The 72,089-nt window shown below is 33.8% G+C and overlaps 1 protein-coding gene across 1 annotated transcript; it reads left to right on the top strand.

Moving 5' to 3' along the window:
* Positions 1-26,923: 26,923 nt before the first annotated feature.
* Positions 26,924-39,341, top strand: LOC141697677 (uncharacterized). Its single transcript, XM_074502169.1, has 13 exons — positions 26,924-27,290; positions 27,877-27,993; positions 31,357-31,421; positions 32,389-32,494; positions 32,919-32,990; positions 33,434-33,493; positions 33,574-33,703; positions 33,781-33,971; positions 34,235-34,419; positions 34,681-34,808; positions 35,959-36,239; positions 36,693-36,936; positions 38,428-39,341. Exons 1-13 carry the CDS (start codon positions 27,021-27,023, stop codon positions 39,213-39,215), a joined length of 2,637 nt encoding a protein of 878 aa, XP_074358270.1. The 5' UTR covers positions 26,924-27,020; the 3' UTR covers positions 39,216-39,341.
* The last annotated feature ends 32,748 nt before the right edge of the window (positions 39,342-72,089 follow it).

Raw genomic sequence — 72,089 nt, 5'->3', positions numbered from 1 at the left:
CTTGAACAAAGGTGCATCAACTTTCCTCATCATCACCGGGACATCTTAATTTACAATTTATTTCCCTTTGTCAATTTCATTTTTCTTGTTATTGTCCAAGGCATCATAGTCCAAACCAATAGCTATATTAGCATATGGTTTGTTTTTCAGATATTCATTTTCTTGCTTAAATGTTTCAAGCTCAACAAGTTGTAGTTCCAAATCTTGCTTTTCAATCTCAAGCTTCTTATTAATCTTTGACAGTCTACTAACTTCCTCAGTAGCTGCCACCATGCTTGTGTGGATGTGAAACATTTATATACTCATCTTTCAATAATTTCTTTATATTGGCTTGTATATAAATCAAAGGTAGTTAGAGTTGGTACCTCTACTTTTGATGAAGATAATTCTCCTTGATCTAGAGTCATGAGTACTTAATTTCCAAATTCTTCATTATCATCATCTTCATCAGTGTCATCCCAACTCTTGCCTTCATCTATGTAAGCCTTTCCCTATTATTTTCTTAAGAGAGCTTCATACTTTACTTCCAACTCCAAGTAAGCTTTATCCTTCTTCACCTTCTTTGGCTTCCTACACTCAGTTGTAAAATGGCACAATTCATCACAGTTGTAGCCCCTTAATTTTTATATGTCAACAGATTCAATTTTGTAGCCACCTTTTCCACCTGAGTTGTACTGAGTTTTTCCTTTCCAGATGTTTCTATTTGAGGTTTGTCCCTTGCTCTAGAAATACTTTAGCTTTTTCACCCTTATGATAGAATTTTTTTTAGCAAGGTAAGCCATAGATTGATCCATCTCATCTAGCTCATCAAGGGTATAATACTCATCCTCTTCTAGCTCCAATATGACATGTTTCTGAGGCTCCTTGTTCTTTTGCTCAACTGCATGAGTGACTGGAGTTTGAGCTTCTTGTTCATCTAGAAGTATTGAACTGTCATTGGCCATCAGGGCACTAGATCCATCAACAATAAGTCCTAGGTTTGCCTTTAATGATTTTCTCTGTAACATTTCAAGCTCATATGTTTTCAGGATCCCATATAGGACCTCCAATGTCATCCTGCTCAAGTCTCTTCCTTCTCTAATAGTAGATATCTTCTATTCAAGATGGTCAGTAAAGGCTAGCAAAAACATTAGGTTAACCACCTCAGCTTCATAATATTTATCATGAAGTTGCAAGTCATTAATCAATTTGTTGAACCTTTCAAAAACTTTAGTAATTCATTCTTTAGGTCTAGCCGTGAATCCCTCATACTGAGACACCAGTATTCTCCTTTGATTTGATCTAACTTCCTCTGTTCTTTCACACAGAACTTCAATTTTCTTCCAAATCTGCTTGGTTGTGTCACAGTTGACAATGTTGTTGTAAATTACATTGTCAATTGACTTAATCAGTATTAAATGCAATCCATTGTCCAGTGAGACCTTTTCCTTTTCAGGCTTTGTGTATATTGCAAGATCTTTAGGTGTAAAGTGAGCTGGAATGACCATATCTCCATCAGTAGACTCAGGAACCCTTTCCATATGAACAAAAGGTCCATTCTTGAGAATTTGAATGTACATGGGTTTGGCCATTCTTATAAACAACATCATCTTCTTTTTCCACAATGTATAGTTAGCTTTGTCAGAGGCTGGTATTTTGATACTTATCTTTCGAGCAATCATTCTTCCAAGATCTTTATCTGTTTACTTTTAGATTTTGCTCTGATACCACTTATTAGATATTGAGTGCTAAGAATATAACACAGAGGGGGGTGAATGTGTTTCTTGAATAATTTTTGTCTTTTAAAACTGGTTTGGATTTTGGTGAACAAAGCAGTTAGTAATTTGCAAAGTGTTGAGAATTGGCTAAGTCAGGAATCAGGATCTGTCTAACAATCAGGATATGATCAACTGTTGTGATATGATTATCCATTAAAAGTTTTATTATCATCCTTTGACAATCTTCAGTCCTCCGTTGATACACTCAAATGATTATCAGTTGAAGCTACGGCATATATCCATTGACCACGCTATCCATTGAGAATGAATTGGAGGATAAGTCAGGACTGCGAGATAAATCAGAAGGTGCTAATTCATAGGATCTTAGTTGATTTAGATATGTATAGAAAGTGTTAGAATTATACAGTAACATATCTTGTAATTGATAGAGGATTGATTGTAGTTGTGTAGTATATAAACACGGAATAGGTTAACACTTAATGTGTGAAGCAGAACTCGAGTATTCATATAACCTAGTAGCTCTTAATAACATTATTCTTGAGAGAGTTTTGTAACAGTTTATTAAAGATCAATATAAACTGTTAATTGATTCATCTATTCTTACTTTACTTTCATAATAATCAATTTGTTTAGTAATTGTATGAAACCCCCTTAAACAATTACTTTACTGGGCAACACAGTGATATTGAAGTAAGCATAAATAACACAAACACACAATATCAAAAACTCGCTTAATTATATTAATTAAGTTTGTCTTGCTATAAATTCAGTGTTCTTCCAAATTAAGAACTCAGCTTCTATCTTGAGAGAATACAAGAAACTCTATATCTGTTTTGTTATATGTGAACTAAGGACCCGTGCATGGTTTATAGACTAGCAGCACAGGTTTAGAAAACTTGCACTGAAATGTACTAAACCAATTTCTAAAGCAACCTTTTTCTATTTACATTTCTGGCTTAGCAAATATGTGCAGAATCTTGCAGGTATGTGACCACCCTTTGTCCAGTTAATCTTGGCCTTTGATCTTGTATTCTTCAAGCTACTTTGTAGACTTTTCAATTCAGTGAATGAATTGCTTTTTGACTGATAATCTTGAATCATTAACTTGTCTGCATTCTGAATTTAAGAAGTATGTCGAGATCTCAAATTTATTGTATAAATAAAAGACATCTCGATAAGTATAATGACTTGTCGAGATCTCTTAGTTCTCTATATGTATATTTGACTTATCGAGGTCTCTAGTTCCTTGCGTGCGAAATGACTTGTCAATATGTCTGAGATCTCTACATGTAGAAATGACTTATCGATATCTCTGAGATCTCTATATACACAATTTGACTTATCGATATCTCTGAGATCTCTATATGAGAAATTGGCTTGTCGATATTTTCAATTCTTTACATCTTCATTTTACTTGTCGATATCTCTGAGTTCTCTACATGCAGAAATGACTTGTCGATATCTCCAGTTCTCTACATCTTCATTTGACTTGTCGATACCTCTGAGACTTCTCTGTAAACCATTTTGGACTTCTCTACAAGTCATTTGGACTTTTCGAATGACTTCTCGATATAACTTGATCCGTGACTTGTCGATATCTTGACTTAAAACATTTGTCATGGAACAGCTTTATTCAACTCCAAGCTTCTACATCATTTCTCTGAGGCATGATCATGGTTTGATCTTCTTCTAGAGTTTATTCCTTAGTTTGAATCCGTTCACAGAAAAATCCCCCAGTCCAATCTTCTAACCATTTTTAGAGACTCAAGAAATACAATACAGTTTTAGATTATCATACAACTTAATCTTAGGGTTATCAATATGACTTAGTCTTGTTATTATGCAGGCATGTCTTGTACAACAATGGCCCTATTTACCCAAAATTGTAAGTAAAAAGTCCAAAATGCCTCATCATAGAAAGATGACCCAAAATAACTCACAGATTTTCAATGACCCGAAATAACTCCCGGATCAGATCCGTTACATCGTCTACAGTGTTAGTATATTGTGTTACATCATTTGTCACGTTAACCTATCACGTTACTTCTTTTACCGCATTAGCCTATCACGTTACACAATCTGCCTTTACTAGTGGATACCCTGCAAAAATCTTTTGAGAGAATATTTTCCAAAGCATGATATATAATATGAAAGAGTGTAATCATATTACATGTCATGCCAAAGCATATAGTACAATTGTAAGTCAATGCAGCCAGAGTAGATTATCAAACTAAATCAGTGGATGTTTGATGCTGATAATTGATAGAAGAAAGCAGAGAAGCAACAATAACTCCATGGTGTTAATCTATTGTGCACAGATTTATGTGTTGGTGAGAGCCTATATGTACTATGTATGCAACTCTATAAATAAACTTATATTTTTGATGAAATATGGAGCACGATCTTACGTGATGGTGGGTAGATATGGCTATTAATCTGAATAGAGATATTAAGGGCCATACCATCTCAAATGAGAGTATGTTGGACATTTTCTCTTTCATTTATACCTTTTTTAAGTTTTCTTTTCATGATCTCGATTTCTACCCTTGTTATGTCTTATTCTTATCACTTTCGTTTTATCTTATATTTTTCTTTTTCTCTATGTTACATACAACTTTATATACGTACATGTATCCCTACAAATGATTTAGTCCATCAATTTATATCTCTAGAGGATAGGAAACAAGAAACAATGCACATAAGTTGCTAGTCATCTGATGCTTAAGTTCAGTAGTGTAGTATCCAGGATGTATCGTTTAATTATTTTCGACAATAAATGAATATTATATGAGTTTTTGGTGCATTACGTGTTAATTGATATCTGTGTTGGTTGTTTGTATGTGATAAAATTCGTGAAATTTTAATTTTTATATTCCTAGAATGCGGTATAGATAATTTTGATATTTTTCTAATAATTTATATATCATTATATGATTTTATAACTAATTATAGATTTAATTAATTATTTTTCAATTTAATTATTAACGATTTTGATTATTCGGGAACCGTCCAACTTCAACGGTTTATATGTTTTTATCTAAACGTTACGGAAAAGCTCATTTCTAGCCTAATTTGATTATTCCGAGTATTTTTCGTGTTTTGAATTTTTTGATCCGGAGTACGGATTTACCTGTACGATTCCCACTACAAATTTTATGATATTATTTAATCGTTCCGGTAAACCGGTAAACCAGATATTTTCGATATACGATATATTTTGTTTTCTCGCAGTACGAGTCAACAAAAGCTTGAAACCCCAAAATTTTAATTAAAAGCCCAGTTTTGATGTTTATCCTAAAACCGGTACTGAATTGGATCAGTTTTATTAATAGTTAGCTATTAAGTATTCTATTTTATATCTGATATGATCCAACGGGGTACCAATATTCCGTAAATATAAGTAGTTGTTATAGTACTTAATTTTGTACAGATAAACACAAATATACAGTAAAATTCTATAATTATCGAGAGTATATATATATATTCATCGCGTTCTTCATAATTAAACCAAGAATCGAAGACGTTATCGAACTCCGATTTTGGCGTAGGAGTAACCAAAACGAAGCTCTTGACGAGTAGATTCAAGTTCCACCATCCAAACCACTGCAGAAATTTCTGGTAAATTTCTATTTTTTTAATAAATTCGAATTTAATTGGATTAAAAGAGGTTTTTAAAATCCAGAAATGTTTGATATGATTTTGATGATTGCATGTTGTAGATCTTTGAATTCTGGTCATTTTGGTATGTCATATGATTGATTTTGAGTTCCATATCATGTTCAAATTGGTGTTTGATTCTCGGATTAGGAAATTAGGGTTCTTGATGTTCTTGAATATTTTCAACTGAAATTTGGGGTTTTCTTCCATAGGGTTATTGATGAAATTGGTGGATACCATCGTATTTATAATGATTCCAGGAGTCGAATCATGCCCTTGAATCCATGGGAGTGTTCCTGGATCGAGCTGACCGGAGAGGAGAAGAACTCGTCGGCCGATGAATTTTATTCAAGCTTTTCCGGCCAATCCAGGATGTTTTGTTGATTTGGGTTGCATAAATAGATTTCTTATGAACTTTAGTTTAATTCTGGATAATTTGGTGGCCTGAGGTGGACGGAAACTCCACATCCGGCGAACCCCGATTGTTTTCCGAAGAGGGCTGCAAAAATTACAGTTAAGTCCCTAAAATTTTGAAAATATACAGTTAGGTCCCCGTAGTTTCTGGAATTTGCAAATTTAGTATTTCAGTTTTAAAATCTTTTAAAAAAAATTATTTATTTATTTTAATTTCAAAAATACTTTCTAATTATTTATAAATACAAAAATAAATCTTAATTATTTAATTAATTAGTTTTAATTAATAATTATTATTTACTTGGTCAATTAATTAAAATATTAAATGATTAGTTACTTTTATTAATTATTAATTAATTAATAATTGATTATTTAATTGGTTTTAATTAGTCTTTTTCATTTAAAAATTTTGGAAAATAATTTCGAGCCTTAAAATATTTTTCTAAATTTTTTTAATACTCCATAATTATTTATAAATGATTTTAAAGCTAGTTTCAAATATTTAAACTTTGTTATTTATTTATAAAATGATTCTTTCACCCGTTTTAATTCCGAAAAATTTTCAAAAAAAATCATATTAAATGCCAGGAAAATCATTTTAACCTTGAACCTTCTTTGAAAAATTATTTTTATCGAATACCTTATATATTATATGCTATGTGCTATCTAATTGATGTGTTCTATGCCTATGTGACCATTGTTTTACTGTTTTAATCATATCTTTTAATCTATAAGTCGGATTTAGGTGAAACGAAGGGTAAATGGAAGCTTGTGTCGTTTGTGTGACGATTAGAATGTTACAAGATTGAGTATTGATAAATAATTTATGTTTAGCAGAGGAAGCGAGGTGTAGGAAAGGAAAGCAAGTGGCTAGTAAGTAGGACAGTTAGACTAGTGTAAGCGGAGTTAAAAATCATTTGAGATAAGGCAAGTATTCTCGAACCTTCTTGTGATATATTGCGAGTACTTTAAATATGCTTGAGATATCATATGGTAGCATGTCTTAGTTAAACTGCTTGAGCCCTAAACCCTGACCAGATTATTTGATCTTTGAACTATAAACCATATCTATTGAGAACCATTGATTGTTGAATTCCCGGATACTAAACCTCATAAATACGATAATACTCCACAAATACATTCACACCATACACCAAGCACTGAAACAGAGTTTCCTAGCATACGATAACAAATACATTCAATAATTCTTATAACCTTGAGAACCAAACCTTGTATAACCGTTAAACCATTGTTCATCTATTATTTGATTCTTCAACAGACTTGAAGCCCTTTTTCATACATACTTCGATATACCTCTATGATACTCATGAATTGCATTATGATTTTAGACAGATGTCTTATTAATGTTGATTATGATCCTGTTTTATTGAATTACATTGTTTATCATATTGAATTGTTATAGAATTGGATAGTTTTCTAAATATGGACCAGATTCGTGGTCGTATTAGGCCAACGTGTGCCTTGAATCCAGTATAGAGAGCATAACTGTGTGCCTTGATCGGAGTTAGTACGTGACTGATCAACAGCCTAACCTTGGTTTTTAAAATTAAATATAAATATCAAATTCTAATAATTGCTTAACAAGAAACTTGATTCCTCTAGTTTATTTCATTTGATCATTGCTTAACCTTAGTTATTGTTTATATGACTTGCTGAGCTAAGTAGTTGATTCTTGCGATCCTTTTTGTGTTCTTTTCCAGTTAATAAGGAAACTGTTGTTAGCGAGGATCCCCAGACCAGTGTTCGAGCTAGGATTCTAGGTTAAGTGTTGGAAAGAGCTAGTAGGAGTACTATTTTATAGTTATGAGTTTTTCAAGTTTGTAGGAATGTTTTGTTATAAGTTGTAAGTTTAACTAGTTGGGATTTGGTGCAATATAATGTAAGTTAATGTTGTGGCTTGTTTTATACTTTAACATGTTGTGATCCATGGATGTTTAGGGTCATTGCATATATTATTTCATATACAAGTTTATATTGTGTGTGTTGTGAACCCCTAATCTATGATCCAGATCTAGAGGGTGTCATAGGTTTGGTATCAGAGCTACAAGTTATAAGTCAATGAATCAAGTCTAGACTGTCGGGTTTGGGTAGAGGGTAAGGATTAGAGATGAGCGATAGAAAGATGGGACATCGAAAGGTTGAGTGCAACTTTATAGTAGGTTTTAGGTATGATTCTTGTTGTAATTTGAGATTCTTATCTTGCTATATTGATTTTCAGATAACAGTTATGGCAGATCCCATTAACCCTATACCATCTGATCATTCTGAGCCTTCTGTTCGTGGACCACCATCAACACCCTGTTCTTCCACCAGTACCAGCTTTGTTACCCCTGGGCTGCACCTCTTCGAGCTATACCACCACCCCCTGATGTGCGACCACCTATTCGAGGACCCCCACCTGCGGATTCTGGTTCTACCGGACATTCAGCGGTGAGCGCATCTTTTCGGTTTACCCCACGCCCTGTTCTATATCATGACTTTGAGGCCTATCTTATGGAGCGACAGACCCTGTTGGGACATATTTGAGAGTTATAATATGTCGTGAGTACCAGAGATGTTGAGAGAGGTGAGAGGGAGCTTAGAGGCAGGATTCATGTGTTCCAGAGGGTTGTTGCTGCCAGTCTACATGGAGATACTTGTGAGTATGACACCCTTGATGCTTTTGTGGAGCGGGCCACATGGGTTTTGGAGGAGCTTGGGGAGATTGGAGGTCAGAGTTTCGTTGGAGCTAGATGATAGTGTTATGGCAGATGTTATATGTATAGTAGTGATGTAGTGTGATATTAGCAGACTTTTGTTTTGTATATATAAACTAGACTTGCTGACTAGTGGGTATGCTTGTTGTACTTTCGCTTTTGTTGAAGCGTTTCACACTTGTTACCAACTTTGACACATATATATTAGTACCTTTTCTTTTCCAGCATTGTCATTTAAATTACAACACCTGTTATATTTTACTTTATTTACTACACCGGTTTTAAACTCTTGTGATAACATATACATTTCCCTTGATTGTTTAAATTTTGTAAAAACCATGCAGTTTACTTAGTTGAATAATTGAAAATGTTTTTTTTAAAAAAGGAATACTTATATTTTTACTAAAACTTTTTGCAAAAAGAGATTCAATTTAAAGACTAAATAAGTTGTTTGATTCTTTATAGAAGATCCCTCCCAGAAGAAACACCCGTGCTACCACCCAGAATGAAGAAACCAACAACAACAATAACAACAACAATAACAACACCCACCTGATTGTAAATCCAGGTCCCATAGACCCAATTGTGGCCCAGATTCAAATCTTGGCCCAACAAACAATTAACCTAACTCAACAACAACAAAGAATGTCAATCTCCATGTAACTTTTAAGACTTTTCAGGCGGTGAATCCACCGGAGTTCAAGGGTTCTTCAGGTCCAATTAAAGCAAGAGTTTGGTTGAAGGAGATTTAAAATTCATTTGCTCTAGTCAAGGTAAGAGAGGATCAGAAGACAGAGTTTGCAAGTTATTACATGAAGAATGAAACCAACCATTAGTGGAGTCTGTTAAAATATTGGAAGGTACAGATGTTATTACTTGGGATAGATTCAAGGAGTTGTTCTTAGAGAAGTATTTTCCTCAGTTTGTTCAGGATCAAATGGAATTGAAATTTCTAGAATTAAAGTAGGGAAATATGTCAATACCAGATTATGAATGTAAGTTTGAGGAATTGTCTAGGTTTGTGACATCTTATGTAGACACTGGAAGGAAGAAAGCTAAGATATTTCAGCAAGGTCTTAAGCAATAGATTAGAGAAAAAGTAGATATATTTGAGTTGGACACGTATGCGGCAGTGATACAGAAATCTCTGATTGCAGAAACAGAGGGTGAAATGTCACGAAAGGAGAAGGAAAGTAAGAAAAGAAAGCTCGGGGGAAATGAAGGACAGTCACAAGTAGGGAAGTTTCCAAACTTTAGTACTTAAAAGAAAGGAAAGTTTCATTCAGGGAAGAATTTTAATTTCAAGAAGCAAAATGTAGGCAACGAAGGATAAGGAAACCGTCCAGTCATTGGAAACTAACTAAGTCAACAAAGGCCATCTTTACTAGAGTTCCAGGTATGTGGGAAGAAACACGGAGGAGTTTGTAATAAACTGAATATGGTATGTTATCGATGCAACTAGAAGGGGCACTATTCAAGGGAGTGCTATAATCAACCATCCAGAGAGCAAGCAAATAAAGATCAACCTACTAGGAATCAAGCAGGCAAGGTTCCAGCAATTGGGTTTACATATTTTAAGTGTGGGAAACCAGGCATATAGCGAAGAATTGTAAAACACCAGCCCAAGTCGGTAATGCACTGAGAATCATGGGATCTACTCTGATAGTGAATGAGCCTCCAAGAGCTAGAGTTTATGATATGTCTGTGAAGGATGCTATTCAGGACACTAATGTAGTGGCAGGTATGCTTACTGTGAATTCATTATGTTCTAAAGTATTAGTAGATTCGGGAGCAACTCGATAATTTATTTCTTAAGATTTTATTGATAAGTTGAATTGTTGAATTAGATCATGACGGTAGATTTGAAAATCAGGAACGTGTTTCTGTTAACCAAGTTTGTACCGATTATGAGATAGAGATTTCTAGCAATAAGTTTTGTGTTGATTTGATACCGTTTAAGTTAGAAGAATTTGATATTATTTTATGAGTGGACTATATATCTAAGCATGACGCTCAAATAGACTGTCATAATAAGAAGGTGATTTTGAAGATGTCAGATGAGAAAATGGTGACATTTAGAGGTCAAAGGCAAGCAAAGAATTTTTAACGATGATTCAAGATAAAAGATTATTGCGACAAGGTTGCAAGACAAGTTACCAGGACTTCCTCCAAATAGAGAAAGTGAGTTTGCAATTGACTTAGCACCTGAAACGGAACCCAGATCCAAGATACTGTACAGAATGGCGCCAGTTGAAATGAAGGAATTAGCGAAGCAATTGCAAGAATTATTGGAAAAAAGAGTGATTAGACCTAGTGTGTCCCCATGGGGTGCACCAGTGTTATTTGTTAAAAAAAAGATGGAAGCATGAGATTATGTATCGACTATCGAGAGCTCAATAAGCTTACTATTAAGATTACGTATCCATTATCTCGAATCGATGATGCATTTGATCAGTTAAAGGGAGCAAGATACTTTTCTAAGATTGATTTGAGATTCAGGTATCACCAATTGAAGATTAAACCTGAGGATGTACCGAAGACGGCTTTCAGAACTAGGTACGGTCATTATAAATTTCTAGTAATGGTTTTTGGATTGACCAATGCACCCACAACATTTATGGATTTAATGAACAGAATTTTTAAGAAGTATTTGGATATGTTTGTAATTGTGTTTATAGATGATATTTTGATTTACTCAAAGTCAACAGAAGACCATGCAAATATTTAAGGATAGCTTTGGGAATTTTGTGAAGAGAGAAGTTGTACGCCATGTTTTCAAAATGTAAGTTTTGGTTATAGGAAGTTCAATTTTTAGGACACATAGTCAGTAATAAAGGAATCAAAGTGGACCCAGCAAAGATTGAAGCTATTATGAATTAGGAGAGACCAAAATATCAACAAAAGTGAGAAGTTTCTTAGAATTGGCAGGATACTATCGAAGGTTTGTTCAAGATTTCTCGAAGATTGCAACACCTCTGACGAAGATTACCAGGAAGAACGAGAAGTTTATATGGAATGAGAAGTGTGAAGAAAGCTTTCAGGAGTTAAAGAAGAGATTGATCACTGTACTTGTTTTATCACTTCCAGATGATCAAGGAGAGTTTGTTATTTATATTGACGCTTCTCATAAAGGATTAGGTTGTGTATTGATGCGGCATGATAAGGTTATTGCCTATGCGTCTAAACAACTAAAACCACATGAGAAGAAGTATCCTACTCATGATTTGGAGTTGGAAGCAATAGTATTTGCTTTGAAAATTTAGACATTATCTATACGAAGAAAAGTGTGAGATTTATATGGACCATAAGAGTTTGAAATATATAATCACGCAGAAGGAACTTAACATGAGATAACAAAGATGGATGGAGTTGATTAAGGACTACGACTGCACGATTAACCATAGTGCCAGACGCGTTGAGCGGGAAGGAGAGATTAAATTTGTCGACTGTACCAGAAGAGTTATATAAGGAATTTCAGAAGTTGGAGTTGGAAGTCAGAATTTGTAAGCCAACAGAAGCAAAGATGTATACTATGACCTTTCAGCCAGAGGTCTTAGAGAAAATAAAGAGATGTCAAGAGGAAATAATGGATCAGGATATCAACAGTTTGGTAGGAGAAGAATTATGCACCCAAAAAGATGATCAAGGTATTCTCAGATTTTCTTCCCAAATTTGGATTCCACTAGTGATAGAGTTAAAGAATGAAATTCTACAGGTAGCTCACAATTTTAAGTATTCAATCCATCCGGGGAGTACCAAGATGTACAGAGATTTAAAGGAGAACTATTGGTTGCCATATATGAAGAGATAGATTGCATAATGGGTTAGTAGATGTTATACATGTCAAAGAGTTAAAGCGAAGCATCAAAGACCAAGTGGATTATTGCAATCGTTAGATATTCCAGAATGGAAATGGGAGCATATTGCTATGGATTTTATAGTCAGATTACCAAGGATAAAAGCAAACCACAACGCTATTTGGGTTATAGTGGACAGACTAACCAAGCCAGCTCATTTTCTTCATATTAATGAAATATTCTCATTGGACAAGTTAGTTCGCCTGTACTTGAAGGAAATAGTAGTTCGTCATGGAGTCCCCGTGTCTATTGTATCTAACCCAAATCCATGATTTAATTCGAGGTTCGGGAGAAGTTTTCAGGAATGTTTGGGAACCAAGTTAAACATGAGTACATCTTATCATCCACAGACAGACGACCAAAGTGAAAGAATAATCCATACCATTTAAGATATGTTACGTGTTTGTGCCGTCGACTTTAAAGGAAACTGGGATGAATATTTACCTTTAGTAGAATTTTCTTACGATAACAGTTACCACACCAGTATCGGAATGCCTCCCTACGAAGCTCTACACGTAAGATACATGGACCAGAGTTAGTATAACAAACGAAGGAAGTTGTCGAGGTTATTCAGAAAAGGTTAATTGCCACATAAAATCGTAAAAGGAAATACGCAGATCAAGCCAGAAAGGACAAGGAGTTTGCATATGGAGAACTAGTGTTGCTGAAAGTGTCACCATGGAAGAGATTTTCCAGATTTGGAAAGAAGGGAAAGTTGAGTCTTAGATACGTTGTACCTTTTGAAATTTTGAAGCGTATCGGTAAAGTAGCATACGAATTGATGTAACCCCCCCCATATGGAGCATATTCATAATGTCTTTCATGTATCAAGAATCGAAGGCGTTATCGAACTCCAATTTTGGCGTACGAGTAACCAAAATGAAGCTCTTGACGAGTAGATTCAAGTTCCACCATTCAAATCACTGCATAAATTTTTGGTAAATTTTTATTTTTTATTAAATTTGAATTTAGTTGGATTAAAATAGGTTTTTGAAATCCAAAAGTGTTTGATATGATTAGATAATTGCATGTTGCAGATCTTTGAATTCTAGTCATTTTGGTATGTCATATGATTAATTTTGAGTTCCATAACATGTCCAAATTGGTATTTGATTCTTGGATTAAGAAATTAGGGTACTTGATGTTCTTTAATGTTTTCAATTGAAATTTTGGGGTTTCTTCCCCAGGGGTTATTGATGAAATTGGTTGATACCATCGTGTTCAGAATGATTTCAGGAGTCGAATTATGCCCTTGAATCTATGGGAGGATTTCTGGATCGAGCTGACCGGGAAAAAGAAGAACTCGTCGGCCGATGAGTTTTCTTCAAGCTTATCCGACCAATCCGGGGATGTTATGTTAATTTTGGTTGCATAAATAGATTCCTTATGAATTGTAGTTTAATTCTGGACATTTTGGTGGCCTGAGGTGGACGGGAACTCCACCTCCGGCGAACCCCAACTCTTTTCTGACGAGGGCTGCAAAAATTACAGTTTAGTCCATGAAGTTTTGAAAAGGATGCAGTTAGGTCCCTGTAGTTTCTGAAATTTATAATTTTAGTATTTCAGTTTTAAATCTTTTAAAATTAATTAATTATTTATTTAAATTTCAAAAATATTTTTTAATTATTTATAAATTCAAAAATAAATCTAAATTACTTAATTAATTAATTTTAATTATCAATTAATTATTTATTTGGTTAAATATTTTAAATATTAAATGATTAATTAATTTAATTATTTAATAATTAATTTTAATTATTTATTTATTAGGATTTAATTATTCCTTTTGCTTTAAAAATTTCGGAAAATAGTTTTGAGCCTTAAAATATTTTTCTAAATTAGGTTTCATGCTCAATAATTATTTATAAATGATTTTAAAGCCATTTTCGGGTATTCGAACTTCGTTATTTATTTATAAAATGATTCTTTTACCCGTTTTAATTCCGAAAATGTTCAATAATTCATATTAAATGGTAGAAAAATCATTTAAACCCTGAACCTTCTTTGAAAAATTATTTTTATCGAATACCTTATATGTTGTGTGTTATGTGCTATATGATTGATGTGTTATATGCCTATGTGACCATTGTTTGACTGTTTTACTCATATCTTTCAATTCGTAAGCCGGATTTGGGTGAAACGAAGGGTCATTAGAAGCTTGTGTTATTTGTGTGACGATTCATAAGTTACGAGATTGAGCATTGATAGATAACTATTATGTTTAGCAGAGGAAGCGAGGTGTAGGAAAGGATAGCAAGTGGCCAGCGAGTAGGACAATTAGACGAGTGCAAGCGGAGTTGGAAATCATTTGAGCTAAGGCAAGTATTTTCGAACCTTCTTGTGATATATTGCAAGTACTTTGAATATGCTTGAGATGTCATATGCTAGCATATGTTAGTTAAACTTATTGAGCCCTAAACCCTGACCAGATCATTTGATCTTTGAATTTTAAACCATATCTAATGGAACCATTGATTGTTGAATTCTCGGATACATAACCTCATAAATACGATACTGCTCCACAAATATATTCACACCATACATCAAACACTAAAACAGAGTTGCCTATCATATGTTAACACATACATTCAAAAATTCATTATAACTTTGAGAACCAAACCTTGTATAACCATTAAAACATTGTTCATCTAGCTATTATCTGATTCTTCTACAGACTTGAAGCCATTCTTCATACATACTTTGATATACCTCTCTGATACTCATAAGTTGCATTTTGCTTTTAGACAGATGTATTATCAATGTTGATGATGATCATGTTTTATTAAATTACATTGTTTATCCTATTGAATTATTTAAAGTTGGATGGTTTTCTAAATATGGACCAGATTTGTGGTCAGACCAGATTGTTGGTCGTATTAGGCCAATGTGTGCCTTGGATCCAATATAGAGAGCATAGCTGTGTGCCTTGCTCGGGGTTAGTACGTGACTGATCAGCAGCCTAACCTTTATTTTTAAAATTAAATATAAATATCTGATCCTAATAATTGCGTAACAAGAAACTTGATTCCTCTAGTTTATTTCATTTGATTATTGCTTAACCTCAGTCATTGTTTATATGACTTGCTGAACTAGTTAGCTCATTCTTGCGATCGTTTTTTGTTCTTTTTCAGTTAAGAAGGAAACTGTTGGTAGCGAGGATCTCCAAACTAGTGTTCGAGCTAGGATTCCAGGTTGAGTGTTGGAAAGAGCTAGCATGTTACGACCGACATTTTGTGTAATATTAATTGTGAACTCTGTATAATATTAGAGTCGATTATAAATATACTTATTGATTGTACATTTGTGTGAATGGAATTTTGCTGCATTATGAATTGCTTTATTTAAAATATGAATATTTTTTCAAAGCGAAAGTTTTATTAGTTGCTCTTATTTCTGAATTATAAAGAATATTCTTTACCATGGAAAAATTATCTTTTAAAAAAAAATTCATTCATAAATCATAAAATTGATTTCATAAAATTTCAAAAAAATCCAAGTTATTTTATGGTACAATTCTTATAATTTTTGAATGTTTATTTTATTTTATAAAAGTAAATCTTTGAAAATTAGTTGTTTAGTAATTAGCAATTTACATGAATACCTTTGCATGCAAATACCCACCAATTCAACTTGAAGGGCTAAAAAGACAATTCCAACCCCACTAACTCTCATTTTACTAGCCAAATTACCTATTTGTCCTTGCATGCAAATTTACCCAACTTTTGCTAGAAGGTTAATTTTGTCAATTACTAATTCCACTCACATTTAGTCAAATTAAAAGCATAAAAACAAGCACAAGTATCATGATCACTTCATTTTCACTCCACCACTTCACCCTCCCCTTTTCTCCTCCCTCCCCCTCTCGGCTCCTCTCTCTCGGCCTTCCCATAGCCGAAGCCCCACCCCCCTCTTTTTCTTCATTTTTCATTCAAGAATCTATCTTCCATTCAAGTAAATGTTACTTCCTATATCTTGATCATTCATAATCCAAAAAGTTTAGAGTGAAAAACCTATGTTTTGACCTTGCATGGTGGTGTTTTGTTAAACTCAAAGTGAACACCTTTGATTCTTGTGAATCTAAGGTTTTTACCATGAGTTATATTATCACGGGGATGAGAATGGCTAGACATGAGTGTGTTACACTTATGCAAATGTTGTTTTCATCCTAATCCATTTGGCCATGACTTGTTAGGAGCTGAATGGAATGGTGTTTTGTTGCCTTGTTCAATTTTTGTGTGTTTTTGTGATAATAGCATGAATTTTGTAGTAAAAACTTGATAAAACCCTTTGCATGCTAAGTGATCATTTAGTTATAGTCCATGATAGGATTGCATGTAGATTTTATGATAAAATTTATTATGGAAATCATATGATTTTGGCTTGTAAAATTCGAAGGCATGGAATCAACTCATGATTTTTGAAAGTTCTTGATCATTTGGATTGATAATTGTTAATAGGCTTTAATTTCAGTTGAGTTAAGATATTGATTTTGGATTTGTGTTCCTTGATATGTGATTTTAATTCGAATATATATAAAGGATATAAGTGGTTGTTTTCGAAAATTTGATGACTTGTAATTAGTGTAGTGTGTTAACTTTTGTTTTTGCTATGTTGCACCTTAGGTAAGGATGATCTCCACTAAGCCAATATTGAGTGTAGGAGAGTTAGTTCAGTAGATTCCCTTGGTTGAGGTTTGGTTTGGGTTTTTGGTTAATGTTTGGTTGAGTTTGTCAAGTGAGAATCATGGTGAAAGGAGAGCATTAGATTCTGCAGAAAAATCAGTTTGGTACCATGAGGTTTAGAGTGAGATTTGACCTTGTCATTGTAGTACACTTTGAGGCCCAAGTCACCACAAGCTAGAACTAGGAGTATACATTAGGTTTTAGGCGTTTGTTAGAGGTTTGTAAGTCGTTTGGTTAGGTGCACGAGTGGAAACACAAAATCTATCCAGCAGAGGACAACTTTGTTACAACTTAGAAATGGGAAGTTTTGACCATGTCATAGGTAGGCCCTCATTAGGCCCTGTTGGGCGTTAGTTAGAGGGAGTGTCAGAGGAGTTTTTCCAGCCATAGTTCATAGGATTTGAATTAGAATCATGTGTCATAAGATAGTTCAAATCAGAACCCTTTTCTGCCCAGAAAACAGGGGAAATGTGGACTTTAAGCTTAGGCCTAGGGAGGCCCAAGCTAGGACTTTGAGCCACACCAAGTTTGGGAGTTGACTTATGATCAGAAGAGTCTAGTGTAGAAGTTTTAGAGGTAAACTTGAAGTGTAAGAGTGTCATAAGCACCCGAGAAACCATAGATGTCATCCTGAAATTTACTATAATGAGCACATTCACTTATCACATAGTTTTAGAATACTTATGAGTGAAGATTTGGTTGACCACCATAGTTGAAAGATAGCTTAAAGCCAGTAGAGTGAAAGGCCCAAGTCAGGGTCAATAGGAATTGGATGGTTTAGTAAAGGCACTTCGAGTTATGAGGCCAAAATTTGGAGTTTTGTCTAGTTTAGCGACCAAGAGACTTAGGTAAGTGGAGTGAGATCATCCAAGCTTAGTGATGCAATATAGTATGTGTTATAGTATTTTGTACTTAAATATGGTATGTGAGTGTAAGTGGTTATGTGTATTAATATACTTATAAGGTGTTTGTAAATATGTGTGTATATAGGCCTAAGTGCCATTGTGTTTAATTTCGGTTTGTATATAGGTTGAGTTGGTGAGAACATATTATAATGAGGTTATTATTATTTGTGTAGGATCTCGAGACGAGGGTAAACATGCCATTAAAGTCGAGTAAAGCTTCCAGTTGCTCCTACCTGCCAGTCAAGTCAAGCCTTTCTCAAGGCAAGTGATTCAACCTATCTTTTTGTTTACACTGCAAGTGTGCGATAACTAGTTCTTATATATGATGCGAGTATTCTAATTCACCTTGATATACATGAACCAGGTGGTTTCAAATCTATCTTTGTATTATATGAAAATGACATGAACCCTTTAGTATTTATTGCAAGTAGTTAAACTTTACTTGAAGATTGTTATACAAGTAAATCGAAAGTCATACCATGCTAGTGTACCAAAGTAATTATTATGATGTTGAACCATGTGCAAGTTATACCCAGTAACCTTGTCTTGATACCTAAAAGTCAGTTGTTCCTTAACAATTGTTCATAATTGTTTGATAACCCTATCCTTATCCTAAAGCATGATATTCTGTTGTACCTTGAGCTGATGCTCACTTTCTCTATATTTTAATACCTAAATCTTATCTGGAACCGTTAATGATCACCTTCTTTATATTTTAATACCTATGCCTTATCTGGAACCATTACCTTGGACCTAGTTTGACCTTGTTCCTTCATACTATCCGATAACCTTGCTAAATCTCCTTGTCAAAATCCTTGTATATATATATAAACCTTGCAATTCCCTTGATAAAGTATAGTCTAGTTGATCATGGCCTTGAAATTTAGTGGACCTATTCCCTATGCTTCAAAGTTGATCTAGAAACCTTGATAAAGACGCTCACTGTTTAAGAAATTAACCGTCACTTGGCATCAGTTTTTAATAAAATAAAAAAATTAGAATTTGATTTTCAGTCCCAAAGGGGGACAAATAATTTTCTTTAGATAATGGATCTGGACTGAGACGCAAGTCCTTTCCACTCTTAATTTGTAGGCTTAAAAGTTGCCTAGGGATCCCATTAATGTTCTAGAACGCAGTGAGGTTCGGGATTAATTCGCGGCTGATCACCGGCTGTAATCCGTAGCGTCATAAAATGGTTTTTGATAAAGAAATGGTTTTGAATGGTTTTGTTACAAATAAATGATGCCATCACCCAAAAGTTTATTCCTTGATATTATTAGCTCTTCCTTCACATTGTTAATTCTTTTATGTTGATCTATGTATTGTTTTATATAGCACTTGTTGAGCATTTGGCTCACTACTTGTTTTCACCCTGATATTACAGCTAGCAGATATGGTTAGATTCAAGCAGACAGCGCGTAAGACTTGTGATGCCAATGCGTATGTTCGAGCTCAGGTAGATTAAGTGATCAGTTTGTGTGAGGACTCGATATTAAAAATCAGGTTGTAATAGTTAATAGTGTTGGGCTGTTCCAAACCCTAAACTGTAAGATCTTGGATTCAGATGTATTTACTTTTTTTTGTTAGCTATTGTAATAATTTGTATAATATATATTGTTAAGTCGGGGCGTGACATAGCAGGAGTACTATGCTATAGCTATGAGTTTTGCAAGTTTGTAAGAATATTTTGTTAGAAGTTGTAAGTTTAACTTGTTGGGATTTGGTATGATGTAATGTAAGTTAATGTTGTGGCTTGTTTTATACTTTAACCTGTTGTGATCCGTGGATGTTTAGGGTCATTGCATATATTATTTCATACACAAGTTTATATTGTGTGTGTGTGTGTTGTGAAACCCAAATCTATGACCCGAATTTGGAGTGCGTCACAAGTAGAATGATAAGTTGTCTCTCATCATGAAATAGAAATTTTAACAAGTTGAGCGAAAAAAGGAGGATGCATTGGTGAACTTGTATAATGTTGATCGCTAAAGTTACAATTTTTTATTTTGATAAGCTATCGTGTGCAACAACCATTTGATAAAATTTCATAAAGATGGGTTATTTTTTTTACTTCAATTGCATATGAAAATTACATTTTAATTCATTAGTTGCCTATAAAGTAGGTTCTTAATCGATATTGGTTGCGGTTATGATGAGTTGTAGTAATGCAACCTGGATGAGCAAAAATTGCAAGTAGAGTAATCTGAATCCACCTAAATGCAAACTATCGTATAAAATTGAAATAAAGTTGTAATTCCTGTTAAAATAAAGTTGCTTAAAATATCTCAATCTTCCAAATACGCATATTAACTGTTTGATGGATGTTATATGAAATGAGGTTGCATTTTATGAAATAGCATTGTATTTATGGTTACTAGGGTTGCAAATATGAAGAATCAATTTTTAAATTTTTTTGACCTAAGTTGCATATGAGGTTCCAATGTTACAGACCGAAAAATAATTTTGAAAATTTTGAATTAAAGTTGCATTTTAAGTTGTAAGAGTTGCATATCGTATTTTTGAAAATAAAAGTTAAAAACCTATATTTTTGTAAATTATATTTAAATCAGTCATATTTTTTTAATTTATTTTAAAAAACTCTATTTTAAAAATAATCATAAAAAATAATCGCCAGTTCATTTTCTAATAATAAAATTTTAAATAATCATATCGTATTCTGGATTAGTAGATGCAAAATATATACATAATATATAATAATGTTATATGCTCTTAGTTCATAATAGCATTTTAAATAAATTTGTTGTAACTCTCTATTAATTATCTATGCATAAACGAGTAAGAACTATCAACATATGATTTAGTTTGTTGAAAGTTCAATTGATCCTCAAAATTTAGTATTCACTTTTATGCAGTATCATATGTTCTTTGATCAGAATAACTGTAAAGGTGAGACGTTAGGCAACATATCTCATATCTAAAAGTACAATATTTATCAAGTACTGTTGAAAAAGGAATATATGAGAAATTCAGGAAAAAAAACATTTACCAATGAAATGGATAAGAAATTGGAATAATAATACTCATGTGACATCTTGCTCTCTTATTTGAGAATTTGGAAGGATGGTACATTTCAACAGAGTGAATGAAAATATGTTTCGAGTTTCTTGAGAGGATAGATATAACACAACAACAATAAACACCCTCTAAATATAATATAAAAGTTTTAGAACTGTGACAACCTTACAAGATATCCAATGAATGCGTGTATGTTGACAATAGTAGTTGATGCACAAATACTAAATGTATGTGTGATACTCGCATTCGGCGTATCACGTATGTGTGTTTGATTGGGTATTTTGGACAGTTTTTCGTAAGCTGACCATTTTGAAAATTGTTTAGTAAATATTGATTATAGTTTTCTTTCACCCTCATTTTATATGTAAGAAATTGATGTATCTGTTATAACTCAATTAGTTAAATTCGCTAAAATTTAAACGAAATATTCAAGTTTTTATTTGTTAAAAAAGTTAGCAATCGTGTAGACATATTTAGGGAGGAAGATGATAGTGAAAGTACTATTCACATAGTTTTATTTTTACACTATTTGCTCACTTCATTAACATAATATGGATATGTGTACTTAATTTAACTTGACATTTTATAAACGATACAACTCAATATTTATATAACACTAATATGTACATTGGTCTAACATATTCATGATTCAAATTATTCGGATTATTTTGTACATAATCATACGTTAACTTTTACAATAACGGTGACAATTATTGTATAGATAAATTGAGCTAAATACCATTTATTCATACTACTTAATTACCTTTATAAGTTTTTTTAACCTGTAAATCTCATGTTTTATTTTTCGATGACACAGTTATAATATATTACATTTTTTTGATAAACTCAATATGTTGCACTTTATTTTATCATTCCCATAAATTTCTTCTTTATATATTTTTTTTATCTTTTATTTTACATGTTCAATAGATCTTTTTTTCCTCGTCTGTCCATAAATATGGTTGTTATGTACATATTATCACTTTTTCCGTTTATAACATATTCCATTCATGAACTTCTCATTTTTTTCTTTCTATCATCTATTTATTAAGAAGCGTAATATAAATATATACATACATACATTTTATTATCAACTTTATTTATTTATGAAGTATATATATATATATATATATATATATATATATATATACTAGCTTAAAACCCGTGCGATGCACGGTTATTTTAAATAATTGTCATTTTATTATTTGTATTTTGATATTTCATTAATTATATTTGTTAAAAAAGTAAGTATATCTGAATAAGTATTACCAGATATATCTTTCATTATATTCTAATAACTATTTATAATAATTAGATTTTAAAATAAATAAGTTTATACATTGACACGGTAATTAGATACTGAAAAATATATATCCGGCCCAATTAAATAGGTCATACATTTCAATTATGATATTTTAATTTATATTTACTTAAATTGTTGATAAGATTCAAATATTTTACTAATTTATATAATTACTATTAAATCTAATTATATATTTGATTTAAAAAATTTAATGATTATAATTTACACGATTGAAGTGATTCTTTATTAGTGATTTAGCGTGATATAAGCATCTTAGTGCTAATGTTGATATGATATATATTCTAAAACGTACAATGACAGTCAATACATATGCAATCTATCAATGAGACGGTTATGGAAGTATAAGTCCATGTATATTTGTAGTTTATAAGAACATGTGCCATACATAGATTATTTTTAATATATTTTTTACATTTATTTATATTTGAAATTTTAAAATATGAAACTTGTCATTTAAGATATTTAATAATATTATTTGATAATAATTAAACATACACATACACGTATATGTAGTGATATCCTTGAAATAAGACGTATCTTATAAAAACTAATATTATTGACTGTGATATATAGTTTTATTGATATTTATAGCTCTGTATATAGATGATGAAAATGTTTTAATTAAAAGATAAATTTTAATATTGATAATACTACGAATTACCCTTAATTTGATTTTTGTTTTCTTTTTACCTGGATCAATTGTACACATTATTTTGTTATAGTCTAAGACACATTATACCCACTAAATTCAACTTATTATTTTCAGCTTTAATTTAATTTGTTTAAACTCAAATATATGATATAATTATTTTAGCCCGTGTAAAAATATATTATTTTATTTTAATTGGTCTAAATATTTTTTTATTTTAATTTTTTTCTGGGAATAATAGTATTAAACTTTTCTAGCCTTGTTGAATAGTATATAATGTTTTATTTTATTATAACATTGTTCCACAAAGTGATGATTTTTAATAGTACATATGCAACAAAATAGTATGGAAATTATAGATATAGAAGAAACATATAGTTACATAGGCCCACTAGTTCAACCAAATCTAAGTATATATATTTAGTTTGTTTGAAATTTTATTTTAGTGCAGGTTTAATATTATTTTGTTCTAGTCAGAGGAGTATATTATCTTAGTCTAGTTTGAATATTAATTTGTTTTAACCCCATGTGACAAATCAAATTAATTATGTTTAGTTTTTTTTATTTGTTATTTTAGCCTGGATGAACAGTATAATTTTTTAAGACTAAATGAATAGTGTGTATTATTTTCTTTTATTCCAGGCCATTGTACTTACCAACGAATTATCTTTTAATTTGAATAATATTTTAGTCGGTTCAATAGTATTTTTTTTGGGCTCGGGTGAATATTATGTATTATTTTGTTTTGTCCTGAATTCATTATACATATTTATTTATAATTATATTTATGTTATTATTTAGTTTCTAATTAAATTAAATGATAAGATTTTTATTTCATCTTAAAATAGTTAAACTTGAAATATATGTCTATATTTTTTGTTATTTGTAACTAAATAATTATTTTAACAAATGTCGCATATCTTTTGATGGATTTAAAAGAGAATATAATTGCTTATGTTAGCTAAAAAAACTTTAGTTTGCTATAGGAGTTTGTTAGGAGGAAGGGTTCAAGGGTGCTAGGCCGCGTATAAGCCTTAATGATATGTATTGTTTTGTCGGAAGGTTTCTTAAGGATCATGGGTCCCGCGTTGATTTTTTGAATTAATATTAAATAGTTAAATAAGAATAATTAATTAGTTTAATAAAAATAATAGAGTAAGGATAATTAAGTAATTTCAGCTAATACCGACCGATTATGAAACTTTTAATATTTCGTCTTTACATAATAGTATAGATAGTATAGAAGATAGATATAGATATATAATCAGCATATATTAAAAAGAATTGTCCATAATATTTTTAGAGCAAGATTTGTTTTATTTTGAGAAAATAAAAAGACAACATGTTTTACTTAAAAAATGTATAGATTAAAAAGAATTGTCTAAAATATTTGTAGAGAAATAGTTGTTTTAATTGGTGAAAATAAAAAAGGAAACATGTTTTACTTATAAACGTAATTGGTTAGATATTAAATAAAGGCAAATTAAGTAAAATATTAATTTTTTAAAGAAAGGGCAATTATGTAACTAAATAAAGGACCGTAAAGTTTCGTATTTAATATTATTATATATATAGATAAATAATTTGACTTCAAAAATCAAATAAATTTTTTATTTTGTTTGTAATTGAATTGTAAGATAATGCTTATTTTAAGTATATTTGTCTTTACATTAATAGTAAAAATTATGTAAAAAATATTTTTTGCTGTGTACCCGTACAATATATATCCGTGACAACGGTTACTCGTTAGAGGCGCATGGTTTTGAGGGTTTTTGATGATATGAGATTGTTGTTGTTGTCGAGGAATAAGGATGATGATTCTAAGTTGTTCTTGTAAACGAGATATGAATTTATGGATTGTTAAAGTCAAATAGCTTAACAATATTTTTTAAGTAAAACAATAATTGAATAAAATAAATAATTAAGTAGGTGAAAAATGTAATTTATTAGTTATTAGTTGTTATAATATTATTATTCTATTTTATTAAATAAACTTGTCCGTGGTATTTAAAGAAGTTGTTTTAATTAAGAGAAATAAAAAAGGTAACGTGTTATAGTTGAAAACTATTTTTATTTCTTTTTCTATTACAATTCGATTACTAAGGCTAATAAAACTTTTAATTAAAATAAGTGTAATTCAGTAAATTCAGCGTATACTAAAAAATAGGTATCGTGCCAAAACTCTCAATGTTTCGTCTTTTTTATAATAGTAATAGATATAGGGGCTACTCTAGTAGAAATTAATATTAGAATAGAAACTAAAAACCAAATAATTTTTTTTAAAAAATTACTTTTAAATATAACACATATGGTTTCTATTAGAGTAACCCCCTAAGGTCTTTCTTCAGGGAACGTAGAGAACTCTTGATTCTATTATAGAATTTGCTCAAATTTGTTGCTAATGTAGAATAATAATTATATTTAAATATAATAAAATGTTTAATAATTCAAATTTAAAAAAAAAATTATTTTAAATTTAATTCTAGTGTAGAATAATTTTGAATAAATGTGATTTTACTATGATTATATTACAGAACCCTTTTAAATTATTTCATCAAATTTTAATTATTTTTTAAATAAAAAAAATTGTGTAACTTCATTTTTTAATCTGCTAATTAAATTTTGTAACTATATATGATGAAAAATGAAATAAATTATGTACTTAAATTTTTAAAAAAATGGTTTTCTACAGACTTGTATTTAAGAGAGTCCTCGCTATCCTATATATATATATAGGGAACTACTCTAATAAAAACCAATATTAGAATAAAAACTGACAACTAAATAATTTTTTTAAAAAATTACTTCGAAATATAATACATATGGTATACAAATCGATTGTTGAGAGATAAATTAAAATACAGTGAAATCAGATTTTTTTTAAAAAAATTCGTTTGATGAAAAATATAAAATTAAAAATGAAGGGGAAAAACTGAAATTGTATGTCAGATAAGTTGGGTGTGGTGTTTTAGGGGACCATTAAATTAGATTGATACAATGACTTAGATTAGTTTATAATTTCTGTTTTAATTTTATTTTTATTCTGTTACATTTGAAAAATACATATAAAATAATATTATATGAAATACAAAGTATTAAAATGAGATTGAAGTTAAATAAATTCATACTATTAGCTAATTTCTCTTAAGAATCAATAAAATTAATCGAATCTCATGTTAAATATTCGTAACTTATGTAATAAATATTATAAATAACTTCACACATCACATAAAAATATCTGAAAGATAATTACTCCCTCTGTCCCTCCCATTTGTTTATACTTTCCTTTTTTGGATGTCCCATCCAATTGTTTACATTTCAAAACTTTCCAAAAATAGTAAAGTTTTTATAATTTTTAAATTAACTACATCCACTATTTTTCTCCACTATAACCACTTTATACATATAATATTAATCGATCCCACTACTTTACTCATTTTTTCAACTTTTCTCCACTACTTTATCATTTTTCTTAAACTCCGCGCCCCACCCAAATGTAAACATTTGGGAGGGACGGAGGGAGTATAAGTTACGCAAAAGATTGTTGTCTCCTTCGTTACTCGTTATTCTTTAGTGAGAGAATTTTAGTGAATAGATAAGTTATAACGATGAACTTTTTGTAGTCCAATTTTCACATGTAGTTATATATAAATAATATAAGTCTGTTTTTTAACAACAAAATCAATGAATTATTAAAAATATATAAATATTTCTTTTCATTTTACCTTGAATAATAAGAAAATATATGGATTTAAATTTAAATGGTGCAAATAAGACCACTTTTCTGAATGATTTATTTTTCTATACTTTTAATAAAAATCCAATAAAAATTATTATATATTTTTAAAATTCAAAAATAATAATTTATTCATTGAGTTCACATATATATTAAATTATATAAAAATGAAAAAAAAACAAATAAAAAAAATATGAGAAAAATAGAATAATTCATCTTGTCCGTTACAAAGCAAAACCGAGACACAGGGGTTTAATAAAACATAAACCCTAGCTCCACCTCTCTATCACTGAATCAAACCCTAATAAGCTGTGTATCTATTTCAATGGCGGCCTTGAATCAAATTCAAGGCGGAATGTACGGAATCTCATTAAAGCCTCGTCTTCTCCGTTACTTAATTAAACACAAATTGCCTGACGAAAAACACCCCTTTCGAGACACTTCGGAGCTTGTACACCTCTCAGATACTGTTAGAACTCACCGCCTCTTATCGGAAACTTCTTCGCAACCAATTGATCAGAATGTCATGGAGGAGTGGAAGTCTGCTGTTGATTCTTGGATTAATTTGTTGGTTCAGCTTGTTTCTGTTGATTTGGTAATTTCTCGTGTTTCGTTACGTAAATGTGAATAGAGGTTTAGAGTTTCGGGGATTTTTGTTAGTGCGCCTCGGAATTTTTTGTTTAGTGATTTGTTGTGTGATCATTTTTGTTTTGATGGAATTAGTGTTTGTTTCAGAAATGCTAATTGAGTTCTGAAAGTTTCGGAAGTTTTTGTTAAGTGCACGTTAAAATGAGTACTATTTTCTTTCGGTTTTTGTGATTTAAGGTTAGTACTCGTTTTTGAAATGTGATGTACTGATAAATGCATTTATCTTCTGTATGGCAAGAGATACATTTTTATTATTAGTGCTAGTGTCTCAGATTTGTATGTTTTTTTGTTTATATAGCAAACAAACTGTACGGTTGCAAAATTCTTGATGTAATAGCAGTGTACACTGACTTGATCTTATTTACTTGGTATTTTTTTAGATACAAGTTTGTTGTATTTTCGTTGTCGAATGTTAAAGTGTCCAAGTTAGTGTATTAAATGAAAGTTTGCAGATTTTGACAGTGGACTTCCGGGCATTGTATTGTGATTCTAATTTTAATATTTGTGTTGAGATAATTGGTTGGATTATGTAGCCAGATAAATGCTGGGTTGGAATCTGCTTGTTGGGGCTGACTTGTGAAGAATGTAGTTCTGAGAGATTCTTGGCGTCATACTCTGTTTGGTTTAACAAGCTCTTGTCACATATTCAGGTACACCTCTCACTTTCTTTATGTTTAAATTTTCACGAATTTTACTATGTTTAGCTTGTAGTTTGTTGCTTTTCCATCTGCTGTTTGGGAAAAACCATGTACTGAAATTCAATTTCAGCTATTTTATTATAATAATAGAGAATCTAGCGGAAAACTGGTTGACAGTAATAATAGTTAGCAAAGTTGCTAGATCGAGAATGTACACACTAGTCACATTACAGTATATAATACCCAATCAATCATTTTTCCATGTTAGGACCTTCAGAATTTTTTCCAGCATTGTCATGAAGTTTTTGTACAAGTATTAAATCATTCTACAATCTACAAAGTATTTATTATATTAGAAGTTATAAGCAAGTAGTTGTAAAGTTGCCATCAATCAAATTATTTCTCCTCTCATTAGTTTGGTGTGGGTGGGGTCTTATCTTTCGAATAGAATTATTTAACAAGTGGATCATCTAAGCAACACCTTAGTGGTTTACACTTTACATACACGGTATTTAACGGCAGTACTGAAGTCAAAGAATATGAATGATTGCAGCCTTGTAGTTTATAATTTTAATACTTTATAGCAATGTAAGATCATCTTTAGGAGGCTCTTAGTCCCCTCTTTAATTTTATTATAATTAATATGGCTCCTTGATATTTATCATGGTTATCGGCCAAGCCGAGCCTTGATTCCTGAGTAACTTCGGAGCATAGGTACTACATAATAACATTTAAAACTAAATATGAAACATGTCCAAGCATATAAAAACATAAGTGATAGACGAAAGTCGAACAAAGTTTTCCATTTAAATATTATGTTCATCTATATCGTCATTGGTTGGATTGAGCGGCCATGGACCATAATATGTTTATAACGATGCCAAGTTGGCATAGGGGTTATCACGGCGCCAAGTCGGGCTTCGAAAAGTCTCAACGCCTACGTACCTTCGTGTCGACTAGCGTCGACTAGTTGTCTTCGTGATAAAATTGATATTTATACATTGAAATATATATTGTCTCGGCAATGCTCCTTTTTCTTACTCCTTGTTGATTAAAAGTACTAAAACAAGTAAAGGGAAGATAAAAAAGAGAAAGAGGAACAATATTAATCTTAATTGAATTTAAAGTGTAGAGAGGCCCCCTGGTAAAAGGGAGAGAAGAGAGGCTTTTACTGATTTGTTGAGGTACTAAGAGTCTGTTGAGCAACAATTTATATTTGTGAGGCTAAATAGAGAGTGTTCCAAGACACAAATCAATTTATAAAACAGATCTTCTAAAACTTGCTAATGTTAAAATCGATAATTACAAGGGAATTAAAGCAGCACTACTAATACTTCAATCTTTCAGGTTGGACTAGTTGGACTAGTGAACTTTGAGGCAAGCCTTCATTATCAGTTTACTATTTTTTTTTTAATTTTTTTTTATCGTAGGTAACCCGCAGCCGCTACCCTACGGGTGCGCACTGGGTAAACCCTACGGGCTCACGCAATAGCCTGCAAACCACGTGTCATGTAACGAGGAATGCAAGCTTGTTCATTATTTTATCAAAAAGAATTTGATCTGTATTTTATATATTAGCGTGACCTTAGCAGAATATTTAATTGAAATGAACATCTTGTCATTACTACCTGTTACTAGTAGTATATTGGTTTCTACAAAATCGTCCAAATTAGCAGAATTATATGTTAGCAAGCACCTATTATAAAATTTGAAATAACTAATATAGACCAATGCAAGTTTGTACGACTAGGATATTACGATGCTTTCCTTTCCTACTTTTTTTTACCAAGATTCTCTTATAAGCAAGGCCTAGTTTGGATAATACTAATCCCTTGGTAATAAAAAGTCGAGGGTTCAAGCCTCAGTGGAGGTGTGTGGGCGTTGTTAAATTCTTGTAATTGACCTCTACTAAAATAGTAGCCAACTACCGGCATAAGTTTGAAAATTACTCAGCAACCATTACAACTAAACATTGTTTGAAAAGGAAAGCACTACTCCTTCGCTCATTTTCCTTGCAAGTGATGCGAAGCTAAGAATTAGAGTATTAATTTGTATTTATTTTATATTATTAATCAAGAATAAATTTAAAATATATTTGGTTAAAGATAATATTATATGTATTAGGTAAAAATTATCAGGTGGCAGTTATCAAGTAGAGTTTGTTTGCTATTTTCTAGGATCTTACTTGTTCACCAAGTTTTAGGATTTTTATATAATCTCATGTAATCTTCATTATGGATTAGAATTGATTGAATATTGAAATTGAGAATTGTTTCTCTTTTGTTATGGGTTAAGATCCTAACAAACCTCTCTCTTGCGGTTGAGAAATCCTAGGGGTAGTGATTCTTCTTCGGTTGGATCACCTTAGGCGTGGGTTTTCTGCAGTTAATTTCTGCGGTTAATCCACAAATATCTATCCTTTTACCTGTTTTTAATACTTTTCCTGCATCAGCAAGTTATATAAAGGCTCGTAAAGCACAAATTCAGACAATTTTGATCTTTAGTATTTTCACTATGACTGCATCATTGCGATATGTCCTCTCAAACATTTATATTTTGTTACCTCCTTTCTAGATCCTTTTTTGGCCGAATTCACGATTTTACTTACAAATGTGCTAGTAATAATGTGCAGTTCAGTAATTCAATGAAAGTTTAATATAATTTTGTGTGTGTGTGTGTGTGTCTGTGTACATGTGTGCGCGTTGTGTGAAAAAGCCTATATTTGATATATGTCTTTGTGAGTTACAGTTGAAGGTTATGTATGCTGTTGTTGCTAAGTTTCTCAATGATTATCTATTACACCTGCAAACGTATATGATAACGGATTACCTACTAAATTGTATTGAAGACTAACAAACAATTACTCCCTCCGTCCTACCCACTTCTTCACGTATGGGTTGGACATGTAGGACAAGAAAAGTGAAAAATGTATGCAATTTATTGGGACCTAGTAATATAAACAAAGAGAAATTTGGCATGTTGAAAAATGCAAAGGATTGAGCGGGACATGCAAAAAGGGATATGTAAAGAAATGGGCGGGATGGTGAGAGTGTATCTTTACTGTAACATAATCCATGTTATAGCAAGATTAGACTGTATCTAGTATAAGACTGCAAAAGTGCCTGACTGACTAATTGTTTTCCTAGATCATATTTGTTTAATGACAGTGGGGTAAAGTAATTTGGAAAATTTTAACTATGTAAGAGTATTTTATTTACTTCTGGGATCATTAAAATCCACCATTTTTTGTTATCTGTCTGATGGAATTTAAACTTTTACGCTTCAACTTTTTTCAAAAATTTGTTATTGTGTTTATTTAAATGGGTAAGATTATGGTTAAATGCTGACAAACTTTTGTTGTGGAATAATTTGCAGTCTCAAGGGGAATCCCCTTTTCTGATGGTTGCTTCTTGTGCTTCATTGTCAGACCTTTTAACAAGGTTAACTTCCCTTTCTAGTTTTATCTTTTTGCGAAGAATGGCGTTAATTTAGAATCGCCAGACCTATTTTTTCGTCTTTTGTTCAGGTCTGCAAAGAATGGAATTAATTTAGAATCGTCAGACCTATCTTTTTGTCTTTTGTTCGGTAATATTCTACATTTATATGATATGTGCTGTGTGTTGTGCAACAATATCAACAAGAATAGAGGAACATGTTTTTGCTCATGTAATTTGCTAGTGTGCATCTGTGGTACCTTTGAGTTAGTAATGCTTTTAGGGATAATGCAAAGTTTTCTAGGACTCCATCTTCCCTTCTCTTTTCATTTCTAACATGTTTTTTCATAGTTCATGTCGCATAATAGCTAATAAAAAGCTCCATCTTCCCTTCTCTTTTCATTTCTAACATGTTTTTTCTCAGTTCATATTGCATACTAGCTAATAAAAGCTCTATATATCTTCTAGAATTTGCTTTCAGCTATATTCATAGTTTTAAGATGAAAATCTGCTAGCAGCAGCTGGTCCAGTTAAGACAGTGACCTGTGTTGAATTTGACAATTAAAATTTTCAGTTTGCTAATGGCAGCTAATTTCATTTTGCTAGCTGCTCATACTTGCCTTCTATTACTTCCTTTCAATATATTCACATACACGTCAGTTGAAGTAACAATACTTAGCTACTTAATAGAGTGAACTGTATATGAAACCTTAGTATTGTTTTAAGGCCTTCAACCTCCACCAAAAAGCATTCAATTGGTAATTTGCACTGTTATCTGTCATGTATACTTTTTAGTGTTTATCAACCCAATTCCTGTAGCCTATTCTTTTCTATGATACAATCTCCTAAATTATGAATCTCGACATATTTTTTGAAGTTATCTGAGTTTTTTTAATCTTACGTGTGCTTCTTCATGTTTAAATTATTACAATAGTATCTTAAAGCTTATGAAAGTTAAATATTTTTTATATAGGTTGAGTGGATTCTCAAATTTAAAGAAAGATGGGACCTCACATGCTTTAAAAGTGATTCAACCAGTGTTAAAGCTTTTAAATGAGGATATTTCTGATTCGACAAAGGTCTGCTTTCCTTTTATTTTTAGATTTTGCTCTCCCGTTACCCCTAGAAATTTTACTTGCTGATTATTCTAGAAAAGTTCCTATAGTTGTTTCTCTTTTCATCTATTTTTCAAATCCATGCAGAATACCTCGCAATAGTAGAACCTTCTATCGCATTGTTGCTCACTTCATCAGTTTCCTCATAGTTTTCTTATATCATGTTTTCATTCAATAATTTTAGTTTAATTTTTATTTTTAAATGCAGATTGGCAGTCTCATACTCAATGGTGATAATTATCACTAGCAAATTGCTTAAATAATCTCATTGTCATGATTTACACTGTTCATGTGCTAGCATAATGTAATTTGTGTATGCATTATGTGTTTAGTCAACAGTTGTCTTCCAGTTCATTATTACTTTATATTGCTACGATTTTTTCTTCAGGATGGGGCCATCAGCTTGCTCTACACTGTTATAACTTCATTCCCCGCTTCTGTACATCGGCACTATGAGAGCGTAAGTTGTTTTTGTCATGTAAGATTAACAATGGTATTAACACTAGTAGTAGATTACCTGTAATATCTCGTGCTTTGGTACATTGATGAAGTTACATCGATCAATGTTAAGGTCATTATATTCGAAGTATAGAGAAGTGCATTATAATCACAATAAACTCGAATAATTATTTTACATGGTGCTGTTAGTTGGCCAGTATAATAGGTTCAAAATATTCCAAGAGCTTGGCCTCCCATGATGGCTAGCAATTATATTCTAAATAGTGTCAAAAGCATATTGCATTCAAGATGGCAAGAGGCCTCCTTTATGCTTAACGGAATTGACATTATCTTGGATTAACTCATTGACCTCACTTGTTTGGATGCTCTCTTTTCTTGGGTTTACCAGAATATAAATTAGTATCAGTAATTGTTCAACTTCTGAATGAACAAATATTATGACAGGTTGAAGCTGCTATTGTTGCCAAAATTATGTCAGGCAAATGCAGTGTTGGTCTCTTAAAGGTGAGAGTTCTGTGTATATTCTCATACTAGTCTCTTGGAAATAGAAAAGGAAATGTGGACATAACTTGTTTTATCTTTAGAAACTTGGATACTGCTTAGCATTACTTCCGAAATCTAAGGGAGACGAGGATAGCTGGTTGCTGATGATGCGTAAAATCTTAATTTTGATGAATGTTCAGCTTAAAGATGCATTCCAAGGTCTCGAGGAAGGTAAAAGTCAATATTGCGAACTTTTTGTGTTACTGCTAGCCTTTGTGCAAATTACATAATTGTTTACATACTTGCAGAGAGCAAAAGTGATGAAGCTTTGCGTGTATTGATTCCCCCCGGAAATGATCCCCCGCCTCCGCTTGGTGGTCTAACAATGCCAATAACCTCATACGGGTCAACAAAAAGGCCTGAGCTGTTGCTAATGTGCAGCGTATCTACCTTAATTGATTGCTGCTCTACAATGCTTACATGCCCCTATCTTATTCAAGTGAGTTCTATTATACATCTTGAAATTTCTTTAATGGCATTAGATGTATATTGAGGTCGTGCTTGGTGTGATAAAGGAGACACTTGCCATTAAACAGCCACTCTGTAAATGAAAAATAAGGGTAAGGCTACATACAAATTGGACCTTACCCGGACATTGTTGATATGAGAGCTTTGTGCACTGGTTACGACCTTTTTTGCATTAGATATGTGTTCATTCATCTTATGTATGTATATTTTCTGTTGTGTTTCCTTGGTTTGTAGGTTAGTGTTCCTATTCAGTCTTTGGTGATGCTTATTCGGAGAGTGCTGATGCTGGATGGCTCTGTTTCACAGAATCTGTATTCACTTATGACCACAATGCAGCAAGAGTTAATTTGTTCTGAACTTCCTGTTCTGCATTTGCGCAGTTTGGAGCTCTTGACTGCAATTGTAAAAGGAGTGCGCAGGTGAGCAACACTGAATGCAATATGCAATTTTAAAATTTGCAACTCTTCGATGCAATTGATCTCAACTGTTTTTTAATCTGTGGGTCAACTATATTGAGTTATGTAATGTCATCCTGCATTAAGGAGGTGTACTCTGAATTTGGATAACTGTTAGCCATGCTTATTAATTCTTTTGCCGGTAGTTATCTCCCCAAATAATCTCTGGAATATCAAGCTAATGTCCTATTTCTCTCTTTTTTTCCTACATATTTCTCTTTGCAGTCAGCTGTTACCACATGTTGCAGAAATCACACTACTTGTTACAGAGTACTTCAAGAAATGTGCATTGCCAGAATTAAGGATAATGGTGTATTCAATCATAAGAATTTTGCTAAGGTCGATGGGAGTTGGTATGCGTCTTTTTCTGTACTGGTCCGTTTTTAAGTCTGGTGGTGCTTGTACAAGTGATAATTTTCAGCAGCAGAATATGTATTTACTTAACTTTGCATGTTTTTCCTATTTAAGACCGGTAAAATTAATTTTTGGTTGGGGCCAATGAAGTAATTAACAATAGATATACTTAGCTTTATTTAATAACAAGTGCATTAATGACTTGCTAACAAGATCTGTTTGTTAATTTACTAAAATAGAGTATATTTGGTAAGCCGACATGGCTTTTGGGAACTTACACATGTGCCTGGGCGACTAAGTTAATAACATGATAACAGGTCTCTAACTATTTTCTTGTCTTCTATTATATATCCTGATCTTAAGGGAATCGGATTATACCTATATTACGTGCATCGAAGGGACCAAATATTCAAAGTTATGCTTCTACCTTCGTACAACTATGCAACAGTGCAAGTTGTGTAACTGCATCATTCTTCGTCTGAGCAGCCAAGTGGATCCCATATACTTGCACCTATCACCAACTCATATATTCTTTTGACCGTTGATGTTTTGACGAATGATACTTCTGCCATTACCCGACTATCAAGAAGTTATATGTTTTGTTATTTACAACCCTCCTTAACCACCAGATGTTGGCGGTTGAAAAATTATCTTTAATAGTTGTAATTGAAACACTCTCTAACCCCCTCACAGACCCTCCTGAACCCAACCCTTCCTTTTAAATTTCTTTCAAAGCAAGATCTGAATTTCAACCCTTCCCTTCCCATCCCCAATCTGAACGCACCCTTAGGGAGTGAGCAAATACAGGCAGAAATATTCAATTTTTTTTGCATTCATACATTAGAGATAATGTTTTTTTCTTCTTTAATACGAATATCAATTCATTAGTGTCATACTATTGACAAATAAATTTCAATACGAACAGAGTAATTTACATTTGCATAACATGCTTTTGTTAGTTTAGCCATCGTGTATTTTCAGTTATGTTTGTGTATCTGGTGTTGCATGTTCAAGTGCGTGTTTAATTACCCTGCATCTATAAACTGTAGATGGTAAAAGGACCATCGTTTCTTTGTAACATAGTTCTTACTAAAATTTGTTACGAACATTCAATCTCTTGAAAGGTTCCAATTACGTTTTATCATGCAGGAATGTCACTTTACCTTACCCAGGAAGTAATCAACAACACTTTTGTTGATCTTGATTATATTAGCTTTACAAGTGGCGATTTGCATTTGAACCTGAACTCAAATGCCTCTTTTGAGCCACCGCAACAGCCTGTCCAGAAAAAGAGAAAGCATGCGAGTGCAACAGTCTCTGTTAATGAGCAGACTGACCGGATTGGTACGGAAATAGCGGTGCCTAAAATCATAACCCCAATATCCGTGAAGATAGCTGCACTACACACGCTGGAGACTCTTTTAACCGTGGTATGCTTGTTATAATAATCTATTTTTGCTGATCACAAGAAAATTACATACACCGGCTTCTATAAGTTTTCTTCTGAAGGATTTGAGCTTTTGAATATGTATACGGGAAGGGTATGAGTAGGGGTATGGGGATCCTTGTTTAAATTCAAGTAAGAATTTCCACACGAGTGCCCTCAGAACATTCAGGGTCATTGTGAAGTATGGGAAGTGTTCAACATTGGGTGCCAATTTATGTAGAAGTGTTCAACTATTGTTACTCTTTTTAATATCGTCCTTGCTATGCATATACGCTTTTTTAGACATGTGTACTTCGGGCCCATGTTTATAAGCTTTCAGTATGTTTCACTTGATCAATGTTGGGAGTTGTAAACATATGTGATGACTAGCTGACTGGATTCCGATCTTTTACCTTGTTGATACAGATTTAATGATCATGATTCTTGCCATTTTCAGGGTGGTGCAATAAGATCTGACAGTTGGCGACCAGACGTTGATCGACTTCTTGTAGCCATTGCTCTAGATGCTTGTAAAGGGGGTTGGGCAAAACAGGAAAAAAACATTTTTCTTTCCGCTGGACGTACCGATCCTTGGGCAGAGTTTCAAATGGCAGCCTTAAAAGCACTTTTAGCCTCTCTTATATCGCCTAACCGTGTTCGGCCCCCTTTTTTGTCTCAGGGTCTTGAGCTATTCCGTAAAGGTATATTATTTTTTTGACAACTCTTTCACGGGGGTGATTATCAATTGCAAGTCTTATGATTCATGTTCTTGGCAGTCAATTATGCCTTATGCTATGTACTCTATAATATATTCTGAAGTAGACAACCTACTCTTATTGATATATTTCTTGATTGGTGAGTGTAAGACTGGGTAATAATTTACCCCAGTAAACAATGGAACTTCTGAGTTTAGAATTACTTGTGAAGGACAGAAGGTAAGACGCATATAAATATGTATTAAGCTAAATTAGTGCAACTAAGTTTAAGAAGTCACATGATTAATTGTTGAATCATGAACATTAACAATGATAAAAGATCAACTAAAGAAATTAGTGTTAGAAGACTAATATAAGATCCTGGAAAGGGTCTTCCTCTAAAACCTTTATATTAGTCATCAAACACTTCCCCTCAATCGAAAGCTCATTTCCAGGATCTTATATTAGTCTTCTAACAATTAGTATTAAATATATGGTGTTAAAGGTGCCGAGGGTGCTGGTGATTAAAGATATTGGTATAAATTTTTGTTAATTTTTAATGGCCCCTTGACCTAGAGCATCATTCAGGAAAGCTAAACAAGTTACTTGACTCCTTTTCGAAGATGCATTTGGTGTAGACTAAAAGTAATGTACTAAAACATATATTTTGCAATCTGGCTAGCACATAAAATAACTCTCTCTCTCTTGGCCTTGATTATTGTTTGATTTTTTTAATGAGTCACATACTTGAACTTGCACATGCGAAGTTCAGATCGTGGTGGCAAATGTAGTCAAATTTTGATCTGGAGTGATTAGATATCATTTTTCATGATCGTCAACTAGCATAGTTTTGCAAAAACTGTTTTATTGATTGAAATGTCTTTTCTGCTATAAATATTGTGACAATGGTATTACCAATTTGACGATACAATGATAAAGCTCAGCTGAAATAAATTTTCAGTTCCTTGCTTTTGCAAAAGCCTTTAAAAAATGTGCGAAGCAGTAGTCAATTGAACCTGAATCAGAGTGAGGTATTACTGACTTTTATTAGTATGACTCTTAATTAAAATTAGGTCTAATATCTAGAGTCATCTTACGAAGCTTTTTGATGTTTTTGTGAGTTCTCTATGGAAACGGGTCATCTTCTCTGAGCTGGATATATATATATATATTGATACACTCTCCTCTGGTTCATGATTGGAAAAAAGTGATTTGTGGATACTAGTTCTACATTGTAATTACTTTTCATGTGGGAATGGAACTATGAAGTTTTAATATATCAAAGTAAAAGTGGCACTGTAATCTTTTAGACAAAAACAGAATTTAAATCTCTACTCATCTTTCTTTTATTTCCACTTCTCATCTTATTTCTCTATGTTGGTCTGGGAAATCTGTGTTAACCTTAATTTTGATGACACGTTCTATATTGTTTGTGCATGCTGTTATCTCTTCTCCTCTCTTTTCTAGCAACTTCTCATTTATGTAGGTCAATTGCAGGTGCGCAAGAAACTGGAACAGAGCTTTCTGAATTTTGTTCACATGCTCTTATGGCATTAGAAGTGCTGATACATCCTAGGGCACTTTCATTGATTGATTCTGCATCTGACACCAACGTAATTGGATCAAAGCGCAGAATTCCAGGAAGCATGTACTCGAGTGATCAGAAAGGCAACACCTCATATTCAGGTGGCACACTGGGAAACGGGAACGATGATCCCGAGTCGGATGATGATGACCTCTACAATAGTTGGCTGGGAACTGACGGTGATATTGCAGACACGCTTACAGAAAACAATACTACCACTGTTGCACCATTTGCTTCTAAAGACCCAAGTGCAGAAAACCAGTTTTCGTTGGACAAGGCATTTGGTGCTGAAGTTCCACAAATAAGTGGAAGAAGGGAGTTCCCGGGTGATGTCTCCAAAGGCATTCAAGAAGCAACTGCCATTGTAGGAGAAATTGGAGAAAGAGTGGATGATGAGATAATGATAGAGAGACAAGGATTCCGAGACACCATCCAGTATTCTGCAGAAGCTTTTGCCGTTGAAGGTCAAACATATAATAATGCTCCTGTTGGTTCCATGAGTGTCCAACCTGATACAGTTAAAATCGTGGAAAATAGCACCACATCAGCTCTAAAAAACAGAAGCACACAGGAAGAAGATGTTCCTTTAACCATACTATCAAATTTTGTAGGTAGTTCAGGGCTCTTGCTTGAACATAATGCAGATTCATCGGATGAATCAATTCCTGATATTGTGGACGAAGAATCAGATTCTGATTAAAGGTACATTTAATTTTGTTTTCATGTATGTCAAAGTGTAGGATCACCCCAATTGTGAAATTTATGTATTTTGTAATGCATATTGTCAATGGCAAGTACAAAAATGATATCCTTAAATTTCTCTGCTTGTAGATCTTGATCTTTATAGTCATCTCCTTGTTCCATAACTTGCCTGCAATGCTGGCAGTACATTTTCAAATCTGGTGCTATATGAACCTCAGATTGAATCTGAAGATGAGTGACTAGATAAATTTATTCCAAAATTCTAAGGGAGAATCATTTTAATTTTGTTAAACCTTAAAAGATTTAAGATCCATTTAGTTGTCACATTCAAAGATAATGAAAAATGCAGGAGATTATGGCCTTGTTTGTGTGCAACTTATAAGTTAGCTTATGACTAACACTTATCGATAATGTTTGCCGAATCAATTTATAAGTCGAATTTATAATATATATATAAGTTTAATGTTAGCAATAACGCACTTTTTCTCAATTTATTATGACTTTTTGTTTTTTTATTTATTTTAGTTTTAAAATATATTTTTGTAAATGTTAATCTAATATTAAATTTACAAATTAAGATAATTATATTTAAAAGTGATTTATTTTAGTTCATTTAAGTAAAAAAAAATTCTGACTTATAAATAAAATTATTCAAACACTTATATAACTTATAAGTGTTTATGTACTTATCACTTATAAATCACTTATTATAAATAAATCATAAGTTGCTTATTTTTAAATTTCCCAAACCGGCACTACATATTCGGAGTTTTGTTTAGTTACTCATAAGACCTTGTGGTTTCACATTGAAATAAAATAAGTTGATATTGTTAAACGTTAGATTAGAATAGACGATTTTTGGCTTGGTGTGGTTGTAAGACTGCAAAAAAATGACGGAAAACTAAAATTCTATATTAAAAAAATAAAGAAAATGAAATGCAAAAAACAAAGAAAACCCAGTTTACATTCAACAATTTCAAAGAATTGTTATATATATTAAGCTTTTACAGAATAATATATCTTATTATTTGTAATAAATACTTGATGTGTTTGTAATAAATTGTTTATTTGTATAAATGTTATTTTAGTTTTAGTTGAGAACTGAATTCTCTTAAATGCCCTCCTGAGCCTAGTCTCATGCCAGTGAGTTTAAAAATTGGGGTTTCATGGAGTTCTAAATATCTTCAGCTGTAATATACTCCATCAAATTCAGGGGTCAACTCAATATTAAAATTAAATACATGAAAATTTATAAATAAGTTTATTGTATAGTATATTTAATATTAATATCAAAATAAGGATTATTATTATTTTTATAATAATAATAGACTCTTGATATGAATATGATAGATATTTATACTATATTGTAATAGACGAAATATTAAAAGTTTGGTAGTTGGTCGGTCAGTACTTGCTGAAATTACTTAATTACCCTTATTTAATTATTTAATTCTAATTAGCGGGTCGATCAATTCCAATTCTAATTGATATTGAAGTCAACTTCCTCTATTGTTTTACCAATTTCAATTATATTTTATATCGAACTCTATATCATTATAATTTATATTAAATTCAACTTCTTCTACCAATTTAAATTTTAATCCATCTTGAGTTTTATATTATTCTAATTTATTACTTCGGGCTAAATTAAATTTAAGCTAAATATAATTTTTAAGATTTAGTTGATATATAATGTGACTTGGGTTAATATGAAATAATAATATTATCAATTCCCCTAAAAAATTATACTAATGAACTTGGATAAACAAGTTCAAAACTCACTTAATTTTATATTAAAATTAAGAACATTTTGCTACAAAATTTCTTGGCTCTTTGTTGATAAAGAGCTTAGCTTCTTCCTTGAGAGAATACAAGATTTTTCTGATCTAAATTGTTACATCTAACAAAGCATCCAGTGTTCACTTTATAGAACAGTAAACACTGATTATTACACAGAATGCAACATCATGTACTAAACCCTATTTTTAGATAATCAAATCTTTCTATTTCTGACTTAGTGTATCTTTGCTAATCTTGTACGCCTGTGACTTTTACTTTGCCAGTTAATCTTGGCCTTTGATCTTGTCTTCAAGCTGCTTTTGTAGACTTGTCAATCCAACTTGATTAGATTATTTGTTGATTGATAATCTTGGATATTGAACTGGTCTGCATTTTGTACTTTGAGTTTTACCTCGAGATCTCCAATTTGGCATATAGAGAACTTGACATCTCGATAAGTATATTGGCTTATCGAGATCTCTAATCACTCTACAATTATTTTGACTCATTGAAGTCTCAAAGTTCTCTATAAGAGAATTTGGCTTGTCTAGATCTCACAACTTCATGTCTTCACTTTGACTTATCGATAACTCTGAGTTCTCTAGTGATATTTTTGACTTGTCGATATCTCAGAGTTCTCTAGTGATATTTTGACTTGTCGATATCTCAGAGTTCTCTAGTGAAGAAATGACTTGTCGATATCTCCATTCTTCATGTCTTCCAATTGGCTTGTCGATATATCTGAGTTCTCTATTAACTTTCCTGACTTCTCCATAAGTCATTCTGGAGTTCTCGAATGACTTCTCTATAACACTTAATCTTTGACTTGTAGAGATCCTGACTTAAAATATTTTTCCCAAAACAGATTTATCCAACTCCAAACTTCTTCATAATTCGTCTGAGGCATGATCTTCTTGATCTTCTTCCAGATAAAATTCTTATGCTTGATACTGTTTACAGAAAAAGACTCCAGTCTGCTCTTGTACATTTTTACAAACTTAAATGTTACAATACACAATGCAAACATAGATTATCAAATAACTTACTTAGGGTTGTCATATTGACTTAGTCTTTTTATTGTACAGGCATGTCTTGCACAACAATCTACCCCAATTTGTGAAAAGATTGCTTAACACAAATTCATGCCTGTTAACAAGACTAATTCCAAGCTACAATGGAAAATAAGACTAATACATAACAATTGACACAATTACAACATTTATTAGGTAAAGACTGTTTTTGTTTCTGTTTCTTCTCTAATAAGGTCCTTTAAGAAAACAAGAATTTCAAGTTCTTCTATTATTGGTGTCCCTTCTAGAACTTCCACAAGTTTGAGTCTGTCTTGCTTTGGATAACCATTTGATAAATCAATCCTAATTTTTGTGAATTTGCCAGCTTTGATATTTAGAAATTTTCCATCCTTAGAGATTCTGCTCATTCCTTTGGCCTTGAGTTCTTCTGATCTTTTAATGTACATTTCAATCTCCTCATCATACTTTCTTATCTTCTCCTCATATTCAGCCTCATTCCTTGCTTTACTTTCCTCCCTTACTATCAGCCATTCAGCTAAAACAGATCTCCATGCTCTTGTAACAGTATCCTTATCCTTCAGCAAACTTATCACTCTCTTAATTTCTGTGGGTGAAAGATTATCCATCACGCTGCATCCCAGAAATGTGAAGGACCCATCCTCATAGTAGATTCTTACTTCCCTCAATGTTACAACCCAAATTCTAACTATTTCCATAACTAGTTGGTGAAAGTAGTCTTCATCTGAGATGCACCAATTTAGAGGTAGAAAATCACTTTGCTTGAAACAGTTCCAGATGGCCCTTTCAATAACTTGTTCCTTTTCAGTTAGCTTAGCTTTCTTAGATTTCCTCCAAACAGACTTGTAGTGAGTTTTGAGTGATGGTTTGACAGAGGGTAGGTTTGTGATTTTCTTGAGAGATGTTTGGCTAGAGGTAATTGATATTTTTAGAAAGGTGTTAGCAGTTTGTTTGTATAGGAATTTGGGCTTAGAGGTTTGAGGTGATTTGATGTTTGAGGTTGTTGGCATAATAGGTTGAGCTTGTTTAATTTGGATTTTTAGGGTTTGTTGGTGTGGTTCTGAACCATCTTGTCTTTTCTTGCTTCTCCTCTCTTCTTGTCTCCATCCTTCTTCTTCTCACCCTTGCTACCAGTTGCTTTTGAAGACTGAATTGGATTTGAGCCAGAAGATTTTTTATTTATCATCCTTCTGCTCATCATCATCCATGTCATTTCTTAAGTTGTATTGAGTGTTTGGCAACATGGTGTCAGTATTTACAAGATATCTGTCTAAGATCTGTATCATCTCCACATCCTCATGCTTCTTGCTCCTTTTGTACTTTAGATCAGACTGCAAAGTCATGATCAACCTCATATTTGATCTGACACAACGTTTAGGAACAATGAGATGTTTGCATTGTTTGGTTGTTGGACAAATGTAGACTGCCCCTTTGTGTGGATATAGATAGGCTTCAGGAAAAGTTGCCATCTGTGCATTTTTGAGCTCATGTAGAAGTTGGGTGTCTTCTTGAATAACTAGATTTACTTTGTCAATCATTACATCCAGTTCAGATGCTCTTAAGGTTTTAAGATTTGGAAAAGACACCTGAAGACATCTGTCTACACCACCATCATTGATATTCACAACAATTCTCTTTTCCAAGAAATTATCAATTGTCACAACCACTGCCCTGATGAAGTTGATGTTCGTGGCCAAAGCTTTCTTGTAGGTCATGTAACTACTTTGAAGAGACATTCTTAGTACTGCAAGAAGTTCACTGAATTCCTGGTCTTGATTGGATCCTTCTGCAGCCTTTAGAAGTCTTTCTTTTCCAACATCAGCACTTGAAGAGCTTTGACCAACCTGAACAGGCTCTTTAGACTTAGCTTTAGCATCCCTGAATTGTTGAATCCTAGCCTCAATCTCCCCCTTAGTCTTGGTGATAGGCATGAGTAGGGGAGTTGGTAATTCTGGCCTTATGTCTTAAGGTAGAGAGGGCAATGATATGTTGAGCTTCCCCATGATGGCCCCCAAAGCAACAAAAATATGCATTTGGATATGCTTGTGAGAGTCCACCAAGGTCTTGATATCTGATTGTTGACTCTTGGCTAGAGAAGTCAAAGCTTGGACTTGAGCATTTAAAGAAGCATTTGAGGTCTTTAGTGAGGCAACTTGTGCCTTGAGATCTTGAGATGATGAGCCTGAAGTAGAGATAGAAGTAGATGGTCCAAATGAAGCTTGCACATGCTTCTGAATTTCATCAACAACCAAAGGGGAAGGAGTGTATCTTGCAGTGCGTATTTGATCCAGCTTCCACCTTGTGTCATTGGAGTTTGTGATGTGATCTTGAACTACCTTGTGCAAATCAACAAAAGAGTCCTTCAGTTGAGTAACACTCTTTTCAATCCCACTGAGATCATACCTTGACATTTGTTCTGAAAAGGTTTTCTTGATCTCAGTCTAAGAGGGGATGATTTGATCCATATTTTCCCTCACCATTTTCATAATTTTTTCTTGATGTCCATTCAATGTGATTTGAAGTGCTTTTCCATAATTGTGTAAAGCTTTGATTTGAGCTTTGTAGACATCATTGATGGCATCATACACTTCCTGAGGAGTTAGGGATCTAGCATTGCTTCCCAGAATGGTGATGTACTCCTCCCTGAACTGAGCTAGCACAAATCCAAGAATCACAGTTCGTATATCAACAATTTTAGCTTGATTTTCTTCAACATCAGCCTGGTAGGTGAGCATGATAGCTTGGTAGTCCTGGTTTGACATGTTGGATGTGAGTAGCTGTTGTGATATTTGTGCAAGGCCTCCAAGCTGATCAATTCTAAGATCTTCAATGGTTGAAGGTTGATCTACATTTTCTTGGAGTCATTGGGAGATTAGGTGAGGTTGTTGAGGTTGAGAGGTTGAGGGTCAGAACCACCTGTGACAGAAGTCATAGTTAGACTCACAAATTTCTCTGTGTTTGTGACAAGTTGTTGTTCCTCACATATAGTGGGAACCTCTAATTGAATTGGAGGGGATTTGACTGGGTTACTATCATATGCACCAGTCTCAAACCCTTGTATGTCTTGCACCACACTGTCACTTAAATGTGTTATACTTTCCTCCTCTTGACAGGATCATTGGAAATTGTACTCCCAACATCAACTGCTAATGCAATTTCTACTAGGGTTTTGAGGGGAGTTGTTCTTGGAATAGGAACCTCCAATTGAATTGGAAATGATTTAGATAGCTCCCCCTCAGGAGTACTACCCTCAAACCTAACAGTCTGTGAAGACTGATTTGCACATGAAGGTGCATTTGTGATCTCTATGGGGTCTTCAGTAAAAACTGATGAATCCCCCATGTTTGTGTTGGCGTCATCAAGGTCTACCCCAGCATGTAGTCTCTCACCAACTAATTGTGATTTCTGGGTGGTGAGCAAGGTTTCTTGAACCAAGTCACTTGATTGGGGCAACACTTGAGGATTTGAAACAAGTGTTTCATTATAGGAAGAAGAAATATTAGATATAAGATTGTGAAGCTCAGGATTGAGTGTTGGCAGCTCCCCCTGAATGGATGAGGGAGCTTCAAGAGATGTGCTCTCCTTGTGTGTACCATCCTTATTTCTCCTACCATACACTTGGATTTGTTCAAGTGTTGGCTGTGCAGACTCTTGACATGATGCATTGGGGATAATGCTCTTTTCAATAGAAATATCCTGTTGAGAGGATGTTTCTAGAATCTGTTTTGGCCCCATTTGTACAACTACATCCTTTTGGGAGGATACAGAGGTGGTTTGAGTGGTCAGCTCCGATTTCTTAGCCTTCTTTGTCCTTTTGACCAATGGTGACTCAGATTCTGTATGTTCCTCACCATTCTCATTCATAACAGTAAGGGTTATTTTCTTTCTCTTCTTTTTACTCACTTCACCCTTTTGAGAGGATGAAGTGGTTAGTTTCCTAGCTTCTGCTTGGTTTGAAGAAATGGTCCCTGTTGGTGATCATGTGTTTGTACTTCCACAGGTTCAGGGACCATTGTTGTACTAGATTGAACATTAGTCTTCATTTCAGGCATGGGGTACGGGTAAATCCTAAACCTCTCCATCATGAAAGGAGTGATTTTGAGACTTACAGTTACCTTGTTCTTTGTAACAAGTGTCCAAAATAACAAGAGATCCAAATAGAATTTTGGACACTTGCTTACAGTTGCCTATTAGTGATCTAACAACACCATCTATCAAATGTATGTCATTTACTTTATAGTTCAAAGTAGACATAATAAATCTTGGAAGAAAAAATTCCTTACCTCTTGACTCCAATGGCTTTGTTAGCCTGGTGCTCAACTCCTCCAGTATGTAGTGTCCTACATAAATCTGTTTGTTATGAGCCATTGAGTAAACCATCTTCTGGACAACACTAGAGATGTTGTCAAATCCTGACTTTCTGCAAGTGAAAGCCCTTATGTTGTGCAAGACATGCCTGTACAATAACAAGACTAAGTCAAATTGACAACCCTAAGTAAGTTGTATTGTAATCTTAGTTTGCATTTTGTATTGTAATATTTAAAGTCTGTAAAAATGTCAAAGAGCAGGCTTGAGTCTTTTTCTTTAAATAATATTAAGCCTAAGAATTTTATCTGGAAGAAGATCAAGAAGATCATGTCTCGGAAGAATTATCAAGAAGCTTGGAGTTGAATAAATCTGTTTTGAGAAAAATATTTTAAGTCAAGATCTCTACAAGTCACAGATTTAGTATTATAGAGAAGTCATTCGAGAACTCCAGAATGACTTATAGAGATGTCAGGAAAGCTACTAGAGAACTCAGAGATCTCGACAAGCCAAATTGAAGACATAAAGATTGGAGATATTGAAAAGTCATTTCCTCACTAGAGAACTCAGAGTTATCGACAAGTCAAATATCATTAGAAAACTATGAGATAACGACAAGTAAAACATCATTAGAGAACTCTGAGATATCGACAAGTCAAATATCACTAGAGAACACTGAGATATCGACAAGTTAAATATCACTAGAAAACACTGAGATATCGACAAGTCAAATATCACTAGAGAACTCTGAGTTATCGATAAGTCAATTAGTCACTAGAGAACTCAAAGATGTCTATAAGCCAAAGTGAAGACATGAAGGGGAGAGATCTCGAAAAGCTAAATTCTCTTATAGAGAACTCAGAGACCTCTATAAGTCAAATCAACTATAGAGTAATAAGAGATCTCGATAAGCCAATATACTTATCGAATTGTCAAGTTCTCTATATACCAAACTGGAGATCTCGAGGTAATACTCAAAGTACAAAGTGCAGATCAGTTCAATATCCAAGATTAACAATCAACAAACAATCCGACCAGCTGGATTGAAAAGTCTACAAAAAGCAGCTTGAAGAGTGTGCAAGATCAAGGGTGAAGATTAACTGACAAAGGAAGATCATAGTTAACACAGTATGCAAAGATATGCAAAGCCAAAAATGAAAGATATACTTTTCCTAAAATGGAATGATTAGTGACAGTTTACTAAAGTGAATAGCATCTCTTATTAAACACTGTATAAACCAGTAGTTAACTATCATATAAAGTTAACACTGGTCCTTTGTTAGAGGTAAAAATTTAAATAAGCAAATTCTTGTATTCTCCCAAGGAAGAAGCTAAGCTCTTTATCAACAAAGAGCTTAGAAATTTTATAGCAAAACATTCTTAATTCTAAAATAAAATTAAGTGAGTTTTGAAAGATTTGTGTTCACTGTTATTGCTTGTTTAACCACAGTTTTAACACATCTCACTGCAAGATTTAATTTACTTTGTTCATAACCATAAACACTTCAAGAAAAGCATAAAAACATAAAAACACATTCACCGCCCCGTGTGTAATTCATAACCTAACACGTTATCACTGAATCAAACAGAAAGGACCATTCTCTCCTCATGTTCTTCTTGTCATGCTTGACAAATTGATCTTCTCAGAATAGTTGATAAAGTCCATGAATTCATAAAGTTCATCCTGAGTTGGGGCCTCCACCAGCTTGTCAGTAGGTATTCCTAGTGCCATATTGACATCACTCTCAAATATTTCTATATGTTTCCCCTTGATTGTGCAATTTATTACAATTGATACTGCCTGGTTCTCATTCACAATTATGCTTGCTACTGCTGTGTTCCAGAAATCCCCTAACACATCCAAGTAAAGCACATGATTAGCAGTAAGAGCCCCTACAAAGTAAGTCTCAGACAAGAACTTGACAAAACTTTTGAAAGTTTCAGGAGCTTGGTTTGCATCTAAGAATGCAAGGAAGTTAGTCTCCTTTGGGATGAAGGGTACAATATTGTTGGCTGTCATTGTTATGAGTATGAAGTTTAGTGAGTAAGAAAAATTAGTAAGAGAAAGATTGAAACGAGAGAGAAATCAGTTTTGGATTGAAAAAGCTAGGTCACTTATAGTTCTCGAAGGTGTAAGTATGTATATGTATCGAGAAGTCAGGGTATTTATAGTAAAAGCAAATGTCTTGTTGAGAAGTCAAAAATAGACGATAGGAGTCTAGTTATCGAGAAGTCATCTTGAAATGTGAAAAACATATCGATAAGTCATTTTATTTATTCTTGTAGAGAACCAAAAAAAATAAACTTATCAAGATGTCAAACAAATACCCAGTTTTTCCAAAATGGACTGAATTGTTTCCAATTTTTATTTGAATAAATCAGAATAAAATCAGAATAATTTTGCCAAAAGTATTTTACCAAAATAATTTATTGAATTAAATTATTTCAGTTCTGAGTTATTTAAAAGTCTAAAAATATACTTGTAGAGAATTATATAAGTTATCACTTGTAGAGAACTTTACAATGACTTATCGATAAGTCATAATAAAGCTTATCGAGAAGTCACTCGAGAAGTCAGTAAATTGACTTATCGAGAACTCACTCGAGAAGTCTTAAAATGACTTGTCGAGGTAGACTTATCGAGAACTCGGTTTTCTATATACTTTTGATCACTTTGATTCTGCCTTGTGTTAATTTTACATATTAAAGATGTAAATTAACATCTTATACAGTTTTTTTAGAATTTAAAAAATTCCAAGTTGAGTTTTTATTTATGAAAAATAAATATGCAGAGATTTCTGAAATATTTATAATTCACATTTCAGTTAATTTATAATAAAATCAAATTAATTTTGATTTACTGAAATTAATCTGCTGTAACACATTAGCTGAGTTCTTGCCTTAGAATGAAGAATTAAGCATTCCAATTTCACCTACAAGTCTAGTGAAAGTAGCTTCATCCAAAGGTTTAGTAAAAATATCAGCTAATTGTTTTTATGTTGGAACAAAAATGAGCTCAATGGTACCATTTGCAGCATGTTCTCTGATAAAATGGTACCTTACATCAATGTGCTTTGTCCTAAAATGATTAACTAGATTAGCCACAATAGATATAGCACTAGTATTGTCACACATGATTGGAATTTTGTGTAACACTAGGTCATAGTCCATTAGCTGATTTCTAATCCAAAGCACTTGAGCACAACAACTTCCAACAGCTATGTATTCAGCTTCAGCTGTGGAAGTTGACGCAAATTATTATTTCTTGCTATACCAGGATACAAGTCTTTGTCCAAGAAACTGACAGCTTCCACTAGTACTCTTTCTGTCAACCCTGCATCCAACAAAATCTGCATCTGTGTATCCAACAGCTTCAAAACCAGTTCCCTTAGGATACCATAATCCCAAGTTTGGAGTCCCCTTCAAGTATCTGAAATCCTCTTCACAGCCATCAGATGTGATTCTTTTGGATTGGATTGAAATCTTGCACACAGACATGTAGCAAACATGATATCTGGTCTACTTAAAGTTAAATAAAACAATGATCCAATCATTCCTCTATAGCTTGAAATATCTACACTCTTGCCCTTTTTATCTTCATCCACCTTTGTTGCTGTAGACATAGGTGTAGATGCAGGTGAACAATCAACCATCTCAAACTTTTTCAATAAATCTTTAACATACTTAGTTTGGCTGATGAAGATCCCATCACTTCTTTGACTGACTTGAAGTCCAAGAAAGTAACTTAATTACCCCATCATACTCATTTCATATTAACTCCGCATAATCTTAGAAAATCTCCGACAGAGCTTCTCATTAGTAGAACCAAAAATGATATCATCCACATAAATTTGAACTAGGATCATATCACCACCATACAACTTGTAGAAAAGTGTCTTGTCTATTGTTCCTCTAGTAAAACCATGTTTAAGTAGAAAATATGTCAGTGTGTCATACCAAGCTCTAGGTGCCTGCTTTAGTCCATATAGAGCCTTAAGTAGCTTGTACACAAAATCTGGAAATTTTGGATCTTCAAAGCCAGGTGGCTGTTGCACATAAACTTCTTCTTCCAACTCACCATTTAGAAAGGCATTCTTGACATCCATTTGATACACTTTGAATTTTGAATGTGCAACAAATGCTAGAAAAATCCTTATTGCTTCAAAACTTGCAACTGGAGCAAAAGTTTTATCATAATCTATCTTGTGAGTAGCCTTTTGCAACCAACCTTGCCTTGTTTCTGGTAACTATACCATTCTCATCCATCTTGTTCCCGAACACCTATTTTATTCCAATTACACTTCTGTTCTTAGATGCATGAACTAACTCCCAAACTTTGTTCCTTTCAAATTGATTAAGCTCTTCTTGCATGGCAGATATACAATCAAGATCCATAAGAGCTTCTTCAATTTTCTTGGGCTCTACTCGAGATTAGAAAACATGCATGTAGGCACTCATTAGCAGTTGCACTTCTAGTCCTTACACCAGCATTAGGATCACCAATTATTGCATTTTGATTATGGCTCCTATCCCATTTCCTGGTATGAGTTTGTTGACCGGTGCCTTCATCATTTTCTTCATTATTTATATGACTGGTAGATTCTTCTTCTCTTTCTCCCCTTAAGTTTGTGCTATCAAATATAGGTGTATGAGATGAACTTCTATTTTCATGATTTTCCTGTTCAGTTTTTCTCTTCATTCATCATCTGTTGTGCATTGCCTTCATCCTCTTCATCAGAATCACTGTTAATGTTGAGATTTTCAAATGCAAGGGCTTCAGCTTCATTTTCATCAAGACATTCCAAGCATGGACACTTGTCATAATCAAAAGTCACATATGTTCTCTCCATGATTTTCTTTTGATCAATCACATAGACCTTGTAGGCAGTTCTCTCCGATGAATATCCCAAAAAAATTACTTCAAAGACCTTTGAGTCAAATTTTCCCACATATTTAGAGTTGTCTTTTAAAATGTAACACTTGCTTCCAAACATATGAAGATGCTTTACAGTAGGCTTTCTCTTAGACATGATTGAGTAAGGTGATTTTCCATGAACCTTGTTAATGAGATATCTGTTTTAAGTGTAGCATGTAGTGTTTACAGCTTCTTCCCAAAAACTAGTTGGCAGATTGGCATCTTGCAACATTGTTCTTGCAGCTTCTACTATAGTTCTGTTCTTTCTCTCAACTACTCTGTTAGATATATTTGTGATGTCATGTCTAATAATTATTTGTGTTTAGTTTTCAGATCTTGACTAACAGGACAAATCAGGACTTAACTGGAAATCAGTACTTATACTGAAGTCAGAACTTAAGATATCAGAACTTAAGTTATTAATACTTAGGATATCAGAAGATATTCATCAAGAGATAATATCAGGACTAAAGAAGACTTTCAGATAAGGAAGGCGGCTGATTGAAAGGAAAGAAGATCAAGACTAAAATAAGAAGAGATATGCATGGAGAAGAATTTTATGAAGAATAGAAGACTTAGAGGAAAAGATAACTAATTGATATATTTTAGGATGCAGAATTATATTCGATATCGATTAGAGATTATCTTGTAACTGTGTGGTATATAAACACAGCATAGGGTTTACACTAGAAGTATTATCATTATCGAGAATATTATTCATTGTAACCCTAGCAGCTCTCGTGATATTTGTTCATCACTGAGAGAGAACAGTTCCATTGCAATACTGTTTTATTAATAAGATTATTCTTTGTTACATACTTATGTTCTTAATTCGATTTGATTGTATTATACACTGTATTCAACCCCCTTCTACAGTGTGTGTGACCTAACAAGTGGTATCAGAGCCTATATGTTAACACATATACAGTAAAGATCCAAAAAAATCATGTCTGAAGAAGAATAAACTCCAACCAAGTCCACCAAAACTGAAGAAAATCCAAAGACTCAAATCCACAGTCGATATGAGACTATTAGGGTTCCCATGCTGAGACCTTCTGAGTATCCCATATGGAAAGTAAGGATGGCTATGTTTCTGGAAGCTACAGATCCAGAATACCTTGACAGAATTAATAAAGGACCACATAAGCCAACCAAGCTCTCTGTTGTAGTTGCAGATCAGCCAACAAAGACTGTACCAAAGGAGAAAAGTGAGTATACAGCTGAAGATATCTCATATATTGCCAAGGATGCAAAGGTAAGGCATTTGTTGCATAGTGCCATTGATAATGTCATGTCAAACAGGGTAATTAACTGCAAGACTGCAAAGGAGATATGGAATGCCTTGGAGACAAGATGCCAGGGAACTGATGCAATTAAGAAGAACGGGGGGACTATACTCACTCAAGAGTATGAGCACTTTCACTCAAAACCTGATGAGTCATTAACTGGTTTATATGACAGATTTGTCAAACTCTTGAATGATCTATCACTGGTGAATAAGGAATATGATCTTGAAGATTCTAATCTTAAATTCCTTTTAGCTCTTCTTGAAAGTTGGGATTTGAAGGCAACTACTATAAGAGACAACTATGCTCTTGATAAAATTTATGGTATGCTCAAAACTCATGAACTTGAGATGGATCAAAGAAGCAAGAGGCATGGGAGAAAGTCAAGAACAACTGCTCTTAAGGCTGAGGAGGTATCCCCCAAAGTGGCTTACTCAAAGAAAGGCAAAGGAAAGGCTCTCATCATAAAGTCTGATTCAGATTCATCAAGTTCTGATGATGATGATGAGTATTCAGAAACTGAAAGTCTATCTGAGATGGATGCTGATGAAGAGATGATGAAATTGTGTGCTCTTATGGTGAAGGGTATCACAAAGATAGCCTACAGGAAATTCAGAAAGGGAAAGAAGGTTTCCAGGAAAAGAGGAAGTTCTGATAAGAAGAGTTTCAGAAAATCTGAAGGCAAAGGAGGAAAGTCTGACAGAGGAGATTACTCAAATGTTAAATGCTATAATTATGGTGAGAAAGGCCACATATCTCCTGATTGCAAGAAAGGAAAAGGTGACAAAGGCAAGGCACTTGTCACAAAGAAGAAAAGCTGGACAGACACTTCAGATTTTGAAGATGAGGTGAACTATGTCTTGATGGCAAATGCTGATAGCAGTTCTGAAGCTGCTGAGTTAAAGGTACCTCAAACAACTTATGCTTTTCATACTGATGATATTACTGAGTTGAGATCTTATCTTAAAACCATATTCATTAGCTATAGAGATCAGACTTTAACATGTGATAGGTTAACTTCTGAAAATCTGGCTTTTAAGAAAAGGAATGACTATTTAGAAAAGGAGTTAGTTATATTCCATAAAACTCAGAAAGAAAGAGATGATGCTTTTTATGTTAGAGATGAAGTGCTAAAATTGAATCAATCTCTAAAAACTGAGTTAGAAAATGAGAGAGAGATTATCAAGACTTGGACTAACTCTGGCAGAACAACTCAGAATTTACTAAGTAGTGGAAATTGGAAAGAGGGCTTAGGTTATGGAGATGATAAAAGTGAAAAAAAAACTGAACAAATTAAGCCAATTATTGTTAAACAGACTACTAAGCCAAAAGTAAATCCTGTTAAGTTTGTAGCTAAAATTGTAAAGTCTGATTCTGAAAAGATGAAAGATATTGATACAGAAGTTAAGGCAGAGTCAACTTCTGACAAATTAGAACAGGATAAACCAGCTGAAGTTAACATAAGCTTAATGACAAAGAAGCAGCTTAAGTATAAGCTGAAAGAGATTAAGAATGTAAACAAGGTAAATCCACCTAGGAAAAATAGGAATGGAAAGGAAGGTGTGAATAAAAGCAATAATTATAAGTCTGTTCCTAATGCTCCTAGAAAGAAATGCAATAACTATGGAAACACTAACCATCTTGCTTCTTTTTGCAGGAAGAATAAGGATATAAACTCTTTACCTCCTAAATCAGGAGTTAAGAGTCATACTGTTAGGTTTAAACCACAAAATCATTGTTTTCATTGTGGTAGTTTATGGCATTCTATTTATACTTGTAAGGAATATCATAGTTTGTACTATGATTATTATCAAAGAAAACCTTCTTTAAAGAAAGTTAGCATTATTCCTTCTAGTGTAAGTTCTGATGCAAAGTCTGATACTGTAAAATCTAATATGAAAAATGTTAGCATAAACTCTGAAGTTAAATCTGCTGCAAATGCTAAAAAACTTAATAAGGCCAAAGAATCCAAGCAAGTCTGGATCCTTAAAACTAATCATTAGTGGTTTTTGTGATTGCAGGGCAACAGGAAAAAACATCCTAGTTCTGGACAGTGGATGTTTAGGACATATGACTGGAAATAAAGCCCTTCTATGAGACTTTGTGGAGAAAGCTAGCCCAGGAGTTTCTTATGGAGATGGCAATATCAATCTTGGAAATGTCATCATTGAAAAAGTAGCTCTAGTCTCAGGACTTAAACACAATCTGCTGAGTGTTATTCAAATATGTGACAGAGGTTATCATGTGGATTGCTTTGAAGAACACTGTGAAGTTGTAAGCAAATCTACAGGCAAAGTTGTATAGAAGGGATACAGGAATGGTAACATTTATGAAGCCAAGCTTTCAGCAAGTTCTGATGGTTCTGTAATATGTCTGTTAAGCAGAACATCAATTGAACAAAGTTGGGATTGGCACAAGAAACTCTCTCATTTAAATTTTAACAATATAAATGAACTAGTCAAGAAAGATCTTGTGAGAGGACTGCCAAAATCAGTATTTGCTCCCGATGGCCTTTGTGATTCATGTCAAAAGGCAAAACAAAGAAAATCTTCATTCAAGAGCAAGATATAATCTTCAATTCTTGAGCCTTATCACCTACTACATGTTGATCTATTTGGTCCAGTGAATGTCATGTCTATTGCAAAGAAGAAATTTGTTATGGTCATAGTAGATGAGTTTACCAAATACACATGGGTGTATTTATTGCACACAAAAAGTGAAACTGCATCTATCTTGATTGATCATGTCAAACAACTGGATAAATTGGTTAAAGACTCTGTGAAAATCATAAGAAGTGATAATGGCACTGAGTTCAAGAATATGATTATGGAAGAGTTCTGCAAAGACCATGGAATAAAGTAGGAATTCTCTGCTCCTGGAACTCCACAGCAAAATGGAGTTGTTGAAAGAAAAAATAGAACTCTTATTGAAGCTGCAAGAACTATGCTTGATGAAACAAAGTTACCAACCTACTTTTGGGCTGAAGCTGTGTAGACTGCTTATTTTACTCAGAATGCAACACTTATCAACAAGCATGGAAAGACACCATATGAGATGGTGAAGAAAAAGAAGCCAAATATGAAGTACTTTCATGTATTTGGATGCAAGTGTTTTGTTCTTAAGACTCATCTTGAACAGCTTTCCAAATTTGATCTAAAAGCTGATGAAGGAATTTTTGTTGGATATCCACTTTCCACAAAAGCCTTCAGAGTCTACAATTTAAGAACAAGGGTTGTCATGGAATCTATCAATGTCTCTTTTGATGATAAGAAGATTACTGGACTTGAAGATTTCAATGATCATGATCAGCTGAGATTTGAGAATGAAGTTTTAAATTCTGATTTTGTAAATTCTGATAGTCTAAATCCTGATACTACAAACTCTAATGGGTTAAACTCTGATGTTATTGAAACTGTGGTGACTACACCAAATGAAAATGCACTTGTGCAGGGGGAGCATATTGAAGATCCAACCACATCTTAAGAAGCATCAGAACCTAGAACAGGCTCTGTAAGTTCTGATTCATCAAGTTCTGATGGGCCACGTTCTGATAATTCTGGAAACTCAAATTCTGAAGGATCCAACTTAGAGAGCATAATTTCAGGGGGAGTATTAGAAAATATTGATGGAGACAACATGGATCATGGGGGAGCATCCAGTTCTAGAGATCACCTTCCATCTGCAAGAAAATGGACTAAAGCATATACATCTGACTTGATTATTAGAAATTCTGAAGCAGGTATTAACACTAGAACAACAACATCAAATGAATGTCTCTATCATTCTTTTCTTTCTCAGACTGAACCAAAGAAAGTGGAAGAAGCTCTTCAAGATGTTGATTGGGTGCAAGCAATGCAGGAAGAGTTAAATGAATTTGAAAGAAATAAAGTCTGGACCCTAGTGCCAAGACCAAAGAATAGATCTGTTGTTGGTACAAAGTGGGTGTTCAGAAATAAAACTGATAGTGATGACATAATTACAAGAAATAAAGCAAGGCTGGTTGCAAAAGGATATTCTCAACAAGAGGGAATTGATTATGATGAAACATTTGCACCAGTTGCTAGATTGGAAGCCATAAGGATATTTCTGGCTTATGCTGCTCACAAAAAGTTTAAAGTCTTTCAGATGGATGTAAAAAGTGCTTTTCTTAATGGAGAATTGGAAGAAGAAGTATATGTTGAACAACCTCCAGGTTTTGTAGATATAAAATTTCCTAATCATGTCGACAGACTTGATAAAGCACTTCATGGCCTTAAACAAGCTCCAAGAGCATGGTATGAGACATTAGCTCAGTTTCTTCTGGAAAGTGGATTTAACAGAGGGACTATTGACAAAACTTTATTCTATCTCAACCATGGAAGGGACTTACTTTTGGTGTAGATATATGTTGATGATATCATTTTTGGTTCTACAAATGACAGACTTTGTAAAAGGTTTGCCAAGCTAATGCAGTCAAGATATCAAATGAGTATGATGGGAGAACTTAGCTATTTTCTAGGCCTTCAAGTCAAGCAGAATAAAAAAGGAACTTTTATTTGTCAATCTAAGTACACCATAAATTTATTGAAGAAATTTAGAATGCAAGACTGTTCAAGTGCATCCACTCTTATGACCACTGCAACAAAATTGGATAAGGATACTGGTACATCAGTAGATATTACTGATTACAGAGGTATGATTGGCTCTCTACTCTATCTAACTACAACCTGATATTATGTATGCTACCTGTCTTTGTGCAAGATTTCAAGCAGATCCAAGAGAACCTCACTTAACAGCTGTGAAAAGAATTTTCAAGTACCTTAAGGGTACAGCTGATCTAGGATTGTGGTATCCTAGGGAATCAGACTTTAAGCTAATAGGTTACTCAGATGCAAATTTTACAGGGTGCAAAATTGATAGGAAAAGCACAAGTGGAAGCTTCCAATTTCTTAGAGGCAGATTAGTTTCTTGGTTTAGCAAGAAACAAAAGTCAATTTCCACATCAACTGCAGAGGCAGAGTACATTGCTGCAGGAAGCTGTTGTGCATAAATTCTTTGGATGAAGAATCAGTTACTGGATTATGGGTTAACATATTTAAAATACCCATTTACTGTGATAATCAACGTGCTATTTCTATGACATCACTCAATGGCAAAGTACATCAACATTAGGTACCACTTCATAAGGGAACATGTGATGGAAGGTACAGTGGAATTGCATTTTGTTCCAACAGATCAACAACTAGAAGATATCTTCACAAAACCACTGTGTGAAGCTACTTTTACAAGATTGGTAAATGAACTTGGAATGGTTTCAGGTTCTTTCTCTAAATCTGTCTAGTTTATGTTCTGACACATCAGACCTTATGATCAGCATTTACAAATATTACTATCTTTATGTAATCTGTGCTTAAATTGAAATTTACCTAAGTGTTGATTGTTGTCTGATATGAATTTCTAAACTCTGACAGTGATATGGATGTTTCTGTGACTATTCAATCCAATGAGGATAATTGTGCTAGATGCTGACCTAGTAGTCTCTAATATACTAAAGATCCCATGTTTTAAGTAATTGTTTATGTGGAATTTTTTAACACAAGCAAATTCTGATATTGAGCTTGGTTAGGTTTACTTTGTGTATCTTATTACTAAGTCAAAAACTAGAATAGTGCTTCTTATCTGTTAAGTTCTGATGTTGGTAAATCTTATGGATGTACTAAGTGCTGATAAGCCTCACTTATCAAAAGAAAAAGTAAATAAAAGAAATAAATATTAGGTACTCCTTTGAGATCTAGAGAAAAATGTATGTGGAAGGGAAGACCCAAGTGAATTGCTGGTATTAAGTAATATGCATTAGAAAAGCAAAATAAAATTTTCTTGGTGACTTTCACATTCTCTGATTACTGGAGAAATACTCTGATAATAGTATAAATTCTGATAAGCAGTTGTGACTCACTTACACTGAGGAGCTCATGTGAAAAAGAATATCAAAAGATGCATAAAATGAGCACAAAACAGTTGAGGTGGACTCATGCATGAACTCATTCTATAGTAGACTTCAGACTAATGACAGATTTTGAGCAAAGTTCTTAGTTATGCCTTATTTCTAAGATGTATTGAAGTGAATCAGACTTTACTCTTTGTCTGATATTTAGCTTAAAGCACACACTTACACTCCATATTAATGATGAAAATTACTATGGTGATCAATGTTGTTTTAGATGAACAGTTTAAGTGTCAGTTGCATAAATTCCGAGGACAAGTTCTGATGGAAGTTCTGATGATTAAGTTCTGCGAAAACCATATCAGTGTTTGTGTGAAGAATTACAGAAATAAACATTCACTTTTTGAGTACAGAAGCCATATTGTGATGACCTTTAAATTCTGATAATAGTCAAGTTCTGATGCTTACGTGGTAGTATTTATTTATTTGATTTATTTTTGGTCAATACTTGAACGGTTCTATTTTATCAGAATATTGGTATAAGTAAGATAAAGAAAGTCATAATTACTTGTTTAGTGGGAACAGTTTTTTTTGAAAAACTGCATGTGCTTAGTAATCATTACTTATTTCCCGTGCCCATTAACTATTGTCTTAACTACTGCATGGTTGACAGGTGTAAAGACTGTTCCAATTCGTGTTAACTGCTGTCAAGTGGCGTGTATAAGTAAAAGAGAGAAAATATTTTAAATCTTTTATCTACTTTTGTATTCAATACTATCGCTCTTTTCTCTTATTCTCTCTATATTCACTGACGGTTTTTACACAGGCATTTTACCAACACCTTTCAGGCATTCTTCTTTCTCACTTCTTTTTCAATGGCACCCAAGGATCTAATCTTTAATGGAGCAAAGTTCATCCCCAACAACTACACTGCCATTCTAACCAAGAGCGACGCTCCATCAGAACTTCACTTTGTTCAGGACTTCTTGGCTCACAGCAAAATAGGGTTCGCTTTGACGCAACCATCCACTTTATCTGGAACTCAAGTTCTGACGTTCTGGCGAACGAGACTTTATGATGATGGTGGTAAAGATGGGACTCCAAGCATCATTTTTACAGCGAAGGAGGTGGAGTACGTTGTTACTCCGGCAATAGTCAGGAAAGCTCTATATTTACCCGAGAACTGCTAGTTCAGTTCTGCTGTTGAAGAGCCATTGCTATAGAAAATAATGGCTAATTTAGGGTATGAGGAGAGTTTGGCAAAGTTGGGCCAACTTAAACGCCCACATATTCGAAGAAAATGGAGCTTTTTCTTCGATTGCATCACCAAGGCGTTCACAAACAAATGCTCAAATTTTGACGCCATTCCAATTCTGACTCAACAAATTGGGTATGCTCTCCTAAACCAGTCTCACTTTGATTATGCCAAGACTGTGTTATGTTTTATAGGAGATAGAATGAAAGAGGACATAAATGTAGTTTACTTTGCGAGGTTATGTCAGTTAATTTACACTTATTGTACATCAGATGAACCACAACTAGCAGGTGAACACATAGAACCTATTAGGTTAGCAAAAAGGGCTTTTACTGACCTTTTAACTGCTGATAACAAAAAGAAAGTTCTGAGGCCCCTTAGAATTCCTTTAGCAGTAAAGCAAGCCCTTGTAAATGCTGATGTTGCTACTTACTCTGTATTAAATCCCGATGTTCCACAACAATAACTACAACCACAACCACAACAGCCATCAGAACCTACTACTGCCACTCAACAAATACACACATCAGAACATGCCAACCATCCATCAGCACATAATCAAGTGAAGCCTTCTTCTTCTAGAGCAAAGAGGACTAAGACAGTACCCCAGGCATAGCAGAAAAGAAGGAAGATGATTTTAAGAGATGAGTCTGATGATGAGGTACATGTTCAACCATCAGAACCTGTTGCTGAAGTAACTGAGAAGGTCTCTTCTCAGACAGCTCAAGAAACTGGGAGTTCTAGGCCCCTAAAAAGGCTTAGAAAGCTAAACTCTGATGATCAAGCTCCCAGAGTCTCTCCACCAGCTAAGAGACTTAAAAAGCAAAGAGCAAGGAGGTTGTAGAAGAATCAATCTCTGAAGAAGGAATGGAAGCAGCAGCTGTGGAAGGGGGTCAGGAATCTCTGATCCCACAAGAACCTATTGTAGTTGAATCTCTTCCAAGAGCTGAGCCAGAACTTTATGAAGCTCACAAATCTCCAATCCAAGAGCCAGAGACTACTCCAATGCCTATACCTCTCGTGTCTCCAATAAACTCTCCAGTACATGCTGACAACCCAGGCACAAGTGCTGAAATTGATATCAACAACTTGGATGTGCCTTTGGTCTTGTATCTGGAAGTTCCATCTACGTCTCATCTTTCTCAGCACACTCCACCAACCACTCCATTGATAGATGCTGATGTCCATGAAGATTAATCTTCTATTCCTTTACATACAATCATTCTATCAAAAGATGCTGATACTGAAGATTCTGCAAGCTCTGTTGAAGAAAATACTGGTGAAGCTGCTACAAATATAAATGCTGATGCAGCTGGTCCTTCTGGACATGCACCTCCATAAACAGTTTGTAAAGCTGATTTGATTAAGAAGTTTGTGAGAAAGGATGCACCAGTTCCTTGGAGTGAAACTAACAGAGGAAGAGAATGGATCAAGGAGTGGAACATAGTTGATTTTGTTCCTACTGCAGATGTTCTTGCTGAGCACCTGCCTAAAGCTGATGAAATGCTGATGAATGATGAATGATGACTTCAAAGCACAGCTCAGAGTTACTGCATTGGGTACCAGGAACCTTCAAGGTCAACACTCAATAACTCAATCCAAGGTGGATAAACTTCAAGATACAGTGACTAAGCAAACCATGAATGTCACATTGGACAAGAAAAGGTTTTTTAAGCCAGCCTTTGAACGCATTGAGTATATGGAAAAGACTCAAGAAAAGCAGCAAGCTCAACTATTTGATATTTTAAAGAATCAAGCTGCTCAACAAAACCAACTCAATGAAATCCAACACTCTGTGGAATTGCTAGTCTTCCTGCTTCTACCAGATGATTCCAAAAAGGGGGAGAAAGTAATTAAGTCCAAATGCACAACTGATCAACCACTAAAGGGTAAGGATGATGATAATGAAGACCAGGGAAACTCTGAAAGGAGTAGAGGTCTAAGTCAAGGCAGGGGTTCTTTATCAAAGGAAGCCAGAACTATAAATCAAAGAACAAGTTCTGATACTAAAAGGATAAGTTCTGATGAACAAACTCTGAAACTTGATGAAGAGATCTCCAAAAGGCTGTTCCTAAAGGACAATCCAGGCATGGATATTGAAAGTCTGAAGGAAGAAGAGATTAGACTGAAAGCTGAAAATGACAAATCTAAGTCAAAGTCTAAAACTCAAGTCACAGCAAAGAAACCATCTAAGCCTAAGGGCATTGTGATCAAAGAGAGGACATATACTGAGGCATCTAAGGCCAAGTCCAAATCACAGGTGGAAGTTGATCCTAGATTCAAGGGTAAGGCAAAAGTTGATGAATCTGTAAAGATATATATGCCAACCATGGATCTGGAAGAAAATGGCGATGAAGATACAAGTCTGATTTTGAAGGAGAAAAGGAATATTCAAGCAACCTCTGATAGAGCTCAAGTTGTCTTGACATCAGAAGAAAAGGAAACCTCTGACATTGCTCATGTTAAACCTTCAACGGTTCTACTACCTGGGTTTACTAAAGCTCAACAATCTGCTCAACCTATGAAGACTTCAACAAATGTTTTTCAAGGTAGATTTATCCAAGGGAAGGAAGCTAGAGATAGAAAAGGACTGGGTAATCCTGATGAGAAAAGAATAAACAACTCTACCTCAGATCCTACATCCCTTACTGAACCAGGAGTATGGACAACTCTAGAAAGACTAAATCAATTGGAGTCTGTACAGATGGTCTACAACTCCAAGCTGAAAGAAGACATAATGCTTTATTTTATGATAGATGGGAGAGTATTCCAGATAGAAAGGATACAATTCGGTTGAAGTATTATGAAGAACTGTAACATGTTTTATTTCTACATCTAGTGAAGAACAGGTCAACATATGGTGCTACCAGATACTTAATATCTGATATTCAGAGGCAGAAGAAACTTTACTTTGTAAAGTCTGACAGACCATACTATTCAAAGTACAGAGCTCACAATGGTGATTTAGTTGAGATGAAGCCCAATACCGCCAAGATCACTACTTTTCTGGGTATTAAGGGTGTTAAATTTAATCTGGAGTCTGACAAAGCTTATCTGATCAGACTGGATCAGGAGATAAGGAAAGCAAATATTAATGATCTCAGGGCTGCTATCTTTCAGACAGGAGAAGATACAGTTGAACTTAAAGATGCTAAAAGGAGGATGATAAATGAACTTGAATATGCTGAGAGAACTCTTCTGAAGAACTATCTCAGAAAAAATCTTGACATTCAAGAGATCAAACACTGAAGCCAGGTCGAGGACTACAACTGTTAAATTTTGAAGGATATACAGGCTAAAGCTAATATCAGACTTTAAGGATGGTACAAACTACAAGGACTGTGAGTTGTAGTTATCTAGTCAAATTATCATATGCATTTGTACTTAATATTTTTAACATCATCAAATATCTATTGAACTTGTATATTATGCTAATTTACAAGTTGGGGGAGATTGTTAGATATATTTGTGATGTCATGTCTAATAATGATTTGTGTTTAGTTTTCAGATCTTGACTAACAGAACAAATCAGAACTTAACTGGAAATCAGTACTTATACTGAAGTCAGAACTTAAGATATCAGAACTTAAGTTATGAGAACTTAGGATATCAGAAGATATTCATCAGGAGATAATATCAGGACTTAAGAAGACTTTCAGATAAGGAAGGCGGCTGATTGAAAGGAAAAAAGATCAAGACTAAAACACGAAGAGATATGCATGGAGAAGAATTCTATGAAGAATAAAAGACTTGGAGGAAAAGATAACTAATTGATATATTTTAGGATGCAGAATTATATTCGATATCGATTAGAGATTATTTTGTAACTGTGTGGTATATAAACACAACATAGGGTTTACACTTGAAGTGTTATCATTATCGAGAATATTATTCATTGTAACCCTAGCAGCTCTCATGATATTTGTTCATCACTGAGAGAGAACGGTTCCATTACAGTACTGTTTTATTAATAAGATTATTCTTTATTACATACTTGTGTTCTTAATTCGATTTGATTGTATTATACAATGTATTCAACCCCCTTCTACAGTGTGTGTGACCTAACATACTCCATTTGGTTGAGGTGTGCTAGCAACAGAAGATTCTTGAACAATACCTTTATTTTTGCAGAATTCACTCAATTTTGCATTTCTGAATTCTGTCCCATTATCACTTCTTAATCTCCTCACACATTTTTGATCTTCAGCCTGTTTCTCTATCTTCTTTATGTGCTCAATTATGATGTATGGAGTTTCATCTTTAGAATGCATAAATTCTACCCATGTGTATCTTGAGTAGTCATTCACCATCACAAGTGCATATTTGTTCCTTGAAATTGATAAGTCATTCACTGACCCAAACAAGTCCATGTGAATAAGTTGCAATGGTGCACTTACGGAATTCACAGTGTTTGACTTATGACTTGATCTTTTCATTTTTCCTTTCTGGCAGGCATCACAGACTTCAATTTGAGCAAACTCTTATTTTGGCATGTCTCTCACCAACTCTTTTTTGACCAGGGTGTTGATTGCCTTGTAATTTAGATGTGAGAGTTTCTTGTGCCATAACTTACTTTGTTCTATGGATGCCTTGGTGTAGAAGCAACAAATTCCATTCTCATTTGTTCAGTACAAGTCTGCAACAAACAAGCTTCCATTCCTTGCTCCTTTTAGAGCAACTTCATTGGTTTTCTTGCTGATGAAAATACATTCTTCTTTGTCAAATAAAACTTTAAGATCTTTGTCTGCAAACTGGATGACACTGAAAAGATTTACTTCAAGACCATCTACCAATGCTACATCATCAATGACAACATTTCCAGAAATAATCTTGCCATATCCCATTGTGAATCATTTGTTGTTGTCTGCAAAGGTCACCAAAGGGCCAACATTCTCCTAAAACTGTGATAGCAGAACCTTATCACCTGTCATATGCCTAGAACATCCACTGTCTATGATCCATATGACCTTCTTCATTTCGCTCTACACACAATGAGTTTTAAAAGTGTTTAGCAACCCAAACAGTGTTGCGTACTTTCTTCTTGTTAACTGATTTAGCAGAAGTAGAGTTAGAAGTTCCAGAAAGAATAACATTTATAGATATTTGTGGATTTTCCCTTACAGCTATAGATCCAATACCGACATCTTTGAGATCTACTCTCAGCTTGTGACAACTTTTTATTACTTTTAAGTTACAGGGAATGCAGTCAAACTTATCACAAAATGAATAAGGATCATTTGCCTTAGCTTCATTATACTTGCAGGCTTCTTCAACTGACTTGCTAACAACCTTTTTATAAAGATGAGTTAGGTGATTCACAGAGCCACACTTTTCACATTTCTTTCTTGGAGCATCTGCAACATAAGCAAATTGCTTTTGTTTATCCCAATCTTCCCAGTTTTATTCTTTTTCTTCTTTCTTGCATCTTCAGTTTTTATTTCCTTGACAGGTGTTTTGGATTCTTGGTTATCCATGAGTTTTTTTCCAGTTTTTGACGTTTGAGTTGTTTCTGCATTTTTCTTCTCGTTGTCTTCATCAACAATTTCTTGTTTTATGATCAACTCCTCTTCACTAAAATTCACATCACATGCTTTGAACATAGGTGAGCCAACCTTTTTAGCATAGTTGGAACATCTTCATTTTCATTGCTTTCCCTTTTTCACCTACAGTGTTAGGGATATGTTGTGTACTTGATGATAACTTGAACAAAACACTTAACAGATTTTAGTTAAGTGATTTTTGTAGCTTTTAACGGATGATCATTTTCAACATCCGTTGAAAGAGTAGCTTATGTAACAATAAGACTAATAGCACATTCCTGCATACTTGGATAGCTCAGTGAACTAGATGTTGTAGATTGTCCAAGTTATGTTAACTACTAGATTGATATGCAAGATAGGATGGTGAATTGTAAATATTAGATGCCTTGTAATCTTGTGTAAATGAAGTAGAGTTACCTACCAAAAAGACATTCTCAACGGATGATTCACAAAGCTCCAACGGATGATCAACATAAGTCTCAACGGATGATCAACCTGAGTTTCAACGGATGATCAGAAAAGTTTTAACGGATGATTAATCTAAGTTCCAACGGATGTTCAAATTCAAAAGAGCAGTTGATAGTGACTTGACAGTCACATGTGTTGGATAGATGCAAATGGAATGTGGCAGCCTGTTTGAAGGTTTTAGAGAACAAAGAAGCATTTCCATTTCCATGTTAAACATATGATATTCAAAGATATTGGAAAGAGAAGTGAAGGAGCATGAAGTTAGACTAGATATAGTTTGTCTTATTATCTTGTCTTATTTTCATGTAACTTGGTGATATATAAACAAAGGGTAGCAAGTTGAACTGTATTGATTCAATCCAAGTTAGCAAGAAAAACTAGAGAAATAGATAAAGCAAAATTTGTAAAGAATTTCTCTGCAGTTCTTGTACTTCAACTTGTAAGCAGTTGAGAACAATTCTGTTATACAGGGTTCTCTACTTAATATATATCTTTGGTGGAAAAGTTCAATCCACCAGGAAGTTTTTAAATACTTGTATTTAATTGTTTTGTGATTTGATTTCTGTTATATTCTTATTTCGCACCACTGTAAATCAAACACAATTATTATTGATAGAAGAAGTATTCTTAAAATTTGAAAAGAAGCCAGAATTACATTTAATCCCCCCCTTCTGTAATTCTTTTTTAGATTGTTTGGGAATAACAATTGGTATCAGAGCAAGCTCTTGAAGAACAAGGAGTTTAAAGATCACAACAACTAACAAGATGAATATAAAAGATGTTGGAGTAAGGATTCCATTTCTGGACAAAGACAACTATCACCATTGCAAGGTGAAAATGCACCTACATCTCCTATCTCAAGATGAAGCATATGTGCATTGCATTGAGAAAGGTCCACATTGTAGGATTTTATACATCACAGAAGCATGGTAAAACATTTTCTTGATATAAAATCCATATAATCGCATATAAATCATGAATAAATCGAGGGATCGATTACTAACCTTTAAAAGCGATCCAATAATGATGAACAGAGATCCCTAGCAGCTGCTCCTCAAGTGTGAAGCATTCCACCTGTATCCACCAAGAGATCAAAGTAATGGAGGAGGAAGGGGTTGAGAGAATTAGGGTTTTCTTTCTTTTTCCTTGGTTGAGGCAAATAGGGTTTATAATAGTATATTTATAGGCAAAAAATTCAGCTGAAAATTTTCTCATAAAATATTATTATTATTAACCCTTTAATTGATTATTCTCATTAACCAATTAACTAATAATTAAAACACCTTTTAATCATTAATCCTTTTTCTAAACACTTTAGAAAATAATTCTCTCACTTGATTTAATTTTCAAAAGTTAAATTCTTAATTAATAATATTAAGAACTTTTTCTTAATTATTTATAATTAATTAAATCTCATTTAATCAATTATTAAATTTGTTAATTAATTATTTATTTCACAAATAAATAATTACCAGCCATTATTAATTAATTCCTCAACCATTAAATCATTCTCTTTTATGGTGTGACCCTGTAGGTTCAATATTAAGTCGGTAGTAGAAATAAATAATAATAAAACTATTTTATCATTATTTATATAAATTCTCGAATTCATTAAATATGATTAATTAATAAATTAATCATATTTATTCTACATCGTGAGGGATACTTCTCAGCATATCGCGACTATCCGGATAATACGAATTCAATGCTTAGAATACCAAGAACCTATTCAGTGAATAGTTACTGTACAATCAATTCCTTCTACCCTGCAATGTCCCGATTAAATACAAGGCATGGAACTCGTGTCAAGCCTATCTAATTTAATCATATGCTTTCCTATTCTCTATGCTTAGTTCTAATTAATATGAACTAGAAACTCCTTTCTAATTCCATTCACTCTGGCCAGAGATTCCTGAACTAGCATAAGTGGATCAGCATTGAACATTCTCTTCCTTCACTGGAAGGGGTAGATCCTTTATTGATCATACACTATCTTCGTGTATAAATTCCTACACCCAGTAGAGCCCTTATTATTGTCCCTGGAGACTAAGAACTAAACCAAAGTATAGTTCAGTGTACACAAGATGACTATGATGACCTCAAGTCTAAGTATACTTGTACAACTATCACTATGTGAACATCTGCTGACACGTGAGTGAACTCCATCAGTTGTTCAGCTGTGTGAGTCATGTTCAGTAAACTTATTCTATAATAAGCACCTACATAGTAGCTATAGTGTCACCACACAAATGTCTGTGAGAACAGACATCCTTCATAATGAAGCAAGCATAGTATGTACCGATCTTTGCGGATTACTAATTACCAGTTAGTAGTCCTACGACCAGGAACTATTTAAGTTCAGAGTTATCATCTTTTAGGTCTCATTATTATGATCTCATCATAATCCATAAAAAGCTTTACTCTAAACTATGGTATATCTTATTTAAACACTTAAATAGATAAAGCCCGCAATAAAACCAAAACAAGTCTTTTATTAATATCAATAAAATCAAAACAGATTACATAAAATTTATTCCTAAATCATCATACATGATTGGACTTAGGACACATCTCTTTCAATCTCCCACTTGTACTAAAGCCAATCACTCTGGTATTTAATACCCATCTTGTCTTTATGACGATCAAAGTGATTTTGAGAAAGTGGCTTTGTTAAAGGGTCTGCTATATTGTTACGTGTGTCAACTCTCTTGACGTTGACATCTCCTCTTTCAACAATCTCCCTAATCAGATGAAAGTGCCGCAGGACATGCTTGGAATTCTTATGAGATCTTGGTTCCTTAACTTGTGCTATTGCTGCGTTGTTATCATAATACAACACAATAGGCTCCTCAATGCTAGGAATAACTCCCTACTCAGAAACAAATTTCCTCATCCAAACGGCTTCTTTTGCAGCCTCACTTGCAGCTATATATTCTGCTTCCGCTGTGGAGTCAGCCGTTGTAGACTATTTGGAACTCTTCCAACTAATCGCACCACCATTCAGAGTAAACACGTACCCTGACATGGATTTGCTATCATCACTTTCTGATTGAAAACTAGAGTCAGTATAACCCTCTATTTTCAACTCAGATTCACCACCAAAAACAAGAAAAATATCCTTAGTCCTTCGCAAGTACTTAAGGATGTTCTTCACTGCTTTCCAGTGGTCTTCATCCGGATCGGACTGATATCTGCTCGTCACACTAATTGAATAAGCAACATCAGGCCTAGTACATAACATCGCGTACATGATAGATCCTATTGCTGAAGCATAAGGAATCTTACTCATACGCTCTCTTTCCTCAGGTGTCTTAGGAGACATCTTTTCGGAAAGGGACACTCCATGGCTCATCGGTGTGAGACCTCTTTTGGAGTTTTCCATGCTAAACCTTTTAAGCACTTTCTGGATGTATGTACCCTGGGTAAGACCTATCATTCTTCTAGATCTATCTCTATAGATCTTCATACCGAGAATGTAGGATGCTTCTCCCAAGTCCTTCATAGTGAAGTTCTTCGATAGCCACACTTTGACTGATTGCAGTATCGGTATATCATTTCCTATAAGAAGTATGTCATCCATATACAATACAAGAAATGTCACCGCGCTCCCACTAACCTTCTTGTAGACACATGGTTCATCTATGTTTTTGATAAAACCAAACTCTTTGATTGTCTCATCAAAACGGATGTTCCATCTACGAGAAGCTTGCTTTAAACCATATATGGTTCGCAGCAGCTTACACACTAGGTGTTCATTTCCCTTGGAAAGAAAACCCTCTGGCTATGTCATATACACTTCCTCTTCAAGTTTCCCATTGAGGAAGGCCGTTTTCACGTCCATTTGCCAGATCTCATAGTCGTAGTAAGCAACAATCGCAAGCAAAATCCGAATTGATTTTAATAGGGCTACAGGCGAAAAAGTTTCATCAAAGTCAATCCCTTGCCTTTGTCTGAATCCTTTTGCCACGAGCCTGGCCTTATAGGTCTCCACCTGGCCATCTGCTCCAATCTTTCTTTTGTATACCCATTTGCACTCAATAGGCTTCACACCCTCAGGTGTTTCAACCAAAGTCCATACTTGGTTGGTATACATAGATTCCATTTCGGATTTCATGGCACTATGCCATTTCTCTGAGTCAACACTACTCATAGCCTCATTAAAGGTCATAAGGTCGTCATCATCAATGATTGACAACTCATTGTCATTCTCAATGATAAGTCCATAATACCTTTCAGGATGGTGAGATACTCTCCCTGTCCTACGAATGGGCTGTTCCATAGAAGGTTGTTCAGTCTAAATAGGTGTTTCAACTTGAACTGTAGTAGTTTGTGCTTCTTGAACTTCATCAAGTTCAATTTTGCTCCCACTGTTTCCTTCAAGGATAAACTGCTTTTCCAAGAAGGTAGCATGTCTGGAGACAAACACCCTATGATCGGTGTAAAAGTAATACCCTGAAGTCTCTTTCGGATATCCCACAAAATTACATTTTACCGATCGAGATTCCAACTTATCTGGGTCAACTTTCTTGACATAAGCTGGACATCCCCAAATCTTAACGTGTTTAAGAATCGGTTTCCTTTCTTTCCATATCTCATATGGAGTTTGAGGAATAGATTTGGAAGGCACCTTATTCAGTAAATATGCTGAGGTTTCCAATGCATAACCCCACAGGAATACTGGAAGATTCGCATAGCTCATCATGGACCGAACCATGTCTAACAAAGTTCGATTTCTTCTTTCAGATACCCCATTCAACTGTGGAGTATATGGAAGAGTCCACTAGGAGACTATACCATTTTCTTTGAGATAATCTAGAAACTCTCCATTTAATTATTCACCACCTCAATCTGATTGAAGAGTTATAATACTATGTTTGGCTTGTTTCTCTACTTCATATGCTTATATTCTTTGAACTTTTCAAAGGCTTCAGACTTGTGTTTCATCAAATACACATATCCGAATCTAGATCGATCATCTATGAAAGTAATGAAGTATGAAAATCCATCCATGGCTTGCGTAGACATTGGTCCACATACATCTGTGTGTACCAATCCTAGCAAATCTGCAGCCCTCTCTCCATGTCCACTAAATGGAGATTTGGTCATTTTACCCAATAGACAAGACTCGCATGTAGGATATGATTCAAAATCAAAGGGGTCAAGTAACCCTTCCTTATGCAATGTCCGCAGTCTATTTTCACTAATATGACCAAGTCTGCAGTACCACAAGAAAGTGAGATTTTCATCATCCCTTTTTCTTTTATTAGTATGTTCAATTTGTAGTAAATTATGCTCTACATCACATACATACAGACCATTATTTAAAATACCACTTCCATAAAGAACGTTATCTCTAAGAATTGAACATTTATTATTCTGAATAACAAACGAAAATCCAGCCAAGTCTAACATGGGAATAGAAATAATATTCCTCACAATCGAGGGAAGAAAATAACAATTATTTAAAACAATAGTCTTGCCTGTAGGCATATGTAAATGAAATGATCCTACAGCTTCAGCAGCAACTCTTGCTCCATTTCCCATCTGTAGAATCACCTCCTCTTCTTCAAGAGTCCTACTTCTCCTTAGTCCCTGCAATGAATTACAAATATGAGAACCACAGGCGGTATCTAATACCCAAGTAGAAATTGATTTAATGACATATTCAATTCAATCATGAACATACCTGAAACAAAAGCGGTAGTCTCACTACCCTTCTTCTTCTTCAATTCTGCAAGGTAAACCTTGCAGTTCCTCTTCCAGTGGCCCACTTTGTTACAGTGAAAGCAAACAACTTTGCTCTTGGGGTCTTCAGCTTTTGGTGGAACCGACTTTTTCTCACCTACTTTCTTCTTCTTGGAAGGGTTCTTCTTCCTTTTCTTAGTATTGGAACCTTCACCAATTTGAAGAATAGAACTCTTCTTGGGGGAAAATTCGATTCTGCAGTCTTCAACATGTTGTGGAGTTCAGGAAGGCTGACATCCAGCTTATTCATGTGAAAGTTCACAACAAACTGCGAGAATGAACCCGGAAGTGATTGCAAGACCAAGTCTTGGCTCAGCTCCCCATCCATGGCAAAACCAAGTTGTCCAAGACGTTCAATCAAATTGATCATCTTAAGTACATGGTCATTCACAGATGATCCCTCAGACATCCTACAACCGAACAGTTCCTTCGATATCTCATATCGAGCTGTCCTCCCTTCCACATCATACAACTCTTGTAGATGCATTAGGATAGTGTGAGCATCCATATGCTCATGCTGCTTCTGTAGCTCAATGTTCATGGAAGCTAGCATGATGCATTGAGCAACATTTTCATCATCTATCCACTTATGATACACAACATGTTC

The sequence above is a fragment of the Apium graveolens genome, chromosome 11 (genome assembly GCF_009905375.1).
Source record: "Apium graveolens cultivar Ventura chromosome 11, ASM990537v1, whole genome shotgun sequence".
In the NCBI taxonomy this organism is placed as follows: Eukaryota; Viridiplantae; Streptophyta; class Magnoliopsida; order Apiales; family Apiaceae; genus Apium; species Apium graveolens.
The sequence above is the reverse complement of the archived record's forward strand: the minus strand, read 5'-3'. Positions and strand labels throughout refer to the sequence as shown.

What these genes read in the sequence shown, in the direction of transcription:
- LOC141697677 (XM_074502169.1), top strand. Translation starts at nt 27,021, where the DNA reads ATGGCGGCCTTGAATCAAATTCAAGGCGGAATGTACGGAATCTCATTA. An exon ending in ATATTTCTGATTCGACAAAG is followed by an intron (nt 32,495 to 32,918) that starts GTCTGCTTTCCT and finishes TTTTTTCTTCAG; the next exon opens with GATGGGGCCATCAGCTTGCT. An exon ending in ATTGTAAAAGGAGTGCGCAG is followed by an intron (nt 34,420 to 34,680) that starts GTGAGCAACACT and finishes TTCTCTTTGCAG; the next exon opens with TCAGCTGTTACCACATGTTG.